This window comes from Pempheris klunzingeri, chromosome 14, assembly GCF_042242105.1.
Source record: "Pempheris klunzingeri isolate RE-2024b chromosome 14, fPemKlu1.hap1, whole genome shotgun sequence".
Taxonomy (NCBI): Eukaryota; Metazoa; Chordata; class Actinopteri; order Acropomatiformes; family Pempheridae; genus Pempheris; species Pempheris klunzingeri.
Window position 1 is genome coordinate 19,980,204 of NC_092025.1, and position 70,631 is coordinate 20,050,834.

At 41.6% G+C, this 70,631-nt stretch overlaps 5 protein-coding genes across 6 annotated transcripts; 3 read left to right on the top strand and 2 right to left on the bottom strand.

Moving 5' to 3' along the window:
* Positions 1–6,252: 6,252 nt before the first annotated feature.
* LOC139213300 (microfibrillar-associated protein 3-like) lies at positions 6,253–8,894 on the bottom strand. Its single transcript, XM_070843965.1, has 2 exons — positions 8,600–8,894; positions 6,253–7,190 (listed from the first exon to the last, which is right to left on the bottom strand). The coding sequence occupies exons 1-2, from the start codon at positions 8,853–8,855 to the stop codon at positions 6,418–6,420; spliced, it is 1,029 nt and encodes a 342-aa protein (XP_070700066.1). The 5' UTR covers positions 8,856–8,894; the 3' UTR covers positions 6,253–6,417.
* Positions 8,895–10,335: 1,441 nt separating this feature from the next.
* On the top strand, positions 10,336–19,526 carry fam114a2 (family with sequence similarity 114 member A2). 2 transcript variants are annotated; one of them, XM_070844201.1, is made up of 14 exons: positions 10,336–10,563; positions 11,212–11,444; positions 11,848–11,947; positions 12,212–12,322; positions 12,481–12,584; positions 13,032–13,166; positions 13,725–13,889; positions 14,652–14,775; positions 14,856–14,941; positions 15,151–15,249; positions 16,076–16,200; positions 16,318–16,390; positions 17,287–17,340; positions 18,028–19,526. In XM_070844201.1, exons 2-14 carry the CDS (start codon positions 11,232–11,234, stop codon positions 18,127–18,129), a joined length of 1,491 nt encoding a protein of 496 aa, XP_070700302.1. In that variant the 5' UTR covers positions 10,336–10,563; positions 11,212–11,231; the 3' UTR covers positions 18,130–19,526. The 2 variants fall into 2 exon arrangements, with proteins under 2 accessions (XP_070700302.1, XP_070700303.1); XM_070844202.1 differs by having other exon boundaries at positions 12,212–12,313.
* Positions 19,527–20,547: 1,021 nt separating this feature from the next.
* On the top strand, positions 20,548–25,930 carry cnot8 (CCR4-NOT transcription complex, subunit 8). The gene is made up of 7 exons (XM_070843476.1): positions 20,548–20,623; positions 21,908–22,119; positions 22,755–22,948; positions 23,047–23,208; positions 23,847–23,991; positions 24,170–24,280; positions 25,019–25,930. Exons 2-7 carry the CDS (start codon positions 22,003–22,005, stop codon positions 25,145–25,147), a joined length of 858 nt encoding a protein of 285 aa, XP_070699577.1. The 5' UTR covers positions 20,548–20,623; positions 21,908–22,002; the 3' UTR covers positions 25,148–25,930.
* A 389-nt stretch (positions 25,931–26,319) lies between these two features.
* On the bottom strand, positions 26,320–43,345 carry gemin5 (gem (nuclear organelle) associated protein 5). The gene is made up of 28 exons (XM_070843846.1): positions 43,131–43,345; positions 41,688–41,842; positions 40,899–41,080; positions 40,448–40,596; positions 40,249–40,347; positions 39,649–39,781; positions 38,996–39,161; positions 38,234–38,446; positions 37,416–37,501; positions 37,089–37,171; positions 36,061–36,197; positions 35,511–35,584; positions 34,525–34,706; positions 33,631–33,770; positions 33,211–33,382; positions 32,870–33,085; positions 32,732–32,788; positions 32,512–32,637; positions 32,090–32,185; positions 31,732–31,869; positions 30,958–31,105; positions 30,673–30,792; positions 30,314–30,524; positions 29,866–30,132; positions 29,495–29,657; positions 28,268–28,754; positions 27,698–27,785; positions 26,320–26,876 (listed from the first exon to the last, which is right to left on the bottom strand). The coding sequence occupies exons 1-28, from the start codon at positions 43,270–43,272 to the stop codon at positions 26,712–26,714; spliced, it is 4,395 nt and encodes a 1,464-aa protein (XP_070699947.1). The 5' UTR covers positions 43,273–43,345; the 3' UTR covers positions 26,320–26,711.
* A 313-nt stretch (positions 43,346–43,658) lies between these two features.
* Positions 43,659–46,620, top strand: mrpl22 (mitochondrial ribosomal protein L22). Its single transcript, XM_070843867.1, has 7 exons — positions 43,659–43,706; positions 43,797–43,839; positions 44,209–44,344; positions 44,458–44,523; positions 45,189–45,266; positions 45,446–45,515; positions 46,334–46,620. The coding sequence occupies exons 1-7, from the start codon at positions 43,682–43,684 to the stop codon at positions 46,540–46,542; spliced, it is 627 nt and encodes a 208-aa protein (XP_070699968.1). The 5' UTR covers positions 43,659–43,681; the 3' UTR covers positions 46,543–46,620.
* Positions 46,621–70,631: the final 24,011 nt, after the last annotated feature.

Sequence of the window (70,631 nt, forward strand, 5' to 3'; positions counted from 1 at the left end):
CATACCTGGAAAGAATTGCCTATGTTAAATGTTAAGCAGGACGGACAGCCTGTAGGTTTTAAGATTGAAAATGAAGTCACTGCTTGATACCCAGAGCTGTCTGAATAGGAACAAAAGAAAAGGTTGTGTGCACCCACCAGACTTTTGCTTGGGTGATTGACAAATGAAAAATAGGCAGATGACGTGTACAGTGTCCCAGCTGGAACCCCTTAAATTGCAGGCAGGAACAGAGGACATGTATCACAGAAATCATTATGCCAGCCTTTGCTGGTTTGAAGAATAATCTATGGCAGTTTCTCAACCCAGGGCCATAATTTAAGCCACTTAATTCTGATCTGAGTGAGATCTACTGTACATAATGCTACAAGCCATAACGTGTTACAGAACGTTTGCTCCTTTCGGACTAAAATTGCTCTCAGTGCAAAGAACAAACTTTGACTTCTGAGTGGGAGCAATTTCCTGCTTCACGGACGAGGTCATCAGTAATACCTAAAAGACACTTTTAGATATTGACTACAACCAAACACCTTCAGGTCTTCACAGGAAATTAAGTTAACAGTGTCCTTTAGAGAAGCAGTGGGTTCAACATTTTGTGTAGATTCAAAATCTATTTCACAGTCTTCCTAAGAACGGTGTTACCCTGTAGTGATTATGAAGACATGCTGACCTTTAGTAGAAAAGCAACTTTTTTATTTTTTAATGTATTTCTAATAAATGCAGTGTTGACAGTGAGTGGGAATTGAGCGTTTTACCAGATGTGCATTAGACAGCACTGTCTTGTTTATCTTACAAGTACAGAGACTTTTCAATTGGTACACTTTCGATTGATAAATTCCAATTCGTCGCCAGTATAACCTACAGTTTTAAGTTGGTGAACAGCAAACCAGCTGTACATATAAATGAATGAAATTATCAACAGTCATGATAATAAATTAATAATGGATGAATACCTTATTTGGGTTTAATGAAAGCGTTTATTTCAACATTTTCTCGAACCAAATCACATTGCTCTTTTCCTAGAAACCTCCCGAGAAAATTATTAGGAAATTATAGCCATGCAAAATAAAATAATACAGAATTCTCCTTTACATCTGTCCTTGACCTCATGAGGTAATGAGTGGAAAGTAACCATTTAGACTTAGCCAGAAGCTTTCAAAGTGCACAATCTCCCAATAAAACTGATCTCATGGTGCAGTTGTCCAAAGTCCCCCTGGAGCCTGACCAAACCTTCCTGGACACACAATCGGCCCAACTGACTCCCTCCAAGTCACAGTTTTTCCAAACGACCTCATTTGGCTGACACCATCACTTGCCACTTTCACACTTTCCCTCCAGATGTTTTCTCTATATGCAGTGTGTATTTGTCCAAGGATGCAAGGAGCACATCTGAAGATGTGACCCCAATACCTTCACCCCAGTCCCCAGTGAGCCCAGCCCACTGCTGTGATGCTCCTGCAGCCATTATTTCCCATTAGTGCTTGACAGCAGGGCCGTGTGTAGTAGCGAGACCCTGTGGAGAATCAGGTCAGCCACAGTGCCCCCTTCCCTCTGTTAGCACATGTGTGGTTCGACCTCGCCTGGACCGCTCCCGGGTGCACGTTTTCGTTGAAGGTTATCTGAAAATAAGGACATATAAGCCTGAAACTTACATTTCCTGTAAATAGGATGCTTTGACTGAATGCAAATACTTAGTTCAGAACAACTGTCTTTGCATAGCACTTTTCAAAACAGTGTTACAAAGTGCTTTTCATTGAAACTTGACAGCACTGCAAGCTCAGGTGATCACCAAAGTCGATACGAATCATAATGTGGGCACCATGAATGTCTGTACCAAACATCATATGGTATATTTCAATGGATAAGTGAAACATTTGACCTGCTGGTGCTGCTGGTTTGGACCAAATGGCATATGCTTGACTGTATGACAGTGTTTGTCTGTTGGTATTGGTGTGGCTAAGTACATGGACCACCAACACCAGTCAGCACAGAGTGGAAGATACTGCCTGGCTAAAACTGAATGTGGTTCATGGTTTTGGCCCATTAGTTCTTAATGCATACATTTTTGTCACTAGTGTTCTTCATGCTTAATCATATCAGTGTCACTAAGCCACAGTGCACAAAGCCAGGTCCTTAAAGAAATGGCTTTCCCAGTTTGGTGTCAAAGAACTTGACTGGCATGCACACAGACCTGACACACACCTTAGGGATCAACAGGAATGCCAACTGCAAGGTGCACTGTGCAAATGTCCACATACTTTTGGCCATGTATTGTATCTGTCTGTGAGGGTTCATGTGAATATGTGCTTTTGCTGGGGCGTAAAAAGTAACATGTTTCCAAGGACAAACCCTTTTAGCCTGCTGTAATAAAAGTAAAACACTTAATCTGTTGTCTTTCCAGAGAAAAGAAGTGTGCAGTGTTCGTTTGTCCTTCAGTGTACGAGACAATTCAGCTCAAAGAGGACAACACCATGTTTGGGATCATGCCAGTGAATCACACACACACACACACACACACACACACACACACACACACACACACACACACAGCTGGAACAGCAGAGCTAATCACAGTTGCTGCATCATGAGTTTTCTCGGATACGACGAGCACTTCTCTCTTTGTGTCATCTAATTCATCATCTACTGTCCTTGGCTTTTTCTCCTGTCTTGTTCAGGCTGATTGGAAATATAATGCAATTACAGACAGTTTTCTTCTGACCTGATTTTATGAGCAATTTAAATTCAAGAGGCCCAAATTTACTGTACACACAGGCTTCATTCATTTATGCAAGTGTGTATAATCAGACACACATACACACACACTCCAGTCTGTTTGAAGGCTCTGTCACGCAAGCTGCCACACTCAACATACAGCACAGAAAGTTGGTATAATTGTGTATTTTTCACATCACACACACACACACACACACACACACAGTGTTTGTCCTTTTTAGCCAAATCAATTTGTTTAGTTTACCTCAATGACACAGACAGCCCAGTGAAAATATCCTATCCTTAAAATCTTCCTTCCCCCTCTCCTTAAACGTCTGCTTTGGCTCGGCATGATGAATGATCGCTCGGATCAATCAATTCTATTTAGATAAGCTCGCCTCCAGAGACGACAAAAGGAAGAGGAAGGGAAGATGGATGGATTTTTTGAGTTATTCAATGCAGGGGCCCAAGGTTATTGTTATTTGGGCTGCTCTCCAACCTAATATTTCTCAAGTACACTTCGGTAGCTGTATTCCAGGTGATTAACCTGTGGGAAAACACTGTGAGTGCACATCAGCATTGTACAGGAGGAGCTTAATGAAGCCCGAGTGCATCATTTGCTCACAAAGATGGAAAGTGCAGGAAAATGTGTATGTGGTCATCTGTTACTGCAGATAAATTACAGCCGAGGGTAATTTATTCATGTTCAAAGTCAATTTGGTTTTGATGTTTTTGGTGAAAAGAAAAATGTTTTTTTCTTCTTTCTGAATAGAAGGCTCGCCTCTAAATATGTATGTAGGCCTACTGTATGAATACACCATGTCCTCTCTTTACTCTCGTATATAAATCCATCTTGATTCCTTTTAAAGTTAAATTGTACGTAAAGGACCATGAGACTGTGTGTGTGAATGGAGCTAACAAAGGTTTGTCTCTGATGACATTAGAATAGAGGTGATTGTTATCGAATGTTGAAATATTGGAGTTTGCTTTTCTCCATTTTGCCTCTTTCTGTCTGAATAGAGTAAAGGACTTTGGATCAACTGTGTTGTTGTCACAATCTGCCTCTGTTCCTCCTCTCCAGCTACATTTCTACTTTCCCAGGCCCCTTCTGTGCCGTTTTCTACCCATCCACTGGGTGCCCTTGGACTTTCCTTCCTCCAGTTCCCACTTCTGACCTACTCCACCACTCTCTTCCTTCATCGGCGATGCAGGTAGTAATCCGGCCCTTTCTCCCTCATTCCTTGCATGATCCTCAAAATCACCATGTGTCTTATACCTTTGCAGTCCAGCCTTTTGAATCTGTCTCTCCCTGTGTGACCTTCTGCCTGATAATTGGACTTTGGATTCCTGCCTGCTCCTTGTTTTGGACTCCCTGCCCAGTTTTGACCCTTGCCTCCCTTACTGTTCCATAAGCCTTCGTACCACCAGCTTTGTACACAAATTAATGAAATGCATCAGCTCTGCCTCAGTTGTCTGCATTTGGGTCCTATCCCCTGCTGCAGGGCACACGGCCATGACAGTTGTTGAGCTAAATAATGTTGAGCCTCAATTTCATTGGTAGAAAGATATCACAGTGGACTGCCTAACTTTATCCGCATAATAAAACACTTTTTAAAACTTTATTTAATAAGACAGTCCCATTGAGATTGGGATCTCTTTTGCAAAAGAAACCTGAGAACAAGCAAAAAAAACACAAAAACACACAATGGTTGAATCATAGAAGACATCGGATAAAAAGGCTTTAAAAACTCTAAAGGGCAATTTAAGTCTGTGGTTTGAGGGCAGATTGCAGCTACTTTCATTTAAAAGGTTGATGCCTCTAAGGACTTCAACCAAGCAACTGACTTGAAGCAAAACTTTGCCTTGAGCTGTGGTGACACTTCAGCAGTTAATCCCTTGTTCCTTTTTTAACAGCGATATGGTGCTTGACAGCTGCTAAAGTGCAAAACAGCCCTTCAGGAGTATTTTAGGTGTTGAACGCGCCGAGGTTGTAAGTGATATGCAGAAGTGATGTTTTACCCAACAGCTCCACCCAGTGGCTCATTCAGCAGCGTTACCTTAAGGGACAGAAATAGCCACCACACAAAACCTTTCAAAAATGCTTTGGACCCTCAGAAGTACCCTTCATGATCACGTTTAATTTCACGCAGCAACAGCATATATACAATAACAAGATTCAGCAAGTACATTCACACAAAGTAATATCTCATTACTCAGCCTGTTCCTTAAACCATAATTATCAAGTTCCACAACTGATTCACATTTTACGCACCTTATATGATACTCTGTTCTCTCACCATGTGTTTCCCTCTGGTTAGGAGTGTTCAGAATCTAAAAACCAGGCCAGAGCTCAACTTTTCATTGAGTTTTGACAGACTTCGTCTTACTTCAGAAGCTCGAGACGAGCTTCAAAAAGATTCTACAGGAACTATGAAACATTCAAAACATTTATTGGAAGATAGCAAACCTCAGTTTTCAAGCCTTGAAACACTTATCTATTCATAACCTCTTTACAAAACAGAAAACCCATTTACCTTGGACCCTTCATAGACCTAGTTATGTAGGGTGTCTTTACAAATATAACTCACAAACGTCACTTAACACACAAAGAGAAAATGCTGCAGTGCTTCTATAAGAACTGACTTTTCTAGACATGCACACTGTAAAATATGAGATTTTACCATAGTTATGAGCACAATGTCACACATTTTCTATCACAGCAGGCATGTTTTGGATCTCTACTGTAGAAATAATCACAGACAATAATCAGAGACATGGGAATCAAGTCTGTGAAGAGACGTTTTTGATGCGTTATTACAAATTATTCCACTTGTTTTTGTGATTGACAGGAAGCAGTGGCGCGCAAACAATCAAACACAATGAAATGAGGATATTTTATTACAGCATCATGTCCTCTGGAAGCTGACTGACTGTCAAAGTGAACAAAAGTGATCGGCGTCGAATGAGCTCTCATATCAGCTGCTCTGCTAACTGTGTGCACAGCTCAGTTGATGCGGTTTGGCTCTGATCAAACTTACTGACATTAATTGTACTTGTACTCTAAATCACAGAGAAATGATTGAAAATTGTACTGAAAAACAAACATTTGTCTTAGATCAGTAGGCCTCTGTACTGAATGTCCCTGATTCAGACACGGCTCCCTCTCTCTGCCCTCAAGTGCCTGATTCTCTACTGCAACCTGTAATCACATGAAGGCAAAATGCCCCCAAAACATAATCTCATTTTTATATAGGAATCACTGAAGCATGCACAATAAAATAATGGTAATATAAAAATAATGGCAACGGAAATAATGGTATGACTCAGCAGGTATAAGCGTGCAGCATTTCAGGGGCCACAGATGGAACCATAATGAAGGGATATCTACTTCAGGGAGAAAAAGAATCCAACTTGTGCACGGCAAGATATGATGTTTACATTTGTCTTTATTTTGCCTTTTAACTTAGAATAATTACATGGTGCTCTGTCAGTTAGGACTCTCTATTGCCTTGAAATAAAGCTGCTTTTGATTCCAACATTTTTCGGTTCAGTAGGACACGAATTCAATAAAAAACAAGAACTGAAAAGCAGAACCAGAATGGCAAATATCGAAATGACAGCAAACTCCAGTTTTCCATGAATATTTTGATGTCTTTAAGCACTTGCGGTTAGATGCCATAAACTTGTGAGACTTTTGTTTAACACAGGCTACACGTTACTCTCGTAGGACACACTTGCTTGGGAGTCTGGTCCGAGCACACTGACGTACATCTCAGCCTCCTGATCCTCACTGGGGACTTTCTCAGCCACCGGGTGGACTGACACTTGGACATCAACGCCACCTCCAGGGTTCATCTCTCTTTCCTTTGACAGCAGCGCCTGACACACCTCCTCATCCTCCTGTCCATTTCTGTCTGAGGAGGACGGTCCTATAACTTGTCTGTTCCCAGACACCGATGGACTGTCCTGCTGCGGGTGAAGCCGCGGGTTCACCGTCTCCGCAACCTCCTCCGCTGATGTACGACAGTTTAGGATGAGCGGCGGCAGAGGGATGCTCCGTGCCAGCTCCTCCATGTGACGGGCGAACTCCATGGTCTTGAACTGCGTGACCTTGGCGAGCTCCTGCGTCTTGGCCGACGTGACAATGGGAATGCGCTTGGCGACCTCGAACGCCTTCTGCAGCTTCTCCGCGCCCTCAGTGCGGAAGAACTCGTTGATGGCTCTCTCCGTCTTTTTGAGGTGGCTGCTGACCATGCAGAGCCGCGCCACGTTGAGGATCATGGTGATGGTGAAGGCCACCAGGCAGACGATGACGTAGTATAAGCCCAGGCCGCTGTCGGTGTGGGCTACACGCAGAGTGACGGTGTAGTTTCTGGTCCCCCCAGTGCCAGTTAAGGCGACGCACGTGTAGCGGCCGCGGTCCTCGAAGGAGACCGCGGTGATGTTCAGGATGCCCTTCTCCAGAGTCTGCCACTTCCCACCTGCATCCAAAAACCCCATGATACAACAAGACAAGGAGTTTTACCAAAAACATAAGAAATGTGAGTTAAAGGGAAACTTTGCCACTTTTTATGTAGATCAGCGTTGATGGTAAATGCAGTCCAGTAGGACAATAAACACCTCATTGCAGCAGAACGGGCTGATTGGCTGACATGACACAGCCTGTAGTTCTTGTGACCAGGAAATTTAACAGATTTTGCAGCAGGAGAACTCTTCCTGTTTTCTCGTTCAATGTTACAAGCACGGAGGTATTTATTTCTTCAACTGACCACACTGATAGGACATCCACATAAAATCTGGCAACGTTTCCCTGCTCCTTAAGAGCAGATAAGGAACCTGTCATCATCTCCTCCATCGAGCAGATTGCAATGCAGCATCACAAATATTTACACTGCCCAAAAAAACCCTGTGATTTAATTTAAATTTTACTTGAGTCCTTCCACAAATTATTTAACCAAATAGTATCTTATAAGATAAAAGCACAAACTTAGAAATCCATGAAACTTCAACTGACATTCAGCTGATAATGGTCAAGGACAGAGATACAATCAAGAAGTGGAATGATAACAAATACTGAGGAATTTGTGAAATGGGAGAAAATCTGACAAACACATTTTTTTTTTTTAATCCAAGCATTTTTTTAAACCTGAAAACTGGACTGAATGGTACGAGTAAATTATGGTCCCATTTGGAGTGAAATAGATGAAATGCTTTAGGGTGGGACTTCCTTTTGACTGACCAACAAGAGGCGGGTCATGCTAAAACCTAACCAATCAGACGCGGAAGCCTTTGCGGCATATGAACGTCAGTTCTGGTTCCAAAACCAAGATGGCGCGGCTAAAATGGCGAGCTCGAGGCTTCAAAACTGCAGTCCACAATCCAATGGGTGACATCACGGTGGCTCCATCCACTTCTTTTACAGTCCTATGATTGTGTGGTATAAAATGCATGTGTGGCTTAAAATAGCAATTTAGTATTATTATGGGAAGAATAACTAAGCAGGATTGTTATTTTTGACATCAAAAGTACCTATTTGGTCTGTACAAAATGTGTTGTATTGTTTTGCACTGTCCTGTACCATTGGGAGTTGTTTCCTTTTCCCTATTTACAGTTTTCTGCAAGTTCTACCCTATTTTTGATCTAAAATCTCCAATGTGCACAGTTTTGGTTTACTTTAGGGGGCGTTTACTGGGTGTTTAGAAGTGTGTTGTCACTTGGGTGTTGACTGTGCCCCTGTTTACATACGTGTTTCATTGAAAAGCTCATTAAGGGAAGGAATGGCATCTGACACTTACACTGTGATGAAAGCTTTCTGGTGAAACAACTACGTGGCACGAAAAAAGAACTCAAAGTAGTTCATGAACGTCATCTCAGTACGTCCTCCTCCTACCTGTGTCCTCGCCCAGCAGCGCTCCTTTGGAGTTATACCACTTGATGTCAACGTGGCCTTCAGTCACATTGCATTCAATCAGCGTGCTGGATCCCTCCTTCACCACGATGTCCCCGCTAGAGGGGACGCCGGCGTGCCGTGTGAAGGGCACCCCCTCCGGCTCTGACCTGTTTTGAGCTCCACTTGCTGTCCAGCCGCCGAGCAAGAGGACTGTGAGAAGCAGGCGTGACAGGTGGTATTTCTGAGGCAATAACATGCTGGGAAGAGTCACAGCTCCAGCTCACATTTAGACCAGACCGACCTGCAAAACAGGAAGAGTAAACTCTTATGGATCATGCAGCAAAACCGGACTCTAAATACTTAGTGTTAAGTGTCTTCATAATCTGTAACTCCATTTTCATGGTTTTTTGTTTTTCTTCAGCCTAATTAAATGCAAAAATCTTTTCAGTTTTAATTGTGAAATTTAAATCACATTTTCAGTCTGTAGGCTCAAGGCCACAACTTCACTCTTTTCCTCTATTTTTCCATACCATTCACTTGATTTTTTTCTTATCTTCATCCCTTAATTATTAATTTTAACTAAGATAATATGTATCTTTGCATGGACTTTTTTTTATTACTGCACTGATTTTTAACTGAACTAATGTTGGTTTGATGGGTTCCTTTGATGGTAAGTGTTGTTGACCCTAACAAATAAACTGAAAAGGAAGTAATAAAGATAATGCTTCATGCTATTATGTTCAAAAAGCAAAGCAGAGAGGAAGCCAACAGGCACATTTTCACATTGCTCATTTCAGCGCATTAAATTGGTCCTGTCTCTTTTAACTCATTTACAAACTGAGAGTCTTTTTGGTAACATCAGGCTATAAAGCGACACAGCAGTCTACATTATGTTTAACTCAGTATGGTGGTGCATAAATACCAGACAGTGATTCCCACCTTCTGCTCCGACAGCGACCAAAACAACAAATCCTCGACCGACATAAACACCAAACAGAATGTGTAACTTGCTATAAGTTCAAAGATAATTCATTTCAGCTGTTAACCTTTAAAAGCTAAAACGTGTCGTCCTGGAGGTTCACTTCCTGCTTCAGGTGTGCTTGACGTAGTGGGCGTGGCTTGTTTTCAATTCTCTTCAATATGATACGACAGTATGTTCACAGCAGAGACACGAGCAGGCATCACTGGCAGTCCACGGTTTACGCTGGTGAATTTAGTTAAATTATTATTGTTTCTTTTATTCAACTCCTCTTCCCTAACTCCTCCGTAATTGAATGCAAAAGTTCAAACGTTTCACCAGAAATATTAAGAAGAAGCAAATGTATTAAGGGATTTTAGTGGACCATTAACTGCTTTTATTTTGACGATTCCGGAAGTCATGTTTTAATTTTATTTGCGTAACTTGACGTGACTGACCTTTGCGTCAAGCTACCTCACGAGAACTAGAGAAAAACCGGTAGTTTGGCAGGTTTTCCTTCAAAATAAAATCGTAACGTCTCTCACCCTTGCAAAAAAATCAAATATGATCTGTTAAAAGAACACGGACATTTCCAGAAGTGGCTAGCTGTTTAAGAATACATATACAGTGGTCATTTAATTTTTTGTCGATTTCTGGTTAAACACGGTCTAACTTTTGCACTGATTTTGCTGAATCCCTGAAAAACACACTTTTATTTTGAAGATTCTAACCGGAACCTGTGTTCCTCAGTGTCGCTAACCGCTGGACCTGTTCAGTGAAAACACAATGTGACGTGGCTAATCCTGTTGGACAAAAAGAAGGAGAAAACCTAAATCATTAAACTGTTTACTGGGGAACCAAAGGGCGCCGAACATTTAGTAACCGAGGTGCAAACCGAAATAAACGAAACAAACCTTTCTCGTTGTTGATTTTGGGAAGGAAAGTGTCAGCAGACTGGAGTAACGTAACGTTAACTGCTAGCATCAGGACTTTGACAGGAGGAAAGGTGAGTTTATAGCAAAAGTATAAGTAGTGTGTGTCGTTCCTACCCCACTAAGTTATGCCTTAATGATTGATAAGAACATAAATAACAAGTAAGTATTCCTTGTAGCCATGTTGTCAAATACTGAAGGAGTCAGTGGCGCACCAAAACTACTAGCAACCCATAATGGAGCATGAATAACAACCAAGACTACAGTCCTACAGTGATACTAACTGCCAGAGGAATAAATGGCTTATAAATCAAAATGGAAGGTTTATGTAATGTATTTATATATTACATATGTATGTATAATATAGATTCTTGTTCCTGTGCTGTATGTTGTTATGCACCACACACACTGTACTGTGAATTGGACTCATCTGCAGTTTGAGTTTCAGAAAAAAAACAGTGTCTCAGTATCAAAGTTGACTTTTGTTCCCTGGGTGTTGAAATGCATCTTGGGAAATGTCCTGTACAGCTCATTGAAGGAGAGTGGTTCCACCAAAACAGTGACTTACAGCATTTTAGTGCTCCTTGAATGAATGCATTAGATATTAGGGGTGTTTGGGTGCAACAGTGGAAGACAGCTGGACGCCTTAACAGCCAACCAATGATTATTTACTCATATGTTACAAAACCCTTGTCACATCCTGTCCTATCTTCACGTTGAAGGCATGTACTAAGACATTAAGATGTCAGACAGTGAAGCTACAGCAGCGGAGGGTCCAGAGGTGGCATCAGAGATCCAGGATGTCTCTCCTGCATCAACGCCCGAAAGTTCCTCGCCGACCGCGCCCGACAACTCGACTGACGTGGCCCCGACAAGGAAAGCCAGGAGGAGACCAGACGCCAAACCTGAAGCTGAAGCTGAAGAGACGACGAAAGCAGAGGAGCAGCCGGCAAAGGCACTCATGAGATAATTATTGTGTTTCACTAGACACACAAATAGACCACAAATAATGGTAAAAAGAGACGTTTACTTCTGCAGGGATGCCAATGGTCTGACCAGTTTAACTAGAGAAACATTGGATAACCTTTTTGTTTCATCCAGCGGTAACTGTCTGTAATTTTTATCTTGTCTTTGGTCAGACAAACACTTTGGCTGATGAAATGCTTATGATAATATCAGATATTTTCTGATAGTAGTGGAAAGCCCTGATGTGGCAGCTCAGAGTCACACAGCATAAAAGTACAGCACAAGTGATTCTAATGTTCTACATAAACATAAGCAACAGTGCTTGCAAAATCATTTCTCACATATATCTGTCCTTTCTATCTGTCCCCATCCTCTCTATCCTCTTGTCTCAGACATCCAGTGAGTCCACTGTGTCCCAGGGCGGTTGGGGGTACTGGGGCAGCTGGGGCAAAACCATCTTATCCACAGCAACAGCTACTGTGGCCACTGTGGGTGAGTATAGACCACCTAACCTGTTATTTCTGTCTTATATGTAATGTGTGGGGGGTTCCTTTTTATAGTTCTGCCCTAATAAACTGCAACCAGTCGTCACCTAATCACATGCTGAAGTTGGTCTTGTCTATTGGAAGATGTTATTTTTCTCCATCTTTCTTTTCCCGACATTGTGGGTTTTTTTTACTTGTTATAACACACTGTCTCACCTCACTGTATTTCCATCTATTACCTTTACATCATGTGTCCCTCCTGTCCACCTAGGCCAGGGGCTCACTCAGGTGATGGAGAAGGCAGAGACGACGCTGGGAATCCCCAGTCCGACCGAACTGTCGGCGCAAGTTGAGGAAGAGCAGAAAGAGCAGGGTGAGTTGTGTAATTAAGGCACAACACTGGTCCAGTCAGCACGGATTACTACTGTTATTGTACACGGAGGCATGAATATGTGTCGCTTTTTCACACACCATACATTTCTTCCAGGCTGTGTTGTAAATCTTTTATAAACGCATGTGTTGTGTGCGTTTTTCCCGCAGGTGAAGCCAGCAGTGAGACGGACCGAGCGGCAGCGGATGGGTCGGCGGCCGTGGGAAGCGCAATGGGAATGCTGTCGTCGCTCACCAGCGTCGTCCAGAGCACAGTGAGCTGAAAAAACTCTCTTTTGTCTCTGTGCCGATTTTTAAAATGCATCTTAAACTTCTAGTTTTTCAACGGCACTGTACAAAGAGTGGAAAATCATCTCGTGGGGAGTATTAATACTGAAAATGTTCAGTTCTTGAGAAATAGTAGCACCGCGGTGACAAGACCGTTAATATGAGCAAGATTCTGTGTCAAAATTCCCACCAGAGAAAACGTCCAAGAATAGTTTTATGAACTTCAGGTCACTAGTGATGCTTCTGTATTTGCTCAGTTTGACGCAGCAGCCAAGCTAGCAACAGAGCCTTAACATAGCCTTTAGCCTCCTAATAACTCATTAATTCACCCATTGAATATAATGTATTTTGAGTGGGCTGTTTGCTAAGAGCAGGTGCTGTTGTTGTTGTGGCTGCTACACTGAAACAAAACTCTTCATCTTTTTTCCTCACAGGGGAAAACGGTGATAACAGGCGGTCTGGATGCTCTGGGGTTCATCGGGAAGAAGACAATGGATGTGATAGCAGAAGGGGACCCAGGCTTTAAGAAGACCAAAGGACTGATGAACAGGAACTCCACTCTGTCTCAGGTAGGGGGACCACAGTCAGACATGTGAATGAGGAGCTCAAAGACAAGATGGAGGCAGATGAGATGAGACAACAGGATATTTTATCTTCTAGTACACTTAAGATTTATGCTACGTCTACATCTGATGAGGAACGCTTGGAAAAGACTTTCCAGACTTTTTTGATCAAAAGTGTAAATAGGGTGAAACTACAGTCAGACTGTGATTAAAGCAAACGTTCACCTTAATCCAGTGAGAAATCACAAGATGGAAATAAAAGTTTTAAAAAAGCTAAAAACAAACTAAGCTAGTTTGACAAAATAATCATAAATCAAGTTCCACCCTGAAGATTTTCTGAAAGTTTCAACAGTATAATGTGGTCCTCATCAGCAAAACTAAGCTAAAAAAGAGACATAAAAATGACAGGATGAGACCTTGACTTTTATGTTTTATCAGCCTACAAGTAAACCAAACAGAAACAAAGTTCTGCTGACTTCAACTGGTTTCTTGTCTTATTGTCCTGACAGGTTACTGGCAGATTGTCTCCTGTCTTTCAACTCTGCGTCTCTCTCTTTCTCATAGGTGCTGAGGGAGGCGAAGGAGCGAGAGGAGCTGCAGACAGCGGAGAAAGAATATTCCGATTCTGAGAAGAAGGTGGTCGCTCACTACGGGATGCTGTTTGATGAATTTCAGGGTCTGTCACACCTCGAGGCACTGGAAATTCTGTCTCGAGACAGCGAGTCTAAGGTATGATGGGAGTTTAATTCTGAAATATGACACCTACTGTGGCTGGATAGACTGAAACATGAGCTGTGTTAACGCCAATCAGAATTTTCCACTGTTGATTTGAATAATAGTCCAATCAGAATAGAAATGCCTCATGTGACCACCTCAGTCAGAAGAGACTGGCCCTTGTAAGGAGTTTTTGATTGGGTTGAGGGAGGTGGTGTAAACCTTGTGATAATCCATTCAATAGGAAAATATATATCAACAATTAGTCAGATTGTTTCATGCTTGCCCCAGGTGGGGGTAACAGTGACGTCTGATTAGACAAAGCCCCCAGGACGTGCCCCAAGCTTTTATACCGCTATGATTTAATGGCCAAACCATCTAATTACAACTTCAGGGTCCAACATTTTTTCATGGGAAAAGAAGTGGCTGTAAAACACATTCATACATTTTTTTTTTTTTTTGGAGCAACAAATGACTCATTTCATTCCTCACAATTTGACCAATTTTGTCCGATAACACTTGGAAAGTCTTGAAGAGCCGCATGATTAAATCGTTTTATCCACATTCAAGTTAGTGCAGAAACAGCAATGTAAATGCAAATCTTGTTGGATCACTTTATTTGGCGTCCGTGTAAACAGTACAGTTGGAATCTCCGATCAGAGTGACTTCAATCGAATTGAAGATATATTGTCCGTGTAACCACAGCTACTGTTATTATGCGTGTGTGTGTGTGTGTGTGTGTGTGTGTGTGTGTGTGTGTGTGTGTGTGTGCTGTAGGTGAAGTCGGTGCTTACCACTCTGTCAGGAGATGAGCTGGTTCAGCTGAGAGAAGAGCTGGACCTCATCAAGGACTCTTTCTCCCTGGTGGAGTTTGACGATGAGGACGTGGACGAGAAGAAAGGTAACGCCGTTATAATAATAGAAGCACCGCCAGAGGAATACAGCATCTTGAAATGACCTATTGTACGTCTCTAATTCCAGATGAAGATGGCTCAGAGTTTGAGAGGGAGATAACAGAGGCTTTGGAGGGTCTCAGTGTCTCTGCCACAACTGCCAAACTCAGCAAGGTACCAACAACACACTGCTGTCAGTATAAACCAATTAAATATAACATCATCACACATTTCAGCCTCAGAAATGACTGCACAGTTGAATCAAAACCTCTCCGACACAGTCCAGGTGTATGTGTGTGTGTATGACAGCTGTTGTTTTGATTCCATTAGATTGTGCAGATCTTGGCGGTTATGTTAATAGCATGGTCTGTAACCTCCAACAGGCCTGTAAGAGCGCCTGCAGCCAGATCACCACCATGACCAGACCAGAGAAGGAAGAGGAAGAGAGTGAGGAGGATGTTAAGAAAACCCTGGCTGTTGAGGTACATTGGCATCAACCATCATCAATATTTACCAGGAAATCATTTTATGTTGCTGTGGGACTCGATGGCGTGTTTCAAACAGGTTAAAGGTACACCTTCATTACAAGGCTTGTGTGCGTGCCTATTCTGTTTGGAGGAAGTGAGGTAACAAGGCACAAAGTTACGTTTTAATTAACTGGGAGATTATAACAGTGAAGAAGATGCAGACACTGTTATGGTTGCAGTCCTGTGTTGATGGTTCCTCAATTAGTAAAACTAAAGAAGGTTTTTTTTTTAAGTAGCTATGTACGTCAAAGAAATTCTGAAAATAGAAATAGAAAAGAGCCTGAGGGGACGTCCTCAAACTGCTCAAAAATATTACATTTACATTGAAAGAAAGCAGAGAAAAGCAGTAAATCTTGACACTCTGATGAGGTGGAAGCAGAAAAACTTTGGAATTTGTGCTCGATGATTGATTTAAGCAACTAATAACTTAATTAATTTCCCACAAGTGTTGAGATAAATATCTGTCAGTTGATTAACTGACATTTAGTTTTGTTCTACACTTTACTCACCTGGAGATGTTGCACTTGGACACTGTAGAGATTTTTTGTAGATGTTTCACAGTAAAAGCAAGATGGTTTTTTTTGTCTTTTCACTCTGGTGGAATGTGAATCAGTTTCACTCGGTCTAAACACGACAATTATTTTGAGAAATATAGCATTTTAAGCACTGCTGGATGGTTTTTGTAGTATTTTTCATGTTGTAGTTCAGGAGCTGATTTCTCTCCATGTGGTTTCATGTGCATTCAGTTGCGTGTGTGTGTGTGTGTATTGAATTTTGCCAGGGGGTTCATGCCGCAGCCATCAGGAGTCTGGCAGAGCTGACGGCTCGATCCATTGAGCTTTTCCACAAACTGGCTGAGATGATCCTCTTCTCCAACGGCAGCACGGAGGCCAATGTTCTGTCACAGTAAGACGACGCGGGTTTTCTGTTTGAACATGTGTGGAGACACTGCGGGAGCTGTTACTGCACAAAGTCACAGCTTCATCTGAACTAAGCATCTGTGTTTCTCATGTTGTCTGTCAGGTTAACTGTTGTTCTGTGTAAAGAGATCTCGCTGCTCTCCAAGAAGTTCACTTCCTGCTTAACAACAGCGGGGGTAAGTGTGATGAGTCTAACTTAGATCTGTGTACCAACCGGTTGAAGGTAGAACTGAATATGGGAAATAGATGAGGTTCTTTATTTTAAGACCGTTGTCAACCACATTACTGAATTTGTTGGGGGTGGAATTATTCAGTATTTTCATCGCTGTCATCATCAATCCGGTGTTTGACCCATACTAGAGACTAAAGTCAGTATATCTCTGCCAGTATCCCAGGAGTCTCACAACTTTACACAACACTAAGGCACTAGAGTGCCAATGAATAGTACACAGAGGGACACACACCTGAAGTCATAACATCTTTTTTTTTTTAGCTTTTCCACTTGCTGTGCTGCCCGTGTCTTTTTGGTTACACCTCATAGGAAGTGCTTCATTTGATGTCAGTGGTTTGTTTGACATAAAAAGAAGAAGTGGGTGTTGCATTGGTAGCAAACGCTACCATAGTGTTAAAAATCTTAGGTCATTTTCCTTTTTAAAGAGTAAAAAAATCCCCCCTGAAAATCATATATAATAAAAATGTTTAAACGTACAGTGTGAGTTTGGGTCTCGCACAGTGAGTATCCTGATTTATCACTCAGTAGAGCTGATGTCTGCGGTTGAGTGAGAGTGAGGCAACGTGACATTTATTAAGTCACAACCAGTTATATCGTCTAAAATAGTGCGAATTAGATTTAATGAGGGTGCGTTTTATCATCTTTAACTTCATTGCTCTGTTTGTTTCCTGCCACGTTTTTGCGGCCTACTTTAATGTCAAGCTTACTGTAACGCAGCTCTGACACGCGCTGCTCTTTGCACCTTCAGCATTTTCATTTTCCAAACCGGCACATTGTCACTGCTGCTGCTTGTTCATCTGAATCCTGAGTGTAATTTAATCCAAATGCTCTGTCTCACAGTGTAACGAGAAGGGAGATGTCCTCAACCCACTGATAACGGGAGTCTTTTTAGAGGTTCGTGTCAGACTACCACAGCACTTTGATCACATGCACACACTGTGTAATTAAATCTACACTGTACCACTGCAGTTTATCCATTTTATTGCCTGTGTGACTGGTCTGTTTCTCCTTGAAATGAGTGAAGAAATCTCAAAACTAACTTTTTCCTGCTGAGGATCACTGTAATCTTTATAGTCCTTAGTTTTGCTCTATAATCAGCAAACACAAGAACAGCAATGGTGGCTCTGCAGATGACACACAGCTCTATGTTTCATCGTCACTGTCTCCTGATTACATGAGATGGACGTCACAAAACTAAGAATCTGTTTAAAACTGCAAAAGGGCTGAGAAGGGCTTTCCTAAAGTCAGATGTCATTTTAACTGATACAAATGCAGCAATCTGCGTTCTGCTGTCTTGTTTAAAGATACTGATCATTTTTTTTTATTTCTAGAGAGATACTTGAATAATTAGGGGAAACTGCTGGGAAGAAGTGAAATTATTTCACATCATTGGTACAAATGCTTCACCTTGAAGAACAATAGAGGTCAGATGAAACAAACCTAAATAACATGTTAAGGAGGATGTTCTGTGGTTGGATTGTCTGTATCACAAGGCTTTACGGGCACAAATATGGATACTTCAGATGTTAAAATACTCAGTGCCTTATGTTGACACGTGTTATGGACCTTCTCTCCTCACAGGCGTCCAACAGTGCTTCTTACATCCAGGATGCTTTCCAGCTGCTGATGCCCATACTGGAGATCTCCCACATCCAGAGGAGAGCTGAGTCTACAGAGCAGTGAGCAGCTGGCGTCACTTCTGCCCTCCATCGCTGCCATGATGCTGGGACTCTTGTCACAGCAGAGGACTGACTCATTTTGAAAAAAAAAATCACCTTTGTCAGCTCTCTTACTGTCCAGATTTCTGCTCAGGACAAAATTAATTTCACGCCTGGTAGGAAAAGTGTGTTTTTATCAAACAGTGTTCTTTTTTTTTTTTTCTTTTTTGCTGGTTTAATTGTAAAATTGTAAAGCACAGTAGATGCACGTATTAAAATACAGTGTTGAAAAGGCCAGGACCTGCCAGCCAAAGGGAACAAATGTATTTGCGATAAACAAGGAGCAGCGTTTTGTTCTTTCTTTTATTCAATTCACATGTACAGAACCCTTTTCTTCTGGCAGCTCTTGTGCTTTTACCTTTCCATCTTAGTTCCATCTCAGAGAACACTTTAAGGATGGAAACACAAGAGGTCATTTGTCTAACAAAGGTGTCTCTTAATAAATAGTAAGATATATTGATAATGTATTTTTCTCTTTACTTTACAGAGAATAGTTAGGAACTGATTTTCTATGCATATCTTTTTAAAACTGCAGAGCAACATAATGCTGGTCCTGGAGCAGTTGGGACGTTAGTGTCTTTGATCAAGGACATTAACAAGTACTGAACAGACGGACCATGTTAGGACTTGAGCACGTGTCTTTTGGCAGTGTTCGCAGCCACCAGGCCGACGTCTATCTGGCAAACTGGATTCTGGGTTCACTCACGAAGCCTTGAGTTACTTCCTTAAATCTCCAACGCACAGATTATGGTTCTTTTATTTTTTGGTGAGCGTTGTATCATCCTAAAATCATGTGCAGTGAAAGACAATTATGGGTAAAAAAAAAAAAGGTTTATTACCAAGCTCGCAACAGGAATGTGGTGCCGTATTTTGACTGTTAACTCGCTTGTTTTGTACAATAATGTCACCTTTACATGAGTATTTTCTGCCAGCTGCAAATGTGAGGCATCCTCACATGTGGCTCGAGTCGGACTTGAGTCAAAAATCCATATGCTTGACTTGATAATTGAAAAGAAAAAGAATCAAATCTCAATTTTTGAGCAGGTAGAACCATAGAATATTAAAAAAATGATAATTGGCTGGACTTTAATAAGCAGTACTCTGAGTTGAGAAGCCTCAAAATGCTCTCCTTGTCGTCATCCAATCAATTATTAATGAAGCTTCTGTGTGACTTCAGGTGTTTATTCATTAGTAAATGAGCTTCTATCTGCCATGATCTCTCATTACCATCAGTTGAATTCAGTTGTGTGATATTGAACTGCTAACAGCTGTGTGTTGTGGGCATGTAAAGTGATATTTTTTCGAGCAATATACTGTGCCGTGTATCAGGTATTTGAGATGGTTTTCAAATAAATGTGCTTTCACGTAGGAACAATCTGTGATTTGTGCAGCTGAGTGGCAAATTAATGCCTATGCTTTTGAAATGACACATTCAAAAATATGTGTGCTCACATACTTTTGGTGTATAATGGACTATTTTTATTGAATCCAAAATGTATCTATGTAAATGTGACATGTAAAAGTATTCACGTATTGTTTTTAATTTCCCCAATCAACAACTTTAATTAGGACAGTTTGCATCAAGACAGTTAGAGGAAGTATTCAGACCCTTAAAGTAACCCATACCAAAACTTAAAAATGCTGCATTACAAAGTTTTTTTTTAAATAAAAGCACGTAAGCACAAAAAAGAGAACAAAATACTAAAACACAGGGGAAAAAAAATCATTGTTTAGGTTGGTTTGTGAAGCTTCATCCATTCATTCATTATTCTAGTTACTGCTCAGCTATTTAAACATCACATTCAGCTTAAAGTATATTAATTATACAGAAAATCACCCCTGAGATGATTACATTATCAGGGTTACTGCTGCATTAACCCGTATATAGCATGTATTTATAACTGGTCAAAGTGGAGCTAATTATAACGGTTTTATATTAAATTGTTGAACAGTTCATTCTGTAACAATGCTTCATGCTTCATGTGATCATTTTGTACATGCAATCTTAATTTGTAAGGTAAAAATCGACTATAGCAAATTAATTTAGTGGAATAAGAAGTACAGTGTTGCAACAATATTTACAACATATATAAAATACTCAAGTGAAGCACAAGTACCTCAAGTACAGTACTTTTAAATTCCACCAATAACTATTCATAGCATGTGTTTATTTATCTTGTATTTCTGTTCGCAAATAACGCTGTTTCCCTTTTCACATATAGCATTAAATAAATTAATTATTGTGTCAAAATGTTGAAAAATTGAACTATGTACCCGTTGATCCTTTATTTGACGTGGTTTCACACTCTAACAGTAGGTGGCGCTGTGCACGTTTACAGTCTAATTGCGATACGCCAAAAAACACAAAGAAGAAGAAGTTGGGGGCGAAGAAAGCGAAGAAGAAGAAGGCAAGAGTCGCTATTAACTAGCTTGGCAGGTTACGTCGAGGAAATTCTGAGGTAAACGTAGTTTTTAAATACTTTTATACGTCCCACAGCAAATCGCCGCCATGTCAGCAGTGTTTGAAGCTGTTATGAGAAATTCGGGCGTGAATACGTGGAGCCGTTTCATTTACTCTTTGCTCCGGTGATGTTAGCTTTCGCGACGAGGCGAGGATTAGCTTGAAGCGTTAGCCGTTCATGCTAAGCAGTCAGCTAGCTTTAACGGTAGTCCCTCGTTGCAACGTCGTTGATAACTAAAGCCTCCAGTGTCATTAAAGCCTAATTTATTAGCTCTTCCCGAAGACTTGTAGTTTAGAGGAATTCTTGTCATAGTTGGTGTTATTTTGTTAGATAACGGTTGAGATATTCAGCCCGATGCTATAAACAACCACCACCAGCTAGCAACACAAGGGTAATTTGTCCTGATGTTATGGTAACATCACTTAATTTCGGTGGGTCTTATTTAAAAAAGAAAGTATCGAGTTGAATTATGTTTGTTGTGCCATTTCAGGCAAAGAAGAAGGGAAATGCTTCTCATTTCAACCAGGGCAGAAGCTAAAAGTTTAAAATACTTCTCAGTTTTGTAGCAACACAAACTACAGCTAACAAAGTGACCACCACGTTGAATGTACACTTCTCTAAAAGTTTCAATTAGAACCGAACATCATAAGCTTCATGAGGGGAGGTTTAATTGCAGGGCTAATGCATTAGAGTGCATTAGTTTAGTACCTTTTATAAACTATCAACAGAGTGCATCAGTAGAAGTGCTGCTGGCGGTACATGGGCTAGCTCCAGTCCTCCACAGGAGGCTTTCACCCACATTCAGACCGGTCAAAGCTTCACCCTGGCTGCTGTGAAAACTTGATGGCTTTTAGCATTACACTTGATACGGTTTAGTATGTACAGCGATAAATACAGGTTTAAAAAGGTTATGAAAACGTTAATTATGCATTTAAAATGATGGAGGATATGAGGAGTGGAATATTTTCTCATAAAAAGGGGGAACAAACTCAGAAGACATCACTTGGGGATCAATGATATTGTAATGGCCATTTGCAGTAGATTGATTTTCATGCTGCAGCTTTTCTTATGTATTAACTTTCTTGTATATTAATTTTCAGATTTTTATTCAACGTTTTTTGCCTTAACTTATGCATAAGTTTGTGTATTACTCTCAATGCTAATAGCAGCCGTGGTACTAATGTTAATCTTCATTCTTGTTCATTTGATTATGATCCTTGTACCAGTGTTGCGGTGAGACTTTAAGGCATTTACCATCTCTTTCTTGTCATCCTCTCCCAGAGGTGTCTGTCTTCATCACACTGCTTCCCCTTGGCCCCCTTCACAAGCACTGCAGGACTGTTGGGGTTTTTAGCTCTCTTCCCTGACCTGCCAACATGCCAGCCGCACTTACAGATTCCAGTCAGATAATCTGTGAAGTCTGGGCGAGCAATGTGGAGGAGGAAATGAGGAAAATCCGACAGATTATTCAAAGCTACAATTACATTGCCATGGTAAGAGATGGGCAATTTTTTTTGTGGAGTTAGGCGATAATTCCTTTTTACACTACCAACACTTGACTGTATTTGTTGACAGGAGAGTTACTGTAAAGAACTACTTCAGAGTAGACTACACAGTCTTTTACACAACATTACCTGACGCAAAGCCACGGAGTTAGAAATCTTAAGACCTTCAGTGTTTTTAATGAGCTATATTTAGATAGTCGTTTTGTAAAACCTTTTATCACTTGCCACGTGTGATACATGACAGTGGGGATAGACACATTTAAAAATTGTTCTAGGAAACGTATCCTGTCGGTAGGATTAATTCAGGTAAAAGTCAAAAATGGATTTTTAAAGTACATTTTAAAATGCAGAAACACCTCAATTTTAATGACTGGTCCTTAATCAGCAGCTCATTTGTCTGTATTGTTCTGTTCACTTTCTATTACCTGTCCTGCAGTGGACAATATCGTCATTCTTCAGTAAAAATAAAACTTTTATTTGCATGGTGACAGAATCTGGATGAACTTTTTCTTTTTTTTAAAAGTAGTAGCTAATCCATAAAACAAACAAGACCACACATCAGGCAGATGGGAGCAAAACTGTTGAATGCAGTGCAGGAATATTGAAGTTTTGTTTCTCATCAGGACACAGAATTCCCCGGAGTGGTTGTTCGGCCAATCGGTGAGTTTCGCAGCACAGTGGACTACCAGTACCAGCTGCTGAGGTGTAACGTCGACCTCCTGAAGATCATCCAGCTCGGCCTCACGTTCATGAATGAGGATGGAGACTATCCTCCCGGCACGACGACGTGGCAGTTCAACTTCAAGTTCAACCTCACGTGAGTCCACTGACGGCCTGTTGTCCTCAAACATGGACTAAAATACAACAAGATTTTTTAACATTCTTCTCTTTTTTTTTTTCTTTTGCTCTTCACAGAGAAGACATGTACTCACAGGACTCCATAGACCTGCTGCAGAACTCCGGCCTCCAGTTTAAAAAGCACGAAGAAGAGGGAATCGACACGCTCTACTTCGCTGAGCTCCTCATGACGTCTGGTCTGGTGCTCTGTGAAAACGTCAAGTGGCTCTCCTTTCACAGGTCAGTTGTTTGATCTGATTCAGCCTTTGCATCATTTGTTCCAGTTCAGAGGACTTTGAATACTCCAGCTTCTCAATTGTTATACAAACATAGTGACTTTTCTTTTCCAGCATGGTCTTCCCTGTCTGCATTTCGAAATTATTGAGAATGAATATCAACACCTGCAACTATCATACAGCCACCGTTTTTAGAGTTTTATAAAAAAATATGTCTTCATTTAGATCATAGGCCATGGGAAATATGGAAACAATGCCCATATGGTCTCCCTTCTGAGGAGACTTTTTTTATTCTTTAATGTTAGTTAGAAATGACAGTTCTTGGAGGCAAAAAAACGTAATATATATGGGTAAAAATTGGGCTGTAGCTCAGACACCTGTCAGTCAAAGCAAGCATACCTCCAGACATAGCCCGCTTTAATCCTCAATATTATTTTGTTAGAAAAATAAAATTGGAATAAATCAACTGGAGACCATAACCCAACTGTGAAGGTTTATGTAGATAATTAACTAGTAGCTGCCAGTAACTGCACCCATGTGAGATACTCAACTTTGAGCCATGTTGACTGACTATTAGTTTGAACCAGGCAATATCAATGTAACCCAACCCCATCCTGAATCCTCCGGTTCTGTATTTCTCAGCGGCTACGACTTTGGCTACCTGGTGAAGCTCCTGACAGATGCACGGCTGCCTGAGGAGGAACACGACTTCTTCCAGATCCTCAACCTGTTCTTCCCTGCAATCTATGACGTCAAGTACTTGATGAAGAGCTGCAAGAACCTGAAGGTACTGTAGACGGGATACGGATGTAAAGGGGGCGGACGTGGTGGGACTGTGTCAAAGGCGTTGATTCAGATCAACAGTTTGTTTGTTTCATCCTCCACTTGTACATTGGAGATAAAAAAAATTATCATATCACGTCAAAACAAGTGTTGAGACGTCTGACCTCTGTGTGTTTGTGCAGGGGGGGCTACAGGAAGTAGCAGACCAGCTGGAGCTGAAGAGGATCGGGCGGCAGCATCAGGCTGGATCAGACTCGCTGCTCACCGGCATGGCTTTCTTCAGGATGAAAGAGGTAAAGCTCACACAAATATCCAGAGGGTTTTGTTGTTTTTGTTTCTCTTTAATTGTTGGAACTGTAGCAGATCTGCAGCATAACGTTTTATTACCAGAGAGAACATTTTTTTAATGCCTGACTACCAAAGGGCTGTTTACTGTAGACTGTGCTTAAGAATGTTTTTAATTTTAATGTGTGAGAACACACAATCACTTTGAAAAAACACTTCTTACTTACAAGTCTGGGAATTTGTTTTGGCGAAAATCTCCAAAACCCGAAAGCCATTGCCCTCAAAATCCCATGAAACAGGCACTTACACTTCTGGAAAACTGAACTTCAAACTGTGCAGCATGAAGTCAGACTAAAGATTCTGCTAAGTAAACACCAATCTTTGAGTAATCCTCTGTTTCCGTTCATCCCATCGAAATGTCTTTTTCTCCATAACCCACCGCTAGCCCACTAGCTCACAGAGGGGAAAGACACAGAAAGCTCACATTTTAAAATTAACTTTTCTTCAGTCCACTGTTGATGCACAGGATTCAGGAGTGCAGGAAAAATAAGGCCTATATTACACTTATTTAGCATCAATATCCTTACAGATGTCAGGTGTTATCTGTGCCCTGTGCACCACCAGGCCGTCCTACTGTGTGCACTAGAGCATGTCACGGAAAATATACAGCCTGAAAGAGTAGCAGGTGTGATTTAGCAACACAGAAGTCGTCTAACTGAAATCTCTCTTGGTTCCGATTTGTTCAGCTTTTCTTCGAAGACAACATCGATGATGCAAAGTATTGTGGGAGATTGTACGGCCTGGGCTCGGGCTCCACCCAGCCCCAGAACGGCATCTCCAGCTCGGGCCAGGAGGAGACGAACAACAAGCACTGACGGAGCGCTCAAATGTCCAAGTGGAATACGCACTTGTTTTAAAACCCAACCAGCAGATTTCCCCTCTGATCTCCCTCAACACTCGATCCCTGAACAAGACAAAACTAAACCCGTTTCTTTAAAAAAAAATTTCCTCCGTGTGACTGTAAAATGGACTCTCGGTGACAGTGGATCCTTCACTGGCTCACTCGTTTCTTTTTAGTCGCTTTTACTGAGTATATGGCCATATATTCAGACCACTTTTTTAAATCTGTTGGTTTTTTTTTTTTTACAGCATTATAGTGACACCCTTCTTTAACAGCATGGGACCAGCTCCTGTATCATACTGTGATTTAAGACCAAACTTTAACAAAAAAAAAAAAAAAAGTCCGAATCCTCAGTTCAGACTATCCTTCATCAGCGGGACTCATCTCTTGTTGCAGGGATTTCATTTTTTAAGTTAATGTTGGAAGGGCCTGTAAATTAAAATGTATAATTTTGATGAAAATAAAAATGTTTTAGCTCTTTTCCACTTTCAGAAACTTTTAACAGTGGGCGTCAAGGTGTGTAACTGCTTGGTTATGCATGTCTTTCAATGGGCAAACTACTGTCGTTCTGTACATTCACCCACCAAACCAAACTGTCCACCGTCAGGTTTACAGATGTTGTGGTTATTGTTGTTTTTACATTCTACATTGTTTTAAACAGTTGTATATTAAATTGTTTTGTATTTTGAATGTAACCGTTAAGTATTTGAGCTTTTTTACTAGTCTTACACTGACACACAGCTTCAACATGTAGGGTTAAAAGGGTTCATTTCAGGTCAAACTCATGTCTAACATCTGTGAAGCAGCAGATGAGAAAGTTGTCTACAATCTTATAAAGTTTCAGAAAAGTAGAGCTGCAACTGGAGTTGAAACAATAAGGGTATTAGTAGGAGTAACTAAAAAGGCCAAATAGCTTCTTAAATCTGAGAATTTTGTTTTAATTTCAATTTGAATATTTTTGCTTTGAAACAAAAGCTGTTAAATTGTGATGGGTATTTGTTACGTCAGAAAAGCGTCACATAATGCCCAGATTTTCAAGAGTCCGATGTCATAAAATAGTTTGGTGGTCAGACAAACCGAACATTCAAACTGAAATATTCTTTAATTGCAATGAGAAGCAGGAAGCAGAGAATACAGTTTGCCTTTAACAGTACTTTCAAACAAGTTCGTCCACAGATGACCCACCGAATACAGTGAGCAGTTTTCAGCAAAATGTCATTAGATTTGACGGATAACTGAAATGGAAGATTTTAACTTGTGACGACAGGATCTCTAAATGTCCAGTTGTCCTTTTTTTTTTTTTTTTTTTAACACCTGTCGCCCTACAGCCTGTCACCTGGATTTTCCTCTAAGTAAATCTCTTCTAGCTCTAGGCCACGCAGCTCCGCCAAATTAATTTGAGCTTCCTTCAGGCTTTTCTGAATGTACACTTAAAACAGATTCAGGACGTTTGCACATAATTTTGTAATTAAAGGCTTTTTTTATTCAACAAGTAACTGTACAGTGGAAGTGCTTCTTTCGGTTTACTAATGGAAGACTCAGGCGAGGAACTGCCGCGAGGCCTTCAGGACAGAGGGGTTTGTTCCGTATTTGTGGAGCAGATCTTTGGCCTCCTGTTGGAGAGACTCGGAGAGGGACAGTGAAGACTTGCTGAAGTGCAGGAGAACCAGGCAGCATTCAACAACGTCTGGGTGAGGATACATCTGAGAGGAAACACATGGGAAGGTGTGATTGTTTGGTAGCACTCGTGATGACCAGGAATGTTTTAGCAGCATGGGGAGAGCACTTCTACCAAAGCTTTACCACATGAAGCTGCCAGAAACTTTTAAACTTTACCAGTTTATCCCTTCCTGCTAATGTCACTTCACATGGGTCAAGAAAGAGAATGCAGGACACTGAAAAATACGAGGAGCTTATATTCAAAACGAAGTTGGTCAATATACAGTTGGATTTTTAATTCTTATCGAACCTCAGGATGCACAAATCTAATGTTTTCTTACCTGATTCCAGTACCTCAACCTCAGTGCTCTTTTATAATCAATCAACTTAATGAGATCCAACTGGTGCGGACATCAATTAGGTGGACTGCAGGTGGTGCAGGTCTAATTCAAACTACCCAGCTAGAGGTGAAGCTGCCTGTGAACTGAAACATGCAACCAAACGGACTCAAGTAGATCGTTTGGGTAATGAAATCTGTTGTGACTGTAGCTCGATGGACTTATTTGTGTTCTTGGCTGTAGCTTCACTTATTAACAGTGGAGTAGTATCACTAAGTCATTCTCTCCTGCTGGCCAGCAGATGTCAAAAATGCTTGATTGGACCCATAAACAGTGGACATTTTTGATAAAGTCTGTACAAATGTTATTCTCACTCCTCACAAACTGTGCCACTGTCCTCTTTAAAATCACACCTGACAAAGAGACCTGCATCTCCGGACAAGAATGCACCCGAAGAGGGAGAGAGGGGCAGCTTCCCATCTCATACTGTGTTGTGTGTTGTGTGTGTTGTGTGTGGACTGGATCACCTTGACTGTGTTAGGCAGGGCCGACAGCTGTTTCTGCTGCTCTGACATCTTGGACGACAAAGACATCAGAGTCTCCTGGTCCTCAGGCCTGATGGGGAGAAAACACAGTTGCTTCAATTAGAGGTATTAATACTTTACCTAATCTATACGATTAGGTTTTTTTTATGTGTGATCTATGATATGCAAAGTCACAATTGCAGCTGTCAGAACAGTCGAGTAAGAAGTACAACATTTCCCTCTGAAAGAGTGGAACAGGAGTATAAAGTAGCAGAAAATCACCTCATAATTCTACTTTACTAAGCACTTGAGTAAACGTACTTAATTACTTTCCACCAAGTCAGTTATAAAACATCTGTAACTGTTGGTATGATTTTAACAGTCATCTTATAAGCAGTGCTGCACACTTGGATTTGAAGAGAAACACTAAAATGTTGATATTTAGTGTCAAAGGTTTTCCTTAAATATAGTCCACTGCATGCGGTCCTGGAATATAATCTCTGAATGGTAACATTATAGCTTCAAAGCTAAACATCACAACAGGACAGAACAGGACAACAAATGAGCCCTCACCGTTTCCCATCACCGGCAGGGCCCTGGCTGTCCGATGGCTCTCTGGTGGTGGAGGTCTGTGACGGAGCGTCGGCCTCTCCGTCGTGCTGCCCTCCCTGGGCTCTGCTGTGCTGCAGCACCATGGCTGCCAGCCGCTCCTGAATCTCTCTAATTGACCTCTGCGTGGCCTGAGAGGCTGCGTGAGGCTCAGACAGAAGCAGAGACGCATTGAAGTCCAGTTTATCACACCCTCTGGTCGCTGGGCAGACGCTGTCCTCCGACTCTGGTGCACCTCCGTTCACCACTTTGTCCCTCATGCTCTCTCCAGGACTGGAGGAGGGTGCTGGGTGGAAAAACCTGTTCTGGATCTGGGTGGTTTTGCTCCACCAGCGTTGGTACAGCAGGTGGTAAAGGACAAAGGCCTGTAGACTGTTGGCAGCAGCTTTGGCTTCTTCTTCTGTGTGAACAAGTGTTTTGGGATGTTTCCTGGACCAAACACTGACGTCACCTGACGAAAGACAGAGAAAAAGAAATTATTATGGATGGTGAAGTAATCGCTTTGGTTACACCTCAGAACATTCGATGAATACATCATGGCTGCATTTAATTATTATTTCCATCATCAATTAATCTGGTGATGAGATGGTCTTTCACTATTTTTAAGACTAAACAATTATCAAATCAGCAGAACCTCATCTTCACCTTCAGATGTCTTGTCTGACAAAGAGTCCAAAACCCCAAAATACTCAGTTTAAAATGACGTAAAACAGAAACGAGCAACAAATCCTCACATTTAAGAAATTGGAATCAGAGGGTTTCACTTTTGCCTGATGAATGAAAATCAAACTTGCTTGATTTTTTAATCACTTCCTATTGATCCAAAGTGGTTCGGCAAATTCATTTCTTGTTTACCAATTGCCAAAATAGAACACTGTCAGCAATAGTACATAGTTTATATTCGTGCATGCTGCTTATTGTGCATGTGGGGTCACAAATGATATTCTGGGATCTAAGCAGCGATGTGCCCAGTCACCACAGGGCGTCACCAAATCTACCAAAACAGAAATCTTTCAGACTGCAGCTTAAAGCTCAATGACTTTAAATACAGTCTAATTTACACTAAACATTTTACACTTAAATGACACGCTGATATGTAAATGCACAAAATTGCATTTAGAAATGAAATAATTTAATTTAAAACGTTTATGTTGCACAAATTCAGAAATGATCGACTGATTTTTGACGTACCATCAGGGAACAGCAGCCTGCAGAGTTCTGCAGAGACACAGAAGTGTCCAGTGTCTCTGAACCAGGCCACCGCCTGCCACAACTCCCTTATCAACTGTCCGTCATCATCCAGTAACCAGCTCAGCACAGCCCGGGTCAGATGGAGGGATGAATACAGCTGAACCTGAGGATGAGTGAAACAAGTAACAACAGACGACAAGACAAAGTCAGACACAGGAAACGGCTGGAAGAGATCTATTCAGACTTATTTAATCTCTGCGATAACTTGTGGGACACTTCTTGTGAATATCAATACAAGTTTTGTATTTTCTCCCAGCGTACATCTGAAAACACACTGTATGAAACCAGAAAACGTCTGCAGGACTCTGCACCTGTCGGAGAGGAACGCTGGCCGTGGGTGTTGGACTTTCCACAGACTTCAGCTCCTGCAGAAGAGCCCCGGCGCTGTAGAGACCCTCTGACGTTTGAGACACACAGAACTGCTGCTCCCACGCGTCTCTCACTCGGTCTTGGATGCTGACGTGATGCTCGCCCGGTGATGCCCATGGGTGACTGGACACGCAGGACTGACATACAACTCGAGAGTCTGCCAGCATCACGGCAAGCAGCTCAGCTACACAGAGATGCAGCCTGTGGCCCTGCAGAACAAACAGATTTTTAAACTTAATTATTAAATGTATGTTTTTCTGTTTCACACTGGATCTGGATTTAACTTTTAAAGGCTTCAAATGAATATTCAGATGTATATTCTGATTGTGGAGAACCCAAAGCATTTTACAGCACAAATGTTTCTGTGTTCATGATGTTTGTGCCACTGACCAGCAGGCTGTCCTGTGAGCTCAGGACCTCCTGGGCTCCGACCCAGTCCTGAGCAGCAGCCAGGTCTTTAGCGCACCGCAACGCTAGCGACTGAGCCAGAGCGACCTCTCCCGAGAGTCTCGCCATAGTAGCCGCCGTCCTCAACGAGGACACGTCATTCTTTCTGGCGACGACTTTAGCGGCATCGAAACTGCTGCCAGCAGCCAGATAACTGGAGGATGAGGTAAAGCATGCAGGAAAGAGCGAGTTTAAATAACGTGTCTTAAAGAGAATCAAATGAAGATTAAATGCTAGTTTAACCGCGACAGGATGACAAAAGAGGTCTGAGAGATGCTTCCATGAATCCTTCTACTTCTCACCATTTAGCGGCTGCAGAGAAATGACCGTCCTTTTCCAGCACGGCAGCCCAGCTGGTGTACAGCTCCCTCAGGACGGGCTCGTCTGCTGGCAGCCTGGCTTTGACCAGAGCTATGGCCTCCCTGACATCAAACACACACACACACACACACACACCTGATCTGTGAAAAAAACATCACCTACAGACAGCACTGAAAACAGGAGGCCAAAACCAGCATGACACTTAAAAATTAAACCAATTGTTATTATTAATAATGTATTAAAAACTAAAAGAGTCAGAAGTGCACCTGTAGAGCTTGTGGGAGCGCAGCAGGTCGACGGCCTCGTACAGCTTGTTGACTGACAGCAGATGGGACGCTGCCTTCAGGTACTGCTCCTGCAGACACAGCTGCTTCACAAAGGCCTCCACGGTCCGGCTCCACGCCTCGAACCCGGCTGGAGGAGGACGCACGAGTGTTTGTGCACATATCATGATAACACTGCATTCATGCTAAAAGTTGATGATGCACAAGCCTCAGGAGGTTTCCAGGCTCTGCACTAATACTGATTTCTCACATTTTGTACGACTTTCATTTGCATTTGCCTGCTGATGTCAGAATGTAGAAGTGAATGCTGCTGATATCTTTGTCGAGCAGAGATCTGAGTCAGTGACTACAAGTTGCTCAGCTTCACTGACTGTTTTTAGTGAGCTGTAAATGGCTGTGTTGTGTGTTTTTTTTTTTTTTTTAAAACATTGATTTGACTTCATTCTGTCCTGTAAATAACATGAGAGACTTGACTTATCATCAACTTAGACAATAATTAAATGTATGACACACAACAGTAAAAACTACTGAGTTGTTTAGTCAACTTTTACTCACCAAAACAAAATGATTAGATGGATAAATAAGTCTTACAAGATATATTAATACCTACCTGAATTCTGTTTGTTAGATTTACACTCTCGTCCATCTTTGTGCTGCCATTTTCAGGTGCACATCAATGTCTATATATCATGCATCAGATGTTCGGGGCGTCAGCTAGAGATCGGAGTTAAAAATCAACATAGCACAAAGGTTTACCCATAGGAGCGATGGAGAGCAGGTGGTCATTCAGCTCTCCTTTCTCTGTGGCGAGCTGCAGCGCCCCCTCAACGTCTCCGCTCCACAGCCGCAGATACACGACCGAGTCGTAGTGACCCGCCTCCACGTGACCCTCCTCTGGGGAACAAGAGACACAGCAGAGCCAACGACGTCACTGACACGTGAAAATCTTTACTCCATTAAGACTGGTTCCAACAAGTGAAATAAAGATATTAGAATTTCTGAAATGAAAACTGATTTACTGTTGTGTTTTACACCAGGATCACATGACATGATCAGAGAGTGAATATACATTGCAATGACAGCCATTATTCCACACGGAGAAAAACCAACATACCTTCTGTCTCAAACATGCGGTACAGAGCCGGTCTGTCAGAGAAGAGGCCCAGATGGATGTGCTCTCCCTGGCCTGGGACACAGCCTGCAGGGGGCGCTGGAAACCACACACACACACACACAGGTCAGGATTTCACTTTGAAATAACTTACACTTGATGCAGACTCCTTTAGTTAAAACATGTATCCAGTTGGTGTTGGTCAGACTAGTCTCAGCCTGTTTTACCTCATCGTTATTTTCATTGCCCGAGCTGTCCCTAAAGTTCAAATTAAACTTTCATAATTGGAAGTAAAAGAATATGAAAATGTATAAACTGACTCCTCATACTATTCATTTGGTCCCCCCCCCCCCCGAGCTACTTGGAGGACACCCCAACTCACAGCTGTAATAAACTGCCCGTCTCTGTAGCATAATCACTCTCACCGTTGCTGTGTTTGACAGAGGCCAGGGTGATGCAGTCTTGCAGCAGCTCCTCTTTGGGCCGATGGTCCATGGAGGTGCTGAGGGGCAGCATGGAGCGAGGCTTCTTCTTCTTCAGAAGGTTCAAGTCTGCAGAAACACAAAAACAAACCCATACAGACAAAATACATACAAAAACATGCGTACACCTAATTTCAAAAACACATTCAGTTGAAGCACATACCTGGTTTGTCTTTGCTCTTCATGGCAGTAAAGGATTTCTTTTGCGTCTCATAGGGAGCTGAAACAAAATCGTTTTTGGGGCCTTTAAGTGTCAAGCCATTATTCAAATCTGTGAATCTGTTGTTTCCTACTCGGTTACCTGGTGGCGGTATGGGACTGCTTGTTGAGCTGACCTCATCTTCTTCCTCATCTTCACCCGTCACCTCCTGTCCTGTTACCGCCTTCTGTCCTCCTGTATCTGGCTCTCCGTTCACCTCTACTGGTGTGGATCCTCCAGCCCCCAACGTCTTCTTATTCTTCCTCTTCTGCTTGGAATTGGCCTTCATCTTCTCCTTCAGATCGACCATCTTTTTCCCTGAGAGCACAAGCGTGTGAACGTCAGTGTCTGCTGGTTACACCAAAAGGCAGAACTCTTCCCTATTCCGTTCTCAAGCTGTGAGGTTCTGTGCGTTTCAACAGCGCTGCAAAGATGCTTTTCACCTTTTGGCGGCTTCGTGAACGCTTGTTTGGAGACTCTCCACTCCTGCACGGTGAAGTCCTTCCCGCCGGTCCAGATCACATCCGGATCAACAGGCGACCAGTCCACGCACAGCAGATAACCGACGTGACCTCGGTAGTTAGAGACAGTCGCCTCTTGCTGCACGTCCCACACCTGAGCAGAACAAAACATCCAACAGCATAACGCCAAATGTTATCTACTTGCTTTCAGTGGGTAAATAAGATAGATCACAAAGAAAAGGAGGAATCAAATGTATAAAAAGAGAAAAAAAGACAAAAAGATTAAGTCTGCTTATTAGATGAGCAGTAAACCCAACTCCAAACTCCTCAAGAAGGATTCAAGTGGTTGCTCTACAGTTTTTTGGGCTGAGTCAGACAGACTCTGGTGCACCCGGTACTGACCTGGGCTGTGCCATCATATGAGGCAGTGACCAGCCGGGCGTCGTGGTGCGGACTCCAGGCCATGCCGGTGATTTTACCTGTGTGACCACACAGCCTGCGATAAGGCTCCGTCAACACCACAGGGTTTTCTGAAGGATCCTCTGTGCAGGGAGAACAGTGGTGTCAATAGCTTAGAACATTACATATATAATATGTGACAGTCATCCCAAAGCAACTGACATGTTGTACTGGTGAAGTAGGATTCCCTTAATCTGCTACTTTAGTCTGATTTCTTACATTTATTACTGTGACTCCCACTTGAAGAAGAGTTCACACCCTTACTCTGTGATCTAAAGTCAAACAGAATGTTTCTAGTTCCCTCAGAAAGAATCTCCACTATGCATTATTTTGAGATACGAAAAGAGTAAGAATTGATTTACGCTTCTCAAAAAGACTAGAATAGTGAGGTTCTCTCTAAATGAACAATCTCTCATGTCATTTTCAGGTAAGGCCAGCTAGCAGCTAACTTAATACCCAGGGTTTTGTACATTTTAGCCCTAAATTAGGACTGTCATGTGGCGCCTAATCCCAGACCTGTAGTGCTCCTAACAAGACCCATAAATGTGTGCTTTTAGGTGCCTGGATAAAGATGGTTCAATTAGAAATTGCTGGCTTGGATTTTGATTGGTGAAGCTTGTAGGAGGGAAGGCACTCTCTGGGAATAAGTAATGTATAGGAAGCCAACTTGATTTGTTATGGCTAAAGTTTCATTCTATTTGACTTGGGCTGCTAATGGAGGTATTGAATTGAGCCGTTTTACGCAAAAAAAAAAAATTGTAATCATTCCTCTGAATTTGACATTTTTGCTGGCATTCTCTCAGTGGATAGTACACCGTGTATGAGGTCTCCTCCCACCTATGATGGAGCGGAGATCGTGTATGTAGACGGTGGCATTGCTGGAGCCTGAGGCCAGGAGGCAGTGCAGCTCTGGCGGAGAGCTGTGGTCATGGTGCCACCGTAGCGTGTTGATGATCTTGTGGTGCTGCTGAATGCTGCACAGCAGCTTCAGACTGGGAGCCTGATACACGTCAATACACCTGCAGCAGTGAGCACACAGTCAGACACATGAAAAGACAAGAAAAAAAAAAAAACTCAAGGACTTTAATTAGGAGTTTCTACAAGACGGCGAGAAAACTAAGAAGGCACGACAGGATATAATGAAAGTGATGATTTGTAAATATCTGCTTCTTGAAGAAACTTATATCTGCTAATGTGGAAGCTGTGGATAAATAAGACTGTTTTGGTTTAATACTTACAGAAAGCTATTTTGATTGCACTCTATTCCTCCATTTTTAAATCACTCATTTCTATCACAGATGTGTGCTGTGTCACTCACTAAGAACGCAGATATTCTTTAAAACATTAGCTTATTTTTCTGCCACTTGGAGGCAGCAAAAATAATTATAAATTATATAAAAAGAATATTTAGTGATCCAAATCCAGCCGATAGCGATGTTAGCATTCAATTGGAGTTGTGTTTCAGGCGGCCTGATGAATGACCAATCAATGTTCACCCAGTTTGCTTCTCCACTTTAACAAAATCACTGATCTACTAATAAACCCATAAAGAAGAGTTAAAGTTAGAAAAGAACGATTAATGGGGTTGTATCTAGGTATTCACTTTGTCACTGTGTTTTAGTTTTCACTATGACTGGTTTAGGATGTGTGGTGTGACCCAAACATAAACTCAGAGAGTGACCTGGTACGACAGTTTACACACGAACAAATCCATTATTCTGTAGCCTAAAGACTGCATACTGTCGGTGGACAGTTGGTCCCTCACAGGACTCCACAGGCTCATGGTCTATTGTGAGACAGGTCAGGCATGGCCGCTCACTCACCCGTCCTCGTTGCCGATGGCAACCACTTTCCCATCTGGCTTCCAGCTGAGGTCGGTGTGTGGAGACAGCTTGTGCTGTTGGGAAGCAGAGCTCACCTTCATGACCTATTCAAATCACCTCCATTTACATTCAGCAGCAAACATGAGAGAGCCAGGAGCGCTGGCCATGATATCTGATGATGAAAGCTCCGACGCCGTCTCTAAATTTCTCATGTGAATTTCCCCAGGGGATTGTCCTTTGTGTGCTCATACCATCTAGCTTTTGCTTTCCAATGTCACGCAGAGGCATCAGTACAAGTCTCAAAAGAGCTTAGAGGACTAGTGTGTAGGATTCTGTGGTATGTAGCAGTGAGGTTTGCAGACTGAAAACAACTGAACAACCCTTGGCTCACCACTACTTTCCTAAACATGCTGAAGAAGCTACAGTGGCTGAAGAGGATTCATGCTTGCTTGCTTTTTCTTATTCCAAATAATACGTATAATCCCATCATCATCATCATCATCATCATCATCATCATCATCATCATCACCACATGAACCTCCCCTCCCACCTTGATATTGTTGGTGTCTCTGATCAGCTTGTCGATGTCCGACGCCTCTCCACTCAGCTTAGAAGGATCGTGCTGCAGGATGATGCCTTCACCCGCGCAGCTGTACAAGCTGTGGGACAGCTTTCCTCCTGCGGCACCTGAACGTCACACACACAAAACAAACACAAAACTATAAATGGTTTCACTGAAGGCAGATAAATAATAGGGTTTTAAAAACGTTTTGGTTCAGCAGTTGATGAGACCCAACATTTCTCTAATAATATAAGTTCAAAGCACACTGGGCATCCAGCAGAAAGCTGTTACGTGTGACAAAACAGGAGTCAAAGCGTAACTATAATGGATCGGGTGTCTCAGTGATGTTAAATAATACCTAATCTCCTCCCACCTACATAGACACTCTTAATTACTCAAATAAATTCAACTGTTGTTTTTCTTAAAGGGACTGCAGTTATCACCTGTATTGATCCATTGCAGGTCATTTTGTGGAATGAGCGGATGGTCTGAACTGCACACTCAACATTTGGCCTACTGAGATATCCAGAGATGGAGGAAACAGCTGGTCCTAACTTCTACTGTAAGTCGTCCTGGCCATCTGAACCAATGGGTTCAGTAACATGGACTCTAGAAACATGGACTGAGCAGAACGTGTCATGGCTGCACGTAAAGAAATTAGCAGCTCCTTTTGTTCGTTTAGGAGCTATCAGCAGATTGTTGGCATGGCAACAATTACGTTTATGGCTTTCAAGCCTTGTGACAGATACGCTAATCAAAATGTCATCTGCCGACAGCTGGTTAAATTAACTTTCTACGTCTTGATTTCCCCGTGAGCGGCTCAAGTGGGGGGAGGAGAGCAGTAAGTGTTTTCTCGGCTCATTCAATTATAGAGTCGATTATAAAAGGGCGTGCAGAGATGTTTGGGGCTTTTTTGCTGACTTGCCGTTTTTTGGCGTCCCACCGCCGGTGTTTTTGCTGGGTCAGAGTGTTCAGAGCAAACAGCAGCTGCTGCTATGAGTTCATTAGGAACTTACCAAATGACATTGGGGGGACTGGGGGTCCCCAGGCCAATGTGTACACGGTTTTCCGGTGATAGGAGCTCGATATCTGAGGAGGCCTGGGGGGAGATGAGGCAGAACAAACGCCCAGTCAGGAATAAATGACGTAGACATCTGCAGGAAAATGGGACTCAGAGGCCTCGGGGGATTATGAGAAGGATCCACAAGGCCCCCAGTAAAAAAACAAGCAAAGGTTTAACTTCTCTGAAAAGTCTTAAAACTCAAAGTCGAATTGGAATCACAACACTCATCAGATTAAAGTGAAGGTGCATGTTCAACGTAACTTCAAATAATGAGTCTTACTTGTTTGAGAAGACATCGTAGATACCAACTTTCCCATCATCTGTTCCAAAAGACAAGGATCCTTCTTTTTTGGGGTGCCACGCCAGCTGCAGTGAAGGAAATAGTTTCTCAATGCCCCTAATCTTATCTCGAGTGCTGCCTTGTGTCAATCTAAGACTTTGTGAAATGACTAATGGCTGTTGATAATGGGGAACGCCTCATGCAAAACAAACAATTTAAGTCTAACATGATCGTAATAATCCTCTCCACAAACAACAGCACCGCCTGCTCTGAGCGACCAAGTGAAGCAGATGTGTCGGCTTGATATTGGCTTTCCATTTGATGTCTGATATCATTTAGCCGCTGTCATCAGCCTCAGACAAGATGGGGACTGAAGATTCTAGTGAAAAATTAAAGACGGCTTAAGATGATAAATTACAGCCTGAATCACGGCAAGTTTACAAATGTTGCTTTTGAATTTTATGCTGATGAGTGTGTGCGCGCTCTTATCAGCAGCTCAGTGGAGGGTTTTATTAGAAAGCAGAAAGACATTTAGATGTCAGCTTTCTTTCTTTCTTTTTCTCTTAATATATTTCAGAAAGCCACCAGACCCTTACAAACCAGACTATTCTGTTCCTCTCATCACTTCTGCTTGTATTACGGGTCATACATCACATATCAAAACAGTGAGTTATTACTGTAAATCTCTTTTCTGATTTCTGTTTTATAAACTACGAATAAAAAGATAATTACAAAACAGTTAGGCAAAAATCAGTGGTAAAAGAAAAGTTAATATTTTTTGATGACATTGACGATCAAATCAAACCACAACATCTTACCGCTGTGACTTTGGACTTGATGCCCTGCCAGAAGGACCTGGTGTCGTACTGGTTCTGGCTGGTCAGCGTGTTCCACACTCGGATCATGTTGTCACCGACGCCCAGTGCCAGACACCCTGCGCCTACAGGGGAGAAGGTCAGGGCATAGACGAACCCGCCCAGGGTGGGCAGAGTCCAGCAGCAGTCCAGAGAGGACAGGTCCCAGCATTTAATCTGAAAAATAAAAAGTCAAGTCAGGGCTCTTTCCAGACACACCGCTCCTCCAATAAGTCAGCTTCTGAAAGCATTCCCTGAAACAAGAGTCAAGAGTCCTTTTGGAAGCATTAATAGTGAGGTAAACTTCATATTATCTACTTATTAATGGTGCATTTTGGAGAAGTCTAGATATCGCAAGTATGTTTAGTTCTGCAAAGTTTACAACAGAAAAAGCATCAGCAGGGTGAAGTTCACCCTTTGCCAGTTGATTTCAACTCTATGAGTTATGAAAGAGAGAAAATCCTGAAATAGACATTCTGTCTTCCAAAGAGGTAAAAAATATCCTGTTACACAAAGGTTTGGATTTGGAAAATAGCAGCTCAAGCAGAGCTGAAAGTGCCGAGCGCTGAATGTCAAGCTGAGTTTACTCAAGAGAAGGAAAAGCTACCAAAACGCTGTCCGGTAAACAAACCGCTGGTGAGTCCAAGTCAGCGTGATGGTAAATAAAAGCACCAAACACGACCAGTTAACTTCCATTATGTGTCAGAGCAGAGGACGGTGACCCACCTCCCTGTCCATGGAGGTGCTGATGAGCAGCTCCCTGTTGTCCTGCAGGCGGACTGAACTCGTGTTGAAGATGATCCTGCTGTGGTTCTGACCCTCTGAAGATGTCCCAAACAGAGTCCACCTCTGCTTCCCTGTCCTGGTCAAGTCCCACATCACCAACTCACCGCTGGGGATACACACACAAGCCAAGGATGCTCAGACAGCAACTACTTCAAGCATTTTGAGGATAAAGAGTGTGTCTGTACAGTACGTGTGTTTTGGTGAGTGAGTTTCTGTTCTCCTTGGATTATAATACATGTGATAGGTAATTATTTGTGTAACATCCTCAACAAAACAACACCTAAAATAAAATTCTAAATAATTTGCTGTCATTTTAGCTAGTATATCCTGATCCCAGTAGACTGTCCAGCTAAAATAAAGGTTAAATTAACACACAATGAAAGGGGTATAAAATCTGAACTTTGAGGTGAGGTTGCTGATTTTATTGTCCAAACTACGATATGAGTTGTTAGCCCCTAGTTGCTCAATAGGCAGAAAAAACATTAATTATTCTAATTGTATGTGTAAATCCAACACTGCTGAAATACACTTATGACTGACTACTGAGCTCTGCTTCTGTTTCATCGTCCTCTGATGTTCTGACGCGTGTGCACCTGAAGCAACTGGACACAAGTTGCGTTGGCCGCCCCTTTGGCCAGTGGACGTGGAGCCAGAGTCTCTCTTTGACCCCGGGGTCGACCGCAGAGCCTCTTTTCTTCACATACGGCAACTTCAGAGTCATCACACCTACAGGGGGCAGGAGGATTACACAAGGTTATCAAGTTCCAGTTTTTCTTTGAAGGACATCAGCAGTGTGATTTCACTACTTGGTGAATATGAGCTTCTAGTTTCATCATTTTAAAATTATTTTATTTTAATAAGATTTCAAACCTTTCTCACGCAATTTTGAATTGAAAACACAATCTAAATTTAGCTTATTTCAAATGTTACAAATGAAATTCAAACTTGAACCTGAAATACATTCAGAATTTCTATATTTTTAATTTTTGTTCTTATTTCTCCTTTTTTCCTAGACACACTGAATTAATACACAGTCATGTACATAGACTGAGTCAATACGATTTGAGGCTTCTTATTGACCAAGCTTGTTCATTGAAAAGACGTCTGTAGGAAACAAAATTCTGGCATTTGCAGCGTCAGTGGAATCCCCCTTAAGACACCAATGGTGGTCAATCCTGGGCTGAATCTCTTACTTTTTCCCTTCGCCGTGCTCCAGATCCTCACTGTCTGGTCTTTGCTCCCAGACGCAAGATAGCAGCCCCCCTCATCTCCTGCAGAAACTCCACTGAATGCTACAGAATGAGAAAAAATATCTATTTTCCACCACCACATTAAATTCTATAACATTTTTCCCATCAAAATGTACACACAATGAAAAGGAACCAACTTTACCTTCACCATCCTCAGGTCTGCTGAGGGCGTCCTCGTTGGCCACCGACGACCATGCCAGCGAGTGGATCTCATCGTCGTGTCCACGGAGACGGTGCATCACCTCGCCTTTCTTACTCACATCAATCAGCACAATCATCCCATCTTTGTACCTTAGACAGAACAATGACAACAATTATAATAGCCGATATTCTACTTTGGTATTGCAGCTAAGCGATTCTAGGATTTATTCTTATTTTAAGTGCAGCAAATTACAATAAAAGTAGAGATATGAAAATCAGCACAGATACAAGCACTAGCTTGGCTTCACGTTGTTTTAACTGATGATTCTGGAGCAAAAAAAAACCAAACAAATATAAATACACAATTCCAGGCGGCTTATGCCAAATTTAAAAACTTGTAAAATCCAAATCTAGTATTGATAAAATATAAAATTGATCTGTGGTCTTCTTACCCCACAGCCACGGAGCTCCAGGTGTGCGGGGAACAGGAGAGGCAGAAGATGGTCCTGGGTTCGGGGAAGAAGCTGGCGGTGTCTCCCGTGTGGTGCCAGTGACAGACCACAATGCCCTTCTCATCCCCCGACACCACCAGGTTTTTATCCACTGGAGACCAGTGCAGCGCTGCAATGGAGTTCTGTGTGTGTGTGTGCGTGGATGGGAAAAACAACAGTACGGTCAGAATGCTGTTTCCACTGCTTTTCTGCCTTCACAAGAAGTCAGTTGAAGGAAATATGCTTTTTTCAATTTTTGGCACAGAAATGATAACAAAGCGCTTTTAAATTTCATATCAAACCTCAATAAGATTACCCCTTGAAGGTATAATCTGAAGCAAATAATGGAAAACAAATAAGCAATCTCTTCCCTAACCTTGACAACTGTTTTAGAAATGCCCTGGAGAGTCACTGAATTGCTGCAGAGGAGTGTGCCGTTTGTCCCCCCCGCAGAGTGAAAACTGTCCTCCAAATCCTGTCGAGCTCAAACTTTCCTTCTCCAGACCAGGTCAGCAGCCAACTATCGCCATGGCAGCACAGAAATGTGAAACCTAAATGTGTGACCGTGTAGCTGCCTGGCTCATCTATCTGAACCCTCACTTCTAAAAAGTGCTTCAGAGTTAAAAAGCCTCCTGGTCACCTCTGCTGCTGGTGCAGAGCCGCCTGCAGCCTGCAGGGGGAGCCAGCATGTTGCGAGCACGCACCGTTTCTGCTGCAATGACACAAAGGAGCAGGAACGTAGACACTCACCTGATGAGCTGCATGCTCCTTAATTAAAACCTTGTTGTCTGAGTCCCAGTAGCGAACACTCCCATCAGTGGAGGAGCTGACGCAGATGTGACTCTGTCCTGCATGCTGACAGAATGAAAAGCCTGACACCAAATCTTTATGGCCGACAAGCTCCCCTTAAAACAACACAGAGATGGTTAGACTTCAGCATCTTATCACAAAGCAAAGAAAGAAACAGGCCACAAAATACTAAAGCAGAGAAACAAGTTGCTGATGTCTCTGCTTGACAGAATTATAGGAAATTTGGGATGATTAGTCAAATGATGGAAAATTAACCAGCAACAATTTGACCACTCGATTAATTGTTACAGTTGCTTTTCAGGCAAAAATACCAAACATTCTCTGGCTGCAGCTTGTTTCATGTGAAGAATTTATGTTTTTCTTCATCATATGATAACAGATCACAAAATTCACATTTCTCAGATCAGGAAAAAAAAACAAATTCCTCTGCTCCTCTGTCAGCCATGATTAGCCATCACTGTGTTTTTTTGTTCGTCTTTGCTTTTTGCAACATGAGCATCCCGCATTGAGTCATTGGGAATGAATGCACCCCATTCATGAGTGCACAACTAATAATAATTCAATTAATAATCTGCGCTTCAGAGTAAAAACACAGCACATATCCATCTTGTCTGTATCTACATCGAGACTTAAGGTTGATAATGTTTCTCAGTCTGACAAAATAACCCTGATGGTGTCATGGTGATGTCATCAGGGCTCGACTCCGGGTGTGAGGATGCTACTGAGTTGTATTATGGGTAATGTAGGATCCACAGTTTCTGAAGGCTCATTTGGATTTCTACTGCACTGATTTAAATCATTCTCTTTTACACTCACAAGTCTCCAATCTTGTGCCAAGTGCCAAAATTACTGCAGTACTCCTTTAAATCGCTTCACCATTTAGTCTGAATATTGATTTAAAACATAGATAATGCACATCACAATTTCTCAGCGGCCAAGGGGACATTTGTTTTGTCAACCTGAACCTAGAGACATTTAGTTCAAAACTGAGAAGGAGCTAGCAAATGTTTTGATTGACAGATAAATCAATTAAAACAGGTTATATCAGTAGGATAATACATTCATCTTTAATCTCGTGAGGGTTACTCTGTTCCATTATCAGTTCAAAAAGGTTGTAACATGAGTAGATCTTTCATCTAAGATATATTTGGCTTTTCTGTATTTGACTAACAGATGAATCAGCTAATAATAAGACATTTCATGCTCTCAATCCAGCCAGGTGACCTTTTATCTGATGTCATCAGCACACCTGGGAGGATCTCATCACCTTGATTTGGACGAAAGCACGAGTTTTAGCCCGGATGAGGCTCGTGGACGGGCACCAGAGTGACCCCCGTGTGTGTGTGTGATTGTCCAGTGGTGATACCAGACTCAGAAACTCACCTACAACCCTGCAGCTGGATGCAGACACGTCAATCAAATAGATGATGTTTTTGGCTCCGACGCCCAATAAACCGCTGCTGTTTACGTCACTGCAGCGCGAGCAGTACCAGTTAGGAGAGGCGGTGAGCGACCTCTCGTGCATGACGCCTCTGGCACTTTAAAGTTAACTAATGTATATAATAAAGTCTGATAAAGAAACACCAAACTTCTCACATGTTACCTGCACCGTCGCAGCGACTACACTGACAGCCGTACGGCCAGCGTGGTGTCGTAAATCCAACCGGTGCCGAGTACGGAATCCCAATTGGGTCAAACCATGACGAGTTTGGTGTCACAGTCGACAATCGCAGCGTTTCAACGTTTCAACGTTTGTTAAATTACTGTTAAGTAATCTTATCATAAAACCAAAATTAATGTGACAAAAAACATTAAAATATTAATGTAACATGCGCACTGAAGATGACGAGCAGCAAACACCAAACGCATTTGTCTGTTACCGCTGTAAACATTACTACCGTAAAGCGACCACTGTGACGTCGTAAAAATTCAACATGGCGGCTGCAATGACAGGACGTGGTAAGAGAAAAGCAGCCAAATTATCCACAAATTATAAGACACTAATCGTGTCTACTGTAACTGTCTTAACAGATTTATATTTATCTTCAGGTGTGGCTTTTATTAGGAATATACCTGGGCTGTTACACTCAAGGTAAGTACGTCGATATCAGTAAAGCATTACAGCTAACGTCACCGCTGCTGTCTCCTGTAGAAGGACAAATGTCTGCACTAGTTCAGCTAATCGGTCACAACACTGTGCAAACCACTAAACGTAACACCACCGTGGCAACATGCAGAACTGCAGTGTGACTTCACTGTAAAATGACGGTGTAATGGTTGGTTATTCATGTAATGCTAACTTCTCAGAGATGCATTTATCAGTCATGTACACAGACTTCTGTAATATCAGAAATATTGAAACACAGACACAGCTGGGCCATTAGGTTGTTGTCATGGTAACTTGTTATCATGGTAACGCATGAACATCAATGTCTCCCCTCTTTCCTAAATGTCTGTCCAGGTTACAGGTCCTGGGTGGTGGTCCTCAGCAGCTCTCATGTCTCCACACCAGCACTTCACTAGAATCAAAGAACTGGGAGAAGAAAAACCTGAAAGTTTATCCACCTCAGCTGCCAGATGATCCCCGCAGACCCGCAGTGAGTCCTTCTGCCTGTTTTCCCCACCAAGCGATGAATTTCCATATCCCTACAACAGTGCAGATGTTTGATCTTGTCTCTTCATACAGCCTGAACACATTTCTTCTCTTTAGGTGGTCCACCACAGTAGGAGGCAGATTAAGTACAGCAAAGACAAGATGTGGTACCTGGCTAAAATGGTGAGACACTGCAAGGATTCTCCTCATCAGTATCATATCCTCAATCCTCAAGCAGCCGAATCTCATCTAGCAGTAAATAATTCTGTCTATTTGAAACTGATGCTCTTTTTTGTGTGGTGATGGATCTATCAGGGGTGTTACTCTGCTTTCTGCTGTTTTCTTGGTGCACTCAGTCGGCTCATGTGAAGTTCAAATCACTTTGCGTGAGGTAGAATGCACCACTGTTAGTTTTGGTGTGCTGGCTTGGTGATTCTCAGACAAAACCTGCCCAAAAAATACCCTGCATTGACCTGAAAAGGTGTTGATTTTCCGTGTTAAGTTGGAAAGTCAGGCTATGGGCCAATGATTAGGGTTTGTTTTTGAAGATCTGGATTCAGCAAGTCATTTAATTTTTCTAATTATTGAAATAACAAGAATGCACTCTTCCCTAATGGCTGCACAGACCTTTGAGTGCTTATTAGTTTTAATCATTTGTATCTGTTGCGTTCAGTTTTTTTCCTGTTGTTCAGTTCACAGACCCTCTGTGGTCAGGGTCGACTTCAGTATAGAGCTGCATTTAAAAAGCAGCCTCCCCAGGCAATGCAACACTGCCACTGCCACTGCAACAGCTGTGGAAGACACGTTAACCTTATTGTTTCATCACACTGTTTGTTCTCCCTTCACAGATCCAAGGGATGAGCATTGACGAGGCCGTTGCACAGCTGGAGTTCAACGACAAGAAAGGGGCGAAGATCATGAAAGAGGTTCAAAGCTGCATGTTGACCCTTCTTAACTGTTGTTACAGTCAAATGTCATTATGATTGAAGTGTTTCCATTTTATTCAGTGACTTGTTTATTAATGCATTATTTTTACCCCACCAATAACCACCTATGCACTAGAAGTGTGTGTATGGATGTTACAGCTCTTTGTTTGCTTGTTCAGGTCCTTCTGGAAGCTCAGGAGATGGCAGTCAAAAATCACAATGTAGAGTACAAATCCAACCTGTATGTAGGTAAGTGTCTGCAGCACTGACGGGTTTCACTCTAGAGACAACTGCACATAATTAACACAACGGAACCTCCTGCAGCTGCACGGCTAAATATCAAAAATAACAAGTTGTTTCTGCTCTATAAATGTTGGTTTTGTGGTTTTTGATCAGCATTGTAGCTGAGGTGAGTTGTTGTTAACGGCCTCTGATCAATGTATTGTTCAATGAAGTCACATGTTGTGACATATTGGAATAATGGAAGCAGTTTTTTTTTATTGAGTTGTCTTTGCGACATCCTGTTACCTAACAGGAGAAAATAGACAGAAAGACAAGACTGTTGGAGGTAGTAACTGTCTGATATTTTAAATGAGTGTGCTTTAATGTCAAAGCTGTATAATTTAAGGATGCAGTATTTATATAAATGTGTAGGCTTGAATGGTTTTCAGTTCAGACAAGCAAATGAAAAACTTTTCCTTCCCAACCCTACTCAAAAATCTCCCATTAGTCAACACATGCTGTCAGCAATTGTTCTTTAAGCAAGACCATAAATTTCAGTTTGGGGGAAAATGACCTTCAATGGGAGGAGAAGCAGGTAATGATTTTTTTTTCTGTTTAAAAGCAGTAGATTTATTTTAAGTTCAGATGCTGTTTAGAGTGAGTAATCTGTGTGAGGTATTAGAGATAAGCCTTAACTCAGCACAGTCTTTGTTATTTTGACCAGTTTCCGTTCAAAGGCACCTCTACAAATTAAATGAGCTATTCTGTACCTTATCTCTCCCTCTCTCTCTCTGTTTATCATCCCCCTCTTTAATCACACCCTGTCCTCTCCCTCTCTCCTCCAGCTGAGTCCTACTCCGGCAAAGGGAAGTACCTGAAGAGGATCCGTTACCACGGCCGCGGGATGTTTGGCATCATGGACAAAGTTTATTGTAACTACTTTGTCAAGCTGGTGGAGGGCTCGCCACCCAAAGCGGAAGAGGAGACGAGCTTTGACAAGGCCAAGGAGTACGTCCAGAACCTGAAGAACAGAACCATCATTCACAGTCTGTAGACCGTCTGCTAATATTTCACATGTACCTTCTACTGTATGTATGTGACATTTGTAAATAAATGTGTGAATTGGTAATGAGACCTCGCAACGTAACTCATTTTTGGTATTTTCTTTGTCTGACATAGTTTGAAATGGTATTGACTGCAAGCAGTGATGCAGTTTTAAGTAAAAGCACGACTACTTCAGATATTATAAATCCCACCAACGTTCGAGAAAGGGAACTTAATTGTGTCATTTTCTGCAATAGATGATCGTGTCTTATCTTAAAGACATTGACACAAGATACAAGGCTTCATTCTACATCTATCCTATAGTTAAATAAATAATTATTTGATAGTTGTTAATAGCTCCTGGCAACTAACAAATAAAGTTAATAATTTGACATACTTAATAAATTGGAAATTGGATGAAACAGAAACAAACAGAAAACCTGGCTCGAGAAGGGAGGTAAGTCTGCTGCTGGTAGAGGAGGTCCAGTGAATCAGAGAGAATGGATGATAAGAGGAATATAATATCACATTGAATGCAGACAATCAATACCAGCTTTATTCTTTTTGTTTGCACCGCTGCCAATGTGTGTTTGGAGATTAAAGTTTACAGGAGGGCAGCAGCTGCAAACAGTATTGTGTTGTTATCCCAAAATATGTCTCAGGATGTGAGCTCCCCTCTGCCTCTGTACTGCAGCATATCCAGGGCCCCGACAGGCCACTCATAGCAAATTTATGACAACTTTAGGCGAATTGTGATTTTGGGCCATATAAATACATTTTACCGCCCTGGAGCACTCTCAAAAGTTTGCTAGGTGGAGAAAAAATGAAAAATTATAGCGTTTATCTGTCACTTGATTCCAAAATGTCACTTTTAGCAGTTGGATGAAGGCTGCTGCAAATCTCTGTAAAATGTGATGTGAAAATTGTAGTTTACCACCAGTTTGCCAGTGACTCTGCCTGCATTGCATCTCTCATACTCCCACTGCAGCACACAGCCAGTCACCAACACACCAGACAGGTGCAGGAGAGGAAAAACACAACACTGCACGTCAGGAAAATATCTGTTTTTGTGCCACGTGACCACCAAAACCACCAAGAGAAAGTCTGAAATATGTGTATGTCTGTCTAAAGGAAGCTTTTAGTTCCTTGTAAATAATTTCTGGGACTAAAAGAGCCCTGTGCTTTGGGCAGATATGTGGCAAAAGAACCAGAGCTTTATGTTTTTAAAATGAGATTTCATAAGTAACAACACCTTTCTATACAAACACATTTTTTGTGGAATAGATAAAATGAGATTCAACAGTAATTTTGAATCTTTTAAATATTTGCCTGCATTGGAGGTTTATTTTGTGAATTGTCTGTTCATTTAGTTTGTTACTTTTCCAGGAGTCTTTTTTGTTGTGTTAGCTTCCTTATCTAAAACTCCTGCAGAATGTAATTATGTTCACTCAACGCGGTGTCTTTCATGTCCTCATCTATTTATTATTTGCATTCTCTTTTGTATTTCTCAGCCTACAAGTCGTCATTATTGTCTGTTATTCTGCTAATGCATTGAATTTAGGGGGAAATAAAACATCCTTAGAGGAACAAACGGAGGAGGAGACGTGAAAACATGTCCCCTTTGGGAATTTGTATTTTCTAAAGGTCACAGTGTCTCAGTGTTGTCGAGGCCCAGAGCTTTGGTCTCTGCTGTTCCTAATTGGCCTTTAGTTTCCCGTTCCTGATGTGAGTGATCCAGCTGGTGTGGCTGCCTGTCACCACATCCCTCCAAACCCCTTGTCAGCTCTGAGCAGCTTTGAGTGTGTTTTCAAATAAAATGCCATCTGCTGGCCCCAATTTCAGCAGACAAGTGCCCTCAATCTGAGGTTGGAGACCGTTTCGGTCCCACAGCACAAAGCAGCACCGACTTCTGAAAAGAGCAAAAGCCTTCATCTTTCTCTTTTTTCCTTTCTCTCCCCAAGACTTTCACTACCTGACTGTCTCTCTGAGCGCAAACACCCGGAAAGCATTCGGTGGAATATTCACGATTTAAAGAGTACCTGCCCCCCCATTGGCCGCACCAATACTGGATTTTGAGGCCGATTCCAACATTGATAATTGAGAGCAAATAATTGATGATGAGATAGACCTATAGCCCGATAAGCAATGCTGGTTCCTGCCAGTGACAAAATATCTACAAAAAAAAAACAAACAAGCAAGCAAAACTGTCTTTACACATTTTGAGGATCCACCATCTGAAATGGGACATGGGTGCATACATGGGTGACATGGGTGTCTTCAGTTGGGACTTACTGGATGATTGAATGGATCTATGAAGTCAGTAAACTAAGCAGTGATGCATTCAAGTGTTGTTACCACAGAAAACAACAAAACACTGCAGTGACTGGTGTTTTCCAAACACTGCCTTCCTTTTCTCCAAGTGTAATCATGCAAAGACAGGCTACAAATACACACACACACACACACACACACTCACACACGCGCTCGCACAGCTTGTGTAATGTCTACACCAATTAGTTGGCATTGTACAGACTGCCTCTGCCTGGTGGCTATGGACGCTCCGATACACTGAGATTGAAGAGACAAATGTTTGGCAAAGTTTTGGTGAGTACTGCATGAGAGAGGGTGAACAACAACAACCCCCTTGAGAGAATGTGCAATTAATCGCTCAGCTCTCGTCCCATTCTGTCTTGATAACTTTGAAACCAGAATGAAGGAAAACCAGAAGCTCCGAAAGGATCAGCTACACATTCTCTCAAGAGGTTGTTGTTCACCCTCCAGTCAAACAAGCATTTCTGCAGAGATAACTAAATGTAATAAGGTATTTCTTATCACGCTGATGTCTGTTAAAGTGTTCGTTTTGTTTGGTTTTGATTACTTATTTATAAAAAGGGGGTGTAATGCTATGATTGACGGCAGGTGTAACGACAGGACCTTGACACTTGGGCTCCAGCCATGATTATTTCTGTGTGGCTCCAAATGACCACTGGGCATGTCACATAGCCCACTGTGGCCAGGACTGTGTGTTGTACGCCTCACCCCTCTGTCTCCCCTTATTTCCTTCCATCTCACCAATAGATGAAAAAGTGAAAAATAATAGAGAACATAAAACATAAATAAAAAAGAAAACAAACTTCTTATATAACCACCACACACACACACCGTTTCCAAGAGTCTTTGGTCAACAGTCACTAACGTGGTGAAACATTTATTTTCCTCCATTATTTTTATGAGAAGTCATATAAATAAATGATCAAAAATGAGAAACTACGCTCCTACCCAACTCTGTTGCCCCACACCATCCCTCCGCAGGGATGCCATGTTGGAGCTCACTGGTTACATGGAGTGAATTATGTATCTTCTCACTCCAAGCATGGTGAGACAAGAAAATGTGCTACCAGCATTGGGAATTAACGAGAGGAAAGATTCAAATAATCTCAACTTTATTATTCATAACGGGTGAAATTGTGCTTTGAAAATGCAAACAAACGTATGAGCTCCGCAACCCAGGCCGCAACACACACACACACACACACACACACGCACAAACCTGGATGAAAGAAGGGGATGTCATGATGCTTCCTTTTATTTGTTTTTAATGTTGGTTGTCGGTCAGCGTGCCGGGCGGCCCAGCGGAGGCTCAGATTGAGAAACAAATAGAAATCAGAAGCCAGTTGAGTGGGGAGTGCCTCAGGGTGTTATTCATTTCCTTTTAACTTTTCCATTTTTTTCTCTCTCTCTCTCTCTCCCTGTCTCTCTGTGGTGTGCAGAGAACAACAGCCGCAAAATGGTGTTAGCTCCCAAATGAAATCTTCGGCACAAACACCACGGAGCAGGCTGCCTGCTGGCCGGCAATGGATGCTTTGCCCTTGAGAAACAAATCCAGACACGGAACACTTTGTTAGCTCACTGGACAGCCTCCAATAAAGCCACATTCACCTCTTTTTCCCTGAAAAATGCTCTTAGTCTTTATCGCTCTGACAGGGACACATCTGTTTTTAAAAGAAAAGAAAGGGAGAAAGTGGCAGAAACAAAAGTACTTAAGCATCTGTCTGTTCTTGTTGCAGTTTAATATTTAAGTTGAATTGTCTTTGGAATCAGCAACTGTGAGGCTTTTTCAATACTCACTTTTCTTCATCGCAGTCAACACAAGTGATACTCCACCTAAACTTTTTTTGACATTTCAGATCTTTTGGGTATCAAATGTGTCCCGCAGGCTTGAAAGGTGGCTGTAAAAGGTTTACAGTTTCCCACTTGATGAAAGAAACTGTGGACATCTTGAATTCATAACAGCTACAACATGTCACGGCAGACATGAACAAACCTCTCACATTGCATCATCAACTTTCCACCTGTGTGTTTATCCATCTATCCATCCATTCGCTGCCAGCGTCAGTAGACTAAAGGTTTCAGTATGTTTCAAACAGAGTGAGATATTATGAATAACACACGCTGCTATTACGGCACACACTTTTGGGCAGTCTCTCTCCGAAAGCCCCCATGGTGTCGTACACACAAAAGGTGAAACAATACTTTGAGATATTCAAACACACCCCTCTTCCCTGCACAGCTTGCCAATCATTATGGTCTGTTTTTGGTAAATCTTAGTAAAACTTGTTCGACACAGGCCCCCAGTTCTGTTGAAAATTGCTTGTAGGTGCTCCAGCAAGCACTTTGTTTCAAGCATAGTGAGGCCTTCAGCCAAGCATCTTTCTCCTGATTCCTCCAGCTCCTCCTGGGAGTGTTTCATCTGGGCTTTCTGTCAGATAAGAGACAAAAATGGCCACTGGAACATTTTGAAGATTCTAGCAGCCAAGTACAATCTCTCTAGTGTGTTCTGTGTCTCACCACGTAGTCTCATCCTAGGTGGATTTGTCCAGAATACCTCCTCAAGGTAGTTGGTTCACCTCAACTTTTCTACTCTGAACTTTCCGTGGATGTCCAAGCTCTTCTCTCCGTCCCTAACAATAAACCCTGACACCCTGAGCAGTGATTCAGCTGCTTATTCTTTTAGTGAGCTCCTGTACAGGTAGCCATGATTCTTGAAGTCCTGTATTATGAACAGCAACTCATCCCCATCCCTGTTGAGCATGTGCCTTTATCATCAAAGGCATGTGCTCATGTTCATAATTGTTCATCACTCCTCAATGTTTTCTCAGGCCTGATTTTCCAACTTATGTTTCCAGAAATGTGAATTGTTATCGAAAGAAAACAATATGCACAATTCACCCACACCCTTATCCACCTTCATTTGTTCCTGGTCAAGTCCCAGACCTCATACAACCCTCCCCTTGTCAACTACAATTCCCTCCATGCCCTTTGCCCCACATTACCTATCAGACCTCCTCCACCCCTTTACCCCCTCTCAGAATCTGTCCTCGGTCCTCACCCCCCCCCACACCAGCCTGTGGACTTTTGGGGACACAGCCTTCAGTGTGGCAGCCCCTACTTTGGAATTCTCTCCCGACAGAGATTAGCCATGCAGCATCTTTGGACACTTTTAAAAACCACAGCTGAACTATTAACCTGTTCACCAAGGCTTGTGGTCTACTCATAACAGTGTTATCTCAAGGCGCTTTCCATAAAGAGCAGGTCTTGACCAAGCTCTTTAATTAAGAGAGAGACCCAACGATTCAGGAATTCAGAATTAAGGATTGAAGAATCCCCACATGTTCAAGCATCAGATATTATACAACAGTGGCAGGAAAAACTCCCCTTTAACGTGAGGAAACCTCGAACAGAACCAGGCTCAGAGGTGGGCGGCTTTCTGTCGGGGTCCGTGTTGGGTGGAGGTTGGACAGAGGGAGAGAGAGAAAACAAACAGCAACTATAGTACTGTTACAAGGAATATGACTAATAATTCATTCATACATTCATAGAAACAACACGTGATGTTCAAACTGGAAAACATTGACATTACTTATTTATGTTATCGGTCATTTCAATGAAGGTCTTCATGAACCACTATAGATTAAATAAGCGGTGATATGAGCACTCGTGCGTTTTGGCTGCACTGGGTGTCACTGTTGCATCACGTCTGGGTCGTCCTGCTCCACACTGCTGAGATTTCAGCAGCAGCAGCAGCTCAAAGCCTGAACACCGTGATTCACAGGACGCAGAGGACGGCTTCCCTTTACCCATCTGCAGACTTCTTCAACGGAACACATCCCACCTGAAGCCAGAGACCCAAAGACACAGAAACCAATCTGACACAATCCTGCTGGGTATGTGCGCTGCATGTCTTTCAATTCATCAAGGTGAATTTCAATATTTCAATCTGTCACGCATGCTGCAGCTCTCAGCGCAGAGCCGTGCAGTGCAGGGACGATGTGCAGCAGACTGAGAAAAAAAAGTACCATTAAAGACTGTTACAGTAAAATGGACTTTTTGTAATTCTGTTACTGTGAGTGTGCATTCCAATATTTCATTACAGCTGTACAATAGTTAATCAAATGTCAAGGCACACAGCCCTGACTGACAAGCACCACTGCATTTGCATTGACGCCAAAACCCCACAGTGATTCCTCTCCACACAAATCCATCTAAAGCTGAATCAAAGTAAAGTGTATTTTTCAGAGTGACAAAGGCACAAAGTAAAAAATTTAATATAAATAAAAGTTTGGAGCAAGTGTTCGACGTCGCCTCCGCCAGCATCCCTTCCCATTGCTCAGAAATTTAAATTTTCTGGATATAAAATTAGACCCTCACCTCAGAGAGCTTTGGCTGATGTGATATGTTCTGTGCCCCTTTTTTCTCGACACTCTATGGAACCATCATACATTTTTTAACAGCGGCTGAATCACAAGTGCAAATGTATAGTGGTGTGCTCAAATGTTTTTAAATGTAAAGGTGCTCTGAAGAAAGAGGATTCCTCCAAACTTCCCTCAGAGTTTTGAATGGCTCACTGTAACTTACTGTCAATAAATGTAAATGTTGTACCAGATATTTGCAAATATTAAATGTGACCCTCAGGGTTATCTTTTGATTAGTGTGGAAAGGCCCGTGAAAACACCATCAGGGACAGTGAAGTGGACTTTTTCCATCAACACTTGACAAAAGACATTATAATGACAGAGGCTGTGTCACTCATCCATTATTGACTACTCATTACACAGGGATGAGGACAGATGGCAAAATACTCTCACTCTACTTATCTCTACTGTTTATTGACTTTCTTTTTCTGCCTATGCATGCATGATGGTAGTTGGCTCTTGGTTTGTGAACATCAGTTGTACTCCATTGTACTTTTCACAGTACATTGTGGGATAATCAAGATTATAATAATGCTCACCAGACATTCAGACAGTACAGTACAAAATGGCAAACAAACTCATTCACACAGTAATGATTAGTGAATTACTTCATGCACAGACACTGAAAGCATAGTGATCATACAGTTAATGACTTCCACCCTCCCGCCTTTGGCAACGCTGCTCTCATCTGTAATGGATGAGCATAAAGATAACAGAAAGCAAAAGTGAATTTTTACATATTGCTAAATAAACATTCTCACCTCATTGTCAGCATCGTCCACAATCAACTGCAGGGAGACAGCTGAGGCTGCACATCTACTTAACACGCAGTATTTCATCCATCCATCACATCCATTTTTGCCTTTAATTGATAGTGAGTAATTGGCCTCGAGAACGCCAGACAACTTGGCAGAATGAAAGAGGAGGATAACATGAAACCAAGGAATCAAACCTGGGATGTTGTGATTACATGATATGTATTTAAACCATTAGGCCATCGGGACAGGACAGTATTTACTGAGGGTCTTCAGCATAGAGGCTTTGGGAAATCATCCTGATAAATAAAACTGGAGGAAACACAAAGATTATCAGTCACGAGTGATGATTTATTTACTTCTTCTGCCAACCTTGTGTTGGCTAAGAAAGTATTACCAGGGCAACAAGCGATCCATTCGCACTGCCTTCACAAACACAATTACTAAGTTCTCTAAGTATATTATTCTGAACACATGGAGGGTAAGGGAACCGTATGCAAGTATGAAAGCGCAATCTGTGATCCAAATGTAAGACCAGGTCAGATCAGACAGAATAGAGAAGATCAGCTAATTCAAGTAACCCTCTAGCTTTAAGATCTGAACGCTGAAGAGGCCGTCACAGTTGTGTGGTTATGGTAAAACGATGCACCCCCTCCAGCAAATTAGTCTAACTCTACCTGAATTCAAATCAGCTCTGTAAATGTGGTCTAGATGGTCTCTCTGAGAGCTAATTCCACTCTGTATTTACAGCTTTGTTAGCGTCGCGGCTGCACCTTCTCTGTCACTTGAATTAGGGCCAAAGACAGAAAAGCTCACGTTTGTGTCTTGCTGTTGCAGCGGGGAAAGTCACCTGATGCCCGGCGACTCCGGAGATCAGAGGCTCTCCGGTCATAAAACGGCCCATAAACACAGAAACAATCAAGGGAGGACCAGACGTGGGTGTGTGAAGAGAATATACTGACTCTCTGTGTGTGTGTGTGTGTGTGTTTGAAGGCCAGGTAGAATATAATTGCCCACCACCCTGCCTGAAATTCACTAAAGCTAAACGTTAACTCTGTGCTGAGCCAAACCTTCTTTATTAACAAGGAACATTGCACCTCTATCCAGTTAATGAAATATTGATTTGGAAATTGTATTGTAAGACGACGGAAGGCTTTTAAAGCGCTTAGTGCATTTGCTCAGAGCCAACTTCATCAATTATTATTTTTTAATGGTATTCTTTGAAAATGCTCCTAAAGCAGAGAGCAGTTTTCCCCAGGCTTGGCGTGCACTGTGTCCATGATTAGCGTCATATTTCCGTACCGAGGGAACTTGGGGCCCCGAATGGCTGCATGTTTTTTTAATGAAAGATGCTGGCATCAAACTGAGCTTCATAATGACGACGACAGTGGGACATTGCTGATTTAATGATGTGTTTGTTCCTATTCCAGTCTAGCTGTTAAAAGAGAAATAAAAACGGAGAGAATTAGTCACATTTCCAAATGTAGTTCACAATCAGCGACTCACTATAATGGGATTGTGTCTCTCTGGTGTCCGAGCCGGGCCAATTTTGAAGACCTTGTGAATCAAAAATGACAAAAATTTGAATTTTTCTGCACTGTAGTATCCATCTGTACAGTACTGATAAGAAACTAATCCAAACCAAATGGAAACCACTCGGTGCCTGAATTTGGTTATTTTGGTATCTGTGTTGAACAGCAGACTTTGGTGAACCTCACGACTCAAACCGTGAGATAAAGCTAACCGTCACTTCAGTGAATAAAAAAAAAAAAAATGTTTATTCCAAAACAAACACATACTGGTTCAATAATGCACTAATATTTCGATTCTATTCACTTCTACTGTGTTGACATGGGGTGGGAAGAGAACTGCATCACATGCAAACTATCTACATGGCTAGATACCACTAAAAGTAACATAGGTCAGTAAGAGTGAACACTAAATTATACCAAAATGCTTTTAAATTTGGAATAAAATGTTATCAAGAAGACCTGAGAGCAAATTATACTGCATGATATGCAAACACCAAGAAAAACAACAATGAACAGTCAAACAGATGCTGTTATGAATAGTATTAGTAGTATATGTTTTTATGTTTTAATCCATTGAAATATTTGGTGGATTGATGAGCGATCGATGAGATCTGATGATGAACTATCTGCCTTACCTACTTCATGTACTGCTGTCATAATACCTGCTTCTTCCAGCTACTCTCAGTGATTAAATTATTTCATTCTGCAAAGGTTTTACTAAATATCTGCTTATATGTTTTTGCCTTTGACAAGACCCAACAGTAAATTAAGACAATATCACAGACAGCATCACATACAACAACATTGTAAGGACATGTATAACAAATCAAATATGTAAACATTTACAGAGGCGTCTATGACCACAAACAGAGCTATGGAGGGATGTTTTGAGCAGATCCCGGTTTTGTTTGTGTGTCATTCTGTACTTGAATGCATTGAATGCGTTCATGGATGCATGTGTAAATGCACAACAAGCATGTTGGGGCCATGTTACACATTCCTGCTGACTAGAACGAAGGGTAATGCAGCTGTGTAGCACATCCAAACCGTACTATTGCACTGATTGATGGTTGGTAACAGTAATGCTTCAAGATAGACAAAAAAACAAAAATATAGGCAGGGGAAAAAGACTGCTATCTGAAGTAAACAATGCAAGTTTTAGAATATTAAAAAGTCAGCTTAGCAAATATTTTATGAGGAACAAAATGCATTCAGTGGGTTTGTTCTGCCTCAAGGGTCTTACATTATAAAGTTGTTACTGTAGTATTGCTTTAGCAAACCATTGCTTGTCACAAACTTTACATTTGCATTCATTCAGAGTCATGTTTCTGGCAACCCAACAAATGTAGTGCTCATATTGTTAAGGAGCTCCTTTTAGTACCTGAATGCACCACGGTGTCCACCAGCCATCTCTGCTGTTTGGTCCTATAAAGGTGGTTTATCCGAACTTTGCCACTGAAAACAGCTGCTGACGCTGAAACAGAGGTTTATGAGGGAGATGAGAGATAATGAAACAGTGAAGTTATGAATTAGATTTCTTTTCTTTTTGTAGTAGGGGCGGTGATGGCCTAATAAAGCCTCTTTCCCTTGCTGAATCTTGCAGTTTACATGACCAAAGCAGGTTCGGAGTGGCGGATGGGCAGCTTTCCATTCATTGGCTGTACTTAAGATACTGTGGGCCGCAGTGTATGAATTAACAGGAGGCCATCATGGTTTATTACTCACTGTCCATCAGAGCCATTTCCATTCAGCCAACCTGTAATACACGTCCAGACTAATCAGCACCACGGACAGCCCCTTTCACACTTCACTCAGCTCAACCACGCTTCACACGATTGAAATGCACAACACGATTAGACACTCCAGTACACTTAGTCCAATCTTTGTTTTCACTTCATGCCCCAGCGGCCCTCCACCATTTATTTACCATTGCAATACAAGCTTTGATAAAATTTTGTTTTCTGTGATGCTACTCACAGCACCAAAACATTTTGCCATTCATGTGGCAGTGTCCACAACCCTTGTTAAAAACAACAAAGAAAGACATTCACTGTACAACATATTGTGTTTGACCTAAATGTCTTCCTCACCTCAGTTCAAAATGCTGAGAGCTATCTTTTAATCCTTCATTCGTCATGATGTGAAACTCGACACATATTGACACATAATATGATGTATCATGACATTTCAGGGCCCCACTGCAGGATTCACTTCTGTTGCATAAGATGCGATCATCAGTCTTTCCTGTTCCACAATCTAACACACACGAGTATCTGCTACTTTACTGGAGAGGAATACTGACAACACTCAGCTCAGGTCATGTCTCTGTGGCTAAGACTCATGGAATATGTTGTACTAATGGTTAGCTTAAATAGCTGCCACTTTGTTTCAGTGTCTAAGAACATAACAGTAAGAAGGGGAAGAAGAAGAACAACAACAACAATAATACAAATACTCCCTCCTCCCTTTTGACATTTTTAATTGACACCAGGGATAGCTCATATTATGACCTTTGATCAATAGTAAAGACCCGGTTGATCCAATTGTGCAGCGATCATATAATGGCAGCAGCGCAACACATTATACTATTTGCATCATACACAGCATGTATGCAAGAGTAGCATTTCTTCGTAACTGGACATCTGTCTGAATCCATATGTGATATAATCATTGCAAGAGGCTAAAAAAGACAACATAACATTTCTATGCCTTAAAAGGCTTGAAGGTTTACATGAATATCCTCAATCATTAGTTTTTTTGGTTGATGCTCATCCTTCCCTTCAATCATTTTGGCATAAAAATAAAGTTGCAGTGACTCAAAACTGACTTGAAAGGGGCAATGCATCATATTTAGTTGTCTTTATTTTTTGTGCAGTTAAGGTTGATGATGAATTTAAGCGCACTCCATCAGAAACTTTACTACTGCCAGAAATCTACATGAGCTTTTTCAGAATATCAGTGTTTTCTGGACAAAGCTGCATAGCTTTCAACACATCTGATGGATCCAGAGATTTTCAGCAGCCGTCTCTCCCTGAGATCCAGTAGGATAAGTAAAGAATGTTCATACTCACTACGTGAAGGAATTCATCAAACAGCTTCAAAATTTCCCCCAAACCCTCTTACTCCAATAAGTTTCTCTCCAGGCTGAGTGTGCGCTCACCTACAGGACCTCCACCCATCCATTGGATGCACACAGGGGCCTAGTGCAGGACCAGATGTTGTTGTTGTGTTGCTGCTGCAAACACTCACATTTTCATTAATCATTATCTCAACACCTCTCCTTTTAAACAATCGAGCATATGGGCTACCTTGTCTGCTTCTGTGCCCACAACAAATGCGGCAACCGGCCTGCGGTTCATCAAGGTCCCACATGATGAAACAGCCCGAGCTGCTGATCTCCCTCTAATTTAATGATAACTATCACCTGTTCTTCGAGCGCGGCACCACACTCTAGATGGTTTGTGAGTAATTGGCCTGTGCCTTTTGCTTGATTAATTTGATTGCTACATTTTTCACTGTCCCCTCTCTGGTGATTGCTCCGGCACTACAGGTGCTGGGTTTCATTAATTACGTCCTTAATTGGTTTGGAAATGTGGCACGCAAGTTTGTTTTGCGGGAACGTTGTGGTTTGTTGCGAGCGGCAAAATCATCTCAGCGTGTTTCTCCCACTTAAAAAGATAAATGAACCTCATCTTTTTAGCAGATTGTGGTGAAGATTCCAGGAGGCAAGGACACCAAGCTGTTGGGACTGCTGGATGAAAGAAGAAGCCTGGAAACTAATGTGCGTTCTTGTCCTCCATGATGTGTTTGACTGAAATAAGAGTTGACATGCAACGACTGCAGCAGTTAACCTATTGTGAACGATTGCAACTCATGATGAGACATCACCAATCACAACTTCGACACGAGTTTAGGTTGATCCTATGACATAAAGCACAGCCTGTGCCTTTACACAGGTGCTGCTTTATTTGAGACATTTTTTCTCTTCAGCATTACAAATTTTGACTTTGCCTCTGCACATTTGATCATCGCATCAAGACCAGGCCTGGATAGTGGGCCCGTGGGTCAAAAAGTAGACTCCTATTGAACTGCCCATGTTCTCCTCCTTTAGTTTGGTCCCCATTTTGCCACCCATTGGTAATGGTAAGCCTGATCATGACCTCATTTACAACATTAACATATCCAGACACACATTATGTGCTATTTGGATAATGAAATCTGATTACAGGTCTTTTTCAACTAAACTGAAGTGTTCTCATTTTCTCATGTCAGCCTCCATTGAAATCAAACCTCAATATTCAATTTAGGAATGCAGAGCTACATGACTCAGGTCTGGAGAAACAATGTGCGGTACTGTTAAGAGCTACACACACTGTATACAATGTATAAAATGAGGTTGGTAAAGTGGAGAGGCTTGTTAGTACCTGTGGTAACTCAGCTATGTGTAACATTTGTCTTCATGATGATGCTAAAGATCCTCCAACTTCTGATTAAAGTCATCATATCTTTAATGAAAGTAAAGATTCAAATCAAGACATTTATGTCACTTGTTATATGTCACAAGTCCAAGTCAGTGTTTGCTTGTTGTTATCTTCTAGGTTTAATTGTCACACACATCATATCTCATGCGCACAATTCAAGAAATTTGCAAATCCCTGATATACAGTGTGCCTCTGAATGCACCACCAAGAAGGGTTTCAAAACAGCCCTCGCTCACTCAGTGATCGCATATCTCTGATGAAAGAAAGAAGCAACTCATTGGTCACGATGGATAACCTACATTAAACAAGCTTCACATCAAACAGTGACTTGGTGAAAAACCTGAAAAAACTGAAAACCCATCAGTATGAGCCTTTAAAGCCAAAAAGATTAAACAAAACACCAAGCAACAAATCAAAATTCAAAGCCCTCCATCTCAATCGCATTAAATCTTTGGAGATTGATTAAATGTTCTGACAAGAAGAGTAACAACATGGGCGCAGTGATTGAAGTTGTATGTGAAAGGAAAAAAAATGGAGCCATTCTTCTGTCTCACAATTATTCCTTCAAAAGAGTCTGGAGTCGATGATGCTTTTAACTTGGTATCAGCAGATACTTTTTTGCTTTCAGTTGTGTTTGATGCTGCAGGGGTGAAACACAGGAGCGTCATGTTCACTTCCCAGATTAAAACAGGTGATCGGTTGGACACAGGCCTGCAGTGGATGCTGTCATGCTGCACTTACATGACAATGCTGTTATGCTATTTTTGCTTTACTGTGCTGGGGTTCATTGGTAGGTCAGCAGGCAGTAGTTCCCAACCTGAGGGCCAGTTTCTTATCTTATCTTTTTTATTCTGCTGCTGGTTAGGTTTATTTTTGGGTAATTCTGCCCCCACATTTAGTCAAATTAAAGAATCTGATTTAATTAAGTCTTTATGTCATTTAGTGTGTCACGATTTAGACTTTATGCAACATGTTTATATGGGGTTATGAGTAGACATTGTTTCTTTTTAAGGGGTCACTTGCTAAAAAAAATATGAGAATAAAGCTTTCTTCTAGGAGAGGTTTCAACTGAGGAGGAATTTCTCTCATCAGTAAATAAAGCACAGCTTTTTTGAAAGTTTCACCTGTGACAAATTCACATGATATACGCACATGTAGTGTTCAAATATTTCACATATGAAATGTCAGATATCATATGTGAAAACACATATTGAAATACAATTTTTCACATGAAATATAAAAGTTAGAAAACATGAATTTCACATAAGCTTCATTGTGAGGGTTTATTTTTGTTGCCTAGATTTGGATCTGTTCGAGCTCTGTAGCTCGTATGCAAAGTGGTCTCTCTGTTTGTTCTATTAGCCTTCTCAATTTTCCCATCTCTTCCTCTAAAGCTCTTTGTAATTGTTTTGGAGATATAAATATTTAACAAACTGTTGCCAGTGAGTTCTGATGATTATCCAAAGTATCAAGAACACTGTGTCTGTTGTTGATTTTTATCTATTTATTGTTGTTGATTTTTTTCATTTCGATGAGCACCAGACACTTCGGTTAAATTCAAATGTGTGATATTTTGGTATTTGAGTGGATGCAGAGGTCTCAGACACAGATTAACTAAAAAATAACAATTCAAAATTTAAACCAAACCTATATATGGATTTTTTTTCCTCCTCAGGTAAGGCACCTAAAAAGGGCAGCGTCGTTGGTTTAATGAAGCAGAAATCATCAGTTGATGGTTACTCAGCCGTGTTGTAATATGTTGAATTAAATTCAGTCATGGACATCATTCACGATCCAGTCCAGGCTGTTGTAGTTGACAGTAAAATGCACCAATAAGCGAGTTTAAGGTTAGGTGACTTTAGGAGGCTCAGAATACAATTGATTTTTCTGATACTCTGAAGGTGATCAACATGTAAGACATACAGCACTGACAGGGTCATAAACATGGAGCTTTGGTTATATTGGTTATATGGGGGACTGTTTACTCTGAGGTGTTTTTTAATGTCAAAGCTTGAGAGTGATAAAAGTTTATATGTGGTTTGATTGCCAGGCAGTATTTTGCTCTGCTATTATTCGAGCAGCCATGTGAAGCATCTCAACAAGGGACTTAAGCTCAACCCAGAATTCTTCACAGGTATCTGCTTCTCCTTCACTACCTCAGTCTGTCCTTGTGATTCGCTCCCCTCTCTGAGGTTTTCCTAAATCTCTACCTCTCAGTCCAATCAGCCTCCCTCTCTCCATCTATCTCCGTAATTTTCTCTGATCTCTTTAACTCACCCAGCGCGCAAGTGGCAAGCAAAAAGTGTGACCAAATCTTTTGTGCTGATTTAGATTCAATAGAGTTAAATATGTGTCGAATCTGCAGAGACATTAACTGTGGATGACTCTCATTTTTTCAAAAGGTTCTTTTTGGTTTTTGTTTTTGTAAGTATGCAAACCGATCCATTGACATTCATTGGGATGGGTACTGAGATGGTAGAACAAATGTGAGTGGTTTATCTCTCTGAACCACAGCAAATAAAACCGGAACTATCTGCATGGCTAGTTTGCATAAAATTGCTGGCACTCCTACCTACCTCAAAGACTCCCATACTGGACAGTTAATGTGCATTCAGATTGAACCTGAAGCGATTTTTTCTGGTGTGAGGCCCTGCCCCTGTCAGCCTTTTTAAATATGCTTTGATGAAAGAAATGTTTTAGCAGTTTCCCATCAAGTGCTTGTGGATGCATTATTCTGTTGCAATTCCAGAATGGAAAATATGATAAATTTGAAGGATAAACTTGGTTTCCTACCCAAGTATCCTGACATGACTGCCTGCCTTCAGCTAAAAGTTAAGGGGAGCTGCTAAACATAACTGGCTGTAACAAATTAATGGCACAGAAAATAAGATAAAACAGCATCTCTTCACTTTGAATATTCTGAACACAACTAAAAATAGGCTTTAAGGCAAAAAGGGACACAGCGTCCAGTAGCAAGAGTGAGGCTGCCTGATATCTGTACATCCCCAGGAGCATTTATGCAGATTTACACTGGTTTTTACACTGCCTTAGTTGAATATTTGTGCCTTCTCACACAGAGCAGAAACTGAACTAAATAATCCTGATCACATGGATCACAAGGATATACTTTGAATTTGGCCGTGATGTTAATTCCTCACAAGTTTCCAAACCAGCTACAGAAAATGTACCCTACTACATCTGTGCCATTAATAAACAGTATGCAGTTGCACCCATGTAGGTATCCAAGGCAGAGATACCTGGGAGAGGGAGTCAAAAGATGTCAAGATTTTTAGTTTTCATTGTAAAATATGCTGTTGCAGGGGCTGTTGCAGCACGAGTGCAGGGAGTCTTGTTATTATTATTTTATTTCTTTTTTCTGTTTTCTTTGGAAAGCTACCACCACGTGTGGAAAACCCCAGGCTTGGATCGATGCACTTTTTCCCCACAGTCTAAATTGGATGGCAGGGGATTGATTCATGTGAGAGCTCAGCTAGAGCTCTGTGCTGCTGAAGAAACCTGTACTCCTCATCTGCACCGCACACACAAAAACTGAGGTATGCACATACACACTCCACCCGTGTGGCATCTTAACTCCCCTTAATCATGTAATGTGCTCTGTGTCTAGACACCTGGATCCTCTACAGGCTGATCTTGATAATGGATCTGTGGCTCTCCAACACTTGACCCTGAGTGTAAGTCTGTGTGTATGTGCAAATGGTCATTTGTCTGGCCTGGCCTGCAGTGTCACCTAGCTCATTCTCGGGAGGGGGGAGTGCAGCAATTTTCTCTCTCACACATAGTCACTGTACAGGTGGAGCCATTGTGAGCCCAACAGTTAACTGATTGAGCTGCGCCGTGGCTGCACTGTAGGACGTTTGCTTTCATTTTAGCCGCTGGAAGGAACGAGCAGATGTAGTTTAGAAGTTGCACATTTTTTTTGTGCTTGCTCCCTGATATTCTGCAGGCTGGTTACTTAATTACTTTGAACATTGATAAAGTCAGACCTTCAGACAGAGCACACTATAGAATGTAAATATAGAGAGGTTTATGCAGCCATATTTAATATCATGCTTGCATATTGTATTGGAATATGGAATATATTGGCATATATTATATTAAATATATGAAAACCAACCAACAAACACTGGGCGCGTGACCAGCTGGTTAAGTGGACAATGCATACACGCGTTTAACACATCAGTTTTGTAAATATGCATCTCTGCTGAATGTGTACAGCCACGTGTAAAGCTGTATTCAACTTATGTTTGCATAAATTAGTGTTAATGTAATTATGGATAGTACCTGTGGCTGAGTGCATCACATATGATAATTTAATAGAGAGAAAACTATATGGCCAAGCTCCATTTAATTTCTGAAGAGTGCAAAGTGTTTTGCTTTTGTTTGATGTGGCTGAAAAAGGAGAAATGCTGCAAGCGTTCTCTCGAACATCAATAGGAGCAATTATTGTACTTGGTGCTAAAGGAAAAGTAAACGTCAAAAAGTAAAGGCCTCATAATATTTTGTTGTTATCAGCTCCTTGATTATGTGAAAATGCTGGTATTTGCCCCTTTGGATATCTTTAGCAGTCATTACCTGTTTTCAGCTGAGAGGGGCTTTGTGTTGTACCAAGCAAAGTCATTATGTTCGCTCCTTGCTGTGTTTGCTGTTGCGTGTAACTGTTAAGGTGGCTGTTTGTGGGTCTGCCATTCAAAAACACAGACAGTCCTTTAAGGTTGACAAGGAGGTTCTGGGGAGCTGCTTTTTGTATTTTATGTGCTTCTCTCTCTCAAATCCACCAGCTAACAACAATCAAATCAGTCCTCAGACTGCAACTAACCAGCACAACAGCAGCAGCCAACCAGAACTGCGATGCTGCCGCTGCTGCTGAGCATCCATTGATTTCTGTGGGTTTTGTCCATCCTTCTGTGAAGCTGTTCCTGTCACACACAGTCTAAGCAGCGATGGCACCTCCAGTCTCCGCCTCGCTGCAGCAGGAGCCTCCATGGAGCCCGCCAGACTCCAGCCTGTCACAATCTGTTTGGGAGGCGGCGGATGGCGCCAGGCTTTAATCAGCTTCAGGGTCTCCATCGTGCGGCTCTCGCCCGCCGACACGCTGATACAGACAATCCAATCAGCCACAATGCCCATCAAAAGACGAGGATCTGGTGCCGCTGCTGACTTTTCTGGTTGTTCTCTTTCTCGGATGCTCTTGGGAATAAAGCTGCGGAGTCGATCGCAGAGTCAGTGGAAATTAAAAGTAAAGGAAACTGATTGGTTTTTACAGGGGGAAAGTCAAATCAAATGTTTTAGTTTGGTACAATAACTCAGCTATAAGTGCTTTACATTATTTTCTTCCAATGTTGTTTTTCTCCTGCCTTTCTATCATCCATCCATATATTCTATTTTAAGTTAAACCTTATATTAAAGCAGCCAACAGACAAAGCCCCAGTCGACAAAGCGGCAGCTGTAAATATGGTCAGCTGACCAACATATGGTCAAAACTGACAAGACAAGAGTAAAGGTCAGGCAATTTGAAATATGAAAGCTGTTGCAAAATTAAGCTACATGAAGCTCCATAAGGGCTTTCACAGTACAATATCTCCACAAAGGTTACAATTAATCCAACAAGGGTGGGAAGGATGACGAACACACAAAGTACAAAGAAGACGAGCCTGTTGCCTTCTCCCTCCTTCAAATCCCACTTGATACAGTCCAGATTTTGAACACCTGGTAGAGGATGAAGTGCTCATGAGCGCCAACCATGAAATGGACCTCAGAGAACACTATTATTAGAAATTAAAGCACTGCACCATCATTTGCGCCTCTTAACACAACTGTTCAAAGCTTCTTTTTGTCAAGGAAGGACAAAATGAAAAGACTGACCTTAATTTTAACTTAAATTTAACTTGTATTCCCTTACTTCTTCCTTGGACTACTTTAGGGTGTGCTGCCTTAGCCTTGTATCTAAATGCAGCCATTCACTCTGTGCAATGACTCCACTTTTTATTTTAAATGACCATGGAGGGAAAAAGGTTGGTTGGACATACCAGCTGTCCTGGATGTCATTTAATTGTCTCCCCAATGCCTGAAACAACTCCCGTGTGGCCTTTTGAGTTCTTTCACCACAGAACAGTTTAAATGGTAATGACCTGGTAATACAGGTAACTGAGGGTACTCAGAAATCAATATAATGAAGTCCTAAAGGCCTCTCAGCTGGGAACCTTTGCATATCTTCTCACTTGCCTTTCCCACATGTTTCCTGTCTGTTTTCCTGTCTGGTTCCTATGGTTACCATGGTCACACGGTGAGCTGCAGTGTATTCTGATCAATTTAACTCGATGTCATTTAAATTTAAAGACTGGGACATAAACTGAAGCTACATCATCTTCTCAGTTGAACAATAAAAACCAATAAATAAACTTTGATTCGTGATTCTTTTTTAAATTTGGTTTTCCTGTGTTATGCCTGCAGTATTGTCTTCTTATGAGTAAATAAAACCAAACCAAGTGTAAGAATCTAAAACGTGATGTCCAAAGGCTTAGACGCAACACTAGATTATAATGTAAAATCTAATTACTGATTTTCACATTAACGTTCGTTTTCTTTAGGAATTCCACAGAGAACTGGTTTTAGTCAGCCCCTCTCAAGGTTATGGTTGTGTTCTGGCCTGTTGTTTCATAAATCAGGGGATAATGTGATTGGCTGAGATCGAGTCAGGGAGGCGATTAATTCTCCCGACTCCTCCAGCAGCACTTAAGGTGGCATTACTAACACTCCAAATGTATTATTTCAATCAGAGGACTCTCTTCTTCCTGAAAATTGGATGAAATAATGAGAGGAAGTGACAGAGAGCTACTAGTTTTCTTCCTCCTCTTCCTCCTCCCCTAATTTTCTTCTTTCTTTCTCACTTTTCTTCTGAAACTCTTTCACTTTCTTACTTTGGCCGTATCTTACTGTCTAATTCCATCTACATTCTCCTTATCCCCTTTACCGTCTTATCTCTCTCACACTCAGCAAATGGTTTAAACCACTTCTCTGTGGGCTGCAAAGAGCCTGAATGTACTCCATTTTAATGCCTGATTTTATGCTACGCTACATAGAGAACTGGAAAACTGGACCACTTCACATATGCATTACTAGTTTGCCCCTCCTGCAAGGCTCGTTAGAAAGTAAGTCTGAAAATGTGTTTCTGCACATGTTTGCTAAGTTTTGGGTTAATATGTGTGATCCAGGACAAAGTACGTCATTCAAGAGTGACGTTTCTTCTTGGAGCATTTGCACACTTCAGCAGACTGGAAAGAATTTCCCGCACTCTTTTTACCCCAAGACATTGGTGCATTTGGGGACATAAAATGTGGGTTGCTGGCGAGCATGTAGTATTTATGGAGACCACTATTCCATACTTCATACTAATTCATTGTCTGACAACAAAAACTGAATAGAATCAGGCTGACATTCAGCAGAGTAACCAGTCCAGGGACCAGTTCCAAAAACCAGTGCATTCATTGAGAACTCAGGCCCAGCTCATGGGGGCTAGATGGAGCTATCACATCATGTTGCATCCATCGTGTTTTCTCTTCATTAGTAAAGTGTCTTATTTTAATGCATTGTGCGACAGGCTATTTAAGTCAGTGTTACATTAGACACTTAGAGAAATTTATGCAACTGATCCCAGGTCTTTCCCACTCTTTACCAAATGCTGGCCGTGATGCAGTTTTGTTGTTTGCCAAGTAAAAAGATGACATTTCTATATTGTTCAGGTTTGTCTGTGTTCAGATGTTTCAAGTGGACATCTCTTTGAAAACCTAGAAACACTAGTGTGGATATCTCTGACATTGATAGAGAGATAGACACACACACACAACAATAAGGTATTGAATTGCATGTTTCTAACATGCTCAGACTCCAGAATACCTGCCACTCATGATTGCAGACTGCATGACTTCATCCTATCCTCAGCTCCCCAGACTCTCTTTGTATTCCAGCCCATACTTCTCTAAGCAGGAAATAATGTTTTGGGCTAAAATTGCATCCACATGTTCTTTTTCCAAGGTAGCTCCCCATACCATACCAACATAATGGACCTCATGCCAAGGGACACATGCTTCTTTTCGCTATAACTGAGATGTGCTCACAGGCTGTAACATTATTTATAATTCCCCCCTGCAACATTCCTGGGAAAAATTCAAAGATAAAGATTGGATTTTAAATGCCTCTACTCATGTACTTAGCATTTTGGGGCCCCTGTGACAATGTTTTTTTGATAAATGGATTATGTTAAGTTAAAATTTAACTTTCAATAATCATGCCCATGATGTACAATACTCTGAGTATCTGTGAGCAGCAAAACTTCAGCCATAGTTTCGATGTAAGTTTGATTTTCAATTACTTTTCATTTTATTTTAATGTCTCATCATTCCCAGGACTGATGTGTTGTTTTCGGCCATTCATTCAACTCATGTGCATGTACATTGAACCCTAAATTGTCCTTTTTTCTACTTGGAATATCCACTTTTGGATGTGTACACACTCTTAGTGACATTTAAAAAAGGCAAAGCAGTATGCTGAATCTGTGGATTGTGAATATTCCAGCCATGATTACAATCTTTATACCACTTACAATGGAAACCTCTTCTTGCCCCTCAGTGCAATGTTTTGGGAAATGCCCTTAGGTGAAGTTGCACTTTTGAGTTTGATACATCTGAAAGAGGCAATTAGGACCATCCACCACTGTATTAATGCTTACCATTCACAGTTCTACTCAAATCCAATAGCCCACTCATAGCACTTATGGCCTTGTCTGATGGCTCTTGCATTAATTTAAACACGGTGCCTAATTTATGCACATTTTGCTGCACATGTATCAACTGAAAAACATGCGCTGAAAACCTGAATGCCATGTTGTTATTGAAACTTGTTAAAACAGTGAATTAACATACCATGAGGTCCAGATTGTCTTTCGGTTGCTCCATCACTCATGTTTTACTCTTCACAACCCTCACCCAGCTCCTCATTATAAATTTCTCCCTCCTCTCTCTCACTCCATCTTCTCTCTTCTCTTTCTCACCTCCTCTACTGTCCCTTGCTCTCCTTTTTGCCTTTCGAAACGCTCATTGCTTTTTTTGTTCGTAAAAAACTGGCTATGCCAAAACTTCCCTCCTTCTCTTTCATTTTTTTTTTTTTAAATCTGCAACTCTAACCAACAGTATTCAAGTTGAAAAATGTATAGGTAAAAACCATGCCACATGTTGGATAGGGTTGTGTAGGGCTAAGCTAGCTTTTTATTACTATTATGTTATTTTTTTAATACAGGAGGGCAAAATGAATTCTAAACTGTTAGTAAATAAATTTACACCATCTATAGAGAGATAAATGAACTTTCAATACACATTTTTTATACATATACTGTATATATAGGGTGACAACTGGAATGGCTTTTATCAGGGGTGGACATACATCATTTTCACACAAAAATAGCATATATGGCTTTGTGTAGATATTGTGAAGGTCTGCACTGTCACACAAACACAATACAGGCACACACACACACACACAGGTATATTGCTAAATGTTACATGTGCACCAGCTGTCTCATAAATACATTGCCCTCAGTCTGAACTTGACATCAAAACATGCTTTCGAATGCAGGTTCAGACCCAAGAACCAGTTTAAGGTCAGTGTGAGTTCATTTGGAGTGAGCTCTGGTACAAACCAACTCAATTGGAAAGTCAACCAATCCGCACACTGGCAGCTGAACTGAGAATACTTTAATAACACAGATGATGCATTACAAGCTGTGCCAGCGGTTATGAAATGGTATACACTTCCTGTCTGCTAAGTGGATGTGCTCGCGTCATTGTGAATGTCCTGTGGATAGACAGAAGCAGACACGGCTGTGTGTCCATGAATCATTGAACATCAACTGATGACGACTTGTGCTGAGCAACAACTGTTTAGCATTTTACAGCTGTTGTTCAGTGACAGGTTAATAGACCATCTGGAAATCGGCTTGATAAAATAACCTGGTGGAGCATGTGTAGAGTGTCAGCTTTCTATTAGAAATAGCTTCAAAGTACACTGAAAACATTTGTTTGTCTTTGGCTGGTGTTAAAATTCACAATTGTGCTATTTATTCTTAATGACTATATATTATATATATACTATATTGCTATACTTCAACAGACTGCTGCTGGAGACGGTTCAGAAGCAGTTGCTGAGACAGAGGCAGGTCTCAAACAGAGTTCATTTTCTTCTAATCTGTCCATCTCAAAAATGTCATTTTAGAATGATCAGAATGTTCAGAGGGTATGTGGCTGGTGACAAACTGGTCCAACATCTACTTCTGTGACTCTGGGGCGAAAAACTGGTCATATTCTGTGATCACAGACTCAGGACCTGTCGCTAGTCTCCTGAAGGAACGGGACACAGATACAGGAAATGACTCATAAATGTCAAATGAGTGTCTCCTTCCTATATCTTCTCTGGCTGAACATAATTTTCATAAGAAATCAGTCAGTGTGCTTGTGTGTAAAAATAAAACTTCAGTGAAGAGATAGAGTACCAGGAAGTGTGAAAACAC

What these genes read in the sequence shown, in the direction of transcription:
- LOC139213300 (XM_070843965.1), bottom strand. Translation starts at nt 8,855, where the DNA reads ATGTTATTGCCTCAGAAATACCACCTGTCACGCCTGCTTCTCACAGTC. An exon ending in GCTGCTGGGCGAGGACACAG is followed by an intron (nt 7,191 to 8,599) that starts GTAGGAGGAGGA and finishes TTTTGGATGCAG; the next exon opens with GTGGGAAGTGGCAGACTCTG.
- fam114a2 (XM_070844201.1), top strand. Translation starts at nt 11,232, where the DNA reads ATGTCAGACAGTGAAGCTACAGCAGCGGAGGGTCCAGAGGTGGCATCA. An exon ending in AGAAAACCCTGGCTGTTGAG is followed by an intron (nt 15,250 to 16,075) that starts GTACATTGGCAT and finishes GAATTTTGCCAG; the next exon opens with GGGGTTCATGCCGCAGCCAT. An exon ending in CCTGCTTAACAACAGCGGGG is followed by an intron (nt 16,391 to 17,286) that starts GTAAGTGTGATG and finishes TCTGTCTCACAG; the next exon opens with TGTAACGAGAAGGGAGATGT.
- cnot8 (XM_070843476.1), top strand. Translation starts at nt 22,003, where the DNA reads ATGCCAGCCGCACTTACAGATTCCAGTCAGATAATCTGTGAAGTCTGG. An exon ending in AAGTGGCTCTCCTTTCACAG is followed by an intron (nt 23,209 to 23,846) that starts GTCAGTTGTTTG and finishes TGTATTTCTCAG; the next exon opens with CGGCTACGACTTTGGCTACC. An exon ending in AGAGCTGCAAGAACCTGAAG is followed by an intron (nt 23,992 to 24,169) that starts GTACTGTAGACG and finishes GTGTTTGTGCAG; the next exon opens with GGGGGGCTACAGGAAGTAGC.
- gemin5 (XM_070843846.1), bottom strand. Translation starts at nt 43,272, where the DNA reads ATGCACGAGAGGTCGCTCACCGCCTCTCCTAACTGGTACTGCTCGCGC. An exon ending in AGGAGCATGCAGCTCATCAG is followed by an intron (nt 41,081 to 41,687) that starts GTGAGTGTCTAC and finishes ACACACACACAG; the next exon opens with AACTCCATTGCAGCGCTGCA. An exon ending in GAGACACCAACAATATCAAG is followed by an intron (nt 35,585 to 36,060) that starts GTGGGAGGGGAG and finishes GCTTCCCAACAG; the next exon opens with CACAAGCTGTCTCCACACAC.
- mrpl22 (XM_070843867.1), top strand. Translation starts at nt 43,682, where the DNA reads ATGGCGGCTGCAATGACAGGACGTG. An exon ending in CCTGGGCTGTTACACTCAAG is followed by an intron (nt 43,840 to 44,208) that starts GTAAGTACGTCG and finishes ATGTCTGTCCAG; the next exon opens with GTTACAGGTCCTGGGTGGTG. An exon ending in TGTGGTACCTGGCTAAAATG is followed by an intron (nt 44,524 to 45,188) that starts GTGAGACACTGC and finishes CTCCCTTCACAG; the next exon opens with ATCCAAGGGATGAGCATTGA.